We start from the raw sequence: 72,089 nt of genomic DNA, 5'->3' as shown, positions 1-72,089 counted from the left end.
TCTTCAAGACTTAATTCCAATTGAAACTGACCATCAATACTGAAAGTTCATTTGAAAATAGTTATTAACTTAGAATTTAGTTTTAAACATGCTATTTAGATATAAATGACAAATAAATGAACACGGGGTCAGTCTAGTACCGTGTTTTTAACATGTCAGTGTGCCAGTTTATAGCATATCTATACAATGTCCGTTTTGTTGTATGGTAGTTGATATTACGTTCATACCAGCTATTGTATAACGGTTAATTTGCATTGCATTGTGTAAATATAGCTGCAGTTTATCATTTCCGTATCTATAATTCTTCATCATAATCTTTCACTACTTTTTCAATACTTTAATGTTAGACCCGTAAGTAATTAGTTTGAGAGATAATAGAAGTAATAAATGACGTATTGTAATCACGTGACGTGTGAACTTAGTAGCACATATATTTTGTATAAGTAGCACGTATTATATATGGGAGCCTACGGAGGTACGGTGTACCTAAAGGAGCAGTTTTATACCCTGACTTGTTTTTTTTGCTATGGTGCTTATCATATGTTATATATTTTAGCTTTTTTTTTCCGCCAGGCGACCTGTACCTGGTGATGATGTCACGACCCGGAAGTACAATACCCGAGGTTAATTTATCTTCACTCGCCTCGATGTGATTTTTCCAGCGCAGAGCTTTCGTCCCATGGTTGTGCCTTACCCGCACAGATGATGATTTTGCAATCAACTGAGACAGCTCAGGGATGCAAACACCTACCATCATAGGGAGCCAAAAAGAAGTCAACATTTTCACGGTTTAGAGTGACTTTACTTGAAGACATGTTGTTTATTTTTGTGCTACTTAAAGTTTGGAGTTAACGGAAACACCTGTGTTACGTTATATTAGAAAGGAACTGTAAGTTTTAGGACTTTATATCGGTTAGAAATAGATATTGAGCTCAGATTACTTTTATTTCTGTTCGTTCTTTTCTTATAAGATTTTTCTTCTTTCATTCATTCATTGTAAATAATAATTTTCTGTAAATAAATTTGTAAATATTATATTGGGTGTTTTTGTAGTTCTTGTCCCCGGTACGTCCATCCTGTCACAAACAAATATTAGTGTGTGGACTGAGTGAAAATTGGTAGTCTTACGTTCGCATCTATTATCTTATATAAACTCGATAGTGTCCGTCACAAAAATCGTTTTGTGTCTGATATTAAAGAATTTTTGGAGTGAAGCCTTAAAACAGATATTTCCAGTTAACCACAAGTATATTAGTAGCACTATATCCAAATGCAAATTAGTGGAAGCTGTCTAAAGGCACAATTAGTGGGATATACACCCTTTGAAAAGAAGTGGAAAAATGGTGTCTTACCTTTTGAAAATGGAAGTCATGTCTGAAGAAAGATTATCTGGATTTTGCCGTATGCAGAACATTTGGTGTCTGACCTGAACATTCAAGAACCTCATCTTAAAATAAGTGGTGTCTGGTCATTTATGATCTCAGAACGATGAAAAATGTGACGCCTTACCATGCTGAGAAATGGTGTTGTCTGACTAAGGGAAAAAAATGGTGTCTATGGTATAAATGACAAAATGAGATTTAAAATAGTTTTGTCTGACATATTCGTGGTACCTGACAAAACAGACATGCGCAAACTAGAATACCCAGGCTTTTCGGCAAAAATGCCGGAGGCAACGTACACGAGAGAAACAAGTGGTATATTATCAAAATGAAAAAACGTGATGTCTTAAGTATTGTTGTAATAAAAGGGTGGACTAGTCTTAGGGAAAAATAGCAGTATGTAAATTGATGGTATCTAACTCAAGGGAAAATTAGAGATGTTTAGTTGTACTTCAATTTGTGACTTGGGTGTTAAGTGCTGTGTGGCGGCCGTAAAAAGTCGTCCCGATTTCATCTCAGTGTTGCAATATTTTCTGGTCCTTCGGAATCATTGATTTCAACTCATTTATATTTGAAGATTGAATACTGCTTAAGCCGGTGCTAGGGGGCGTGTTCCGTGTTGCATTTTCCATTGCTGCTAATGAACAGACTCAAACAAACCGAATCTGCAATTTTTACTCTTTGCCTGGTTCTCGGTGCGTCCAAGGAATCTACTTTTCAGATTTTATTGGACAAGATGCATCATTTGATATCTCTATCCTGTACAAAAAGGTAAACATTAGGAAAGAAAAAAAAGTGTATTTGGCTTCTTAAAATCTAATGAATTTTATATGCGTTTGACCTTAATAGAAATGATAGTGCACCTGAGGAAAAATGTGTCGTCGTTCAAGGGAAAAGGAGAAAAAAACTGGAAGTGCCTTTATGTAGTGTTTCAGCTAAAACGTTTTGTGAATTGCCCTGGGAAAAAACTGTGTCTAGCCTTAGAAAGTAAGTGTGGTCTGACTTAAGGCATAAACTATGGTAAATGACTTGAATGATTATATTATGTTATATGACTAGTTCTTAACCTAGGGGAAATTCCGCGGTGTCCGACATTAGGAAATGCTAGTGTCTTTCCTCCGTAGTGTTATCTTTTTTTTCTACGCGTATTTGTGTCTGACTTAGGGAATTTTGTCTGACATTTAACATTTAATGTGTCTTATCATATATATATATATATATATATATATATATATATATATATATATATATATATATATATATATATATATATATATATATAATATACATTTTGTAGTGTTAGTTCCGCAGGGGCACTTAGGGCATCTTATTCATTTAACTCAGATGCATACGATCAATCTGCAGTTCTGTATGACTTTTAAACCCTTATCTGAAGGTGCATACCACAGGGTTCAAAAGAACATGTAGGCGTTCACTACGAAAGACCGGTGGTGACATTTCAATTTAAAGAATTCACAACTGCTGAGTTTGAATTCGTGAAGTGGAAATCATGAAATATTTAAATGAAATCGAGAATTCTTGAAGTCGTATTTGTGAAATCATAAAAATATTACATAAATTAAATACTACATTCAGCACAATATACACACATTGAATTAGCCTACCTACTTACCTGGGTCGCGTTACAACAAAACATATTTTAAGGATGATCCCGTATGATTTCGGGTGTCATTAGGTTATAGGTCAAAGTGACGATGACCTCTTAAAAGACTGAAAACAGGTCAATGTTATAATTACCTTCAGACTAAACACAGCTTCTAATAGATAGCTTGAGATCACTTGGGTTTAAAACCATCAAACATTATAGTATTAATGTCTTTGCTCATTGGATGACCTCTATCATTTTATGGGTCAAGGTTGCGATGAGGTTGAGACTATAAAGGGCTGTAATCAATAGCTTGAGAACACATTTTACATATAGAGAATATTAGGTTACTGTCTGATAAATTTAAATTTATTAGGCGAGTTGAAGAAAATATATTAGGCGAGGCTCTGCCGAGCCTTATATTTTTTCGTAGACGAGCCTAATAAATTTAAATTTATTCAGACAGTAATATAATATTCTATTTATCCTACCTGTTCAGAAAATTAGGAAAAAGTCGTTGGAAAGAGCAACAGCGTGCAGCCTTGACGTCGTATAATACGACGTTTGCTAGTGTAATTCAGTTTGTGGAAAATTGAAAAAAATGCAATAACTTTTTTGTTTCTGGATAAAAACTTTTGATTTTACCACTTATTTTCTTAGTTAGAACATTTCCATCAATGATAACAGTTTCAATGAAAAATTCGGAAAAATAATTGTTTTCAAAATTTCCGACTGAAGTGCTGTAAAAGTGAAAAATAGCAATAACTTTTTTGTTTCAGGATAAAAACCTTTGATCTGACCACTCATTTTCCAAGTTCAGACATTTCCAATACAATGGTGATGATTTAAATGCAAAATTTTGATAAAATAAGTGATTTCAAAAATTTCCGCAAAAGTGATATCTTGACACTGACTAGATAAAGCAAAGTTGATTAGGCAGGCCGATATTGCGCTATATATTATATGAGGGTAGGATAAAATAGTTTCATTGCCTATGGTTAGTAGATACTGTGATATTGGGGGTCAACAGGTCAAGGTCACAACAACCTCGAGACTGAAAATTATATCCGATCAAAAACTGGAAAATGATTGTTTTTAGACTGCCAAACTTTACAGATAGTTGCCTGAGGCCAGTAAATGACCAAACATGTTTTGGAATTCAGGTCTAACGTCAATGTCATGGTGGCCTTGAAACTAAAATTGGTATGCATCGAGAATGCTTCAGCTTCAAGCCATCAAATATTGTAGCATGATTGTCTACGGTCATCAGATTTCAATGTGGAAAGTCACAAATGTAATATTCTTTTTATCACATGTTACCCTTTTTTATTGAAACATTAAAAATTCGACTTTCTTTTACTATATAAAAAAGTCAATTTGATCAACGTCCTCTATACTATAATAATGTCGACGTCAAAGCTTTATTACACTAGTGTATTATAATTTTTAATGGCTTTATTACTCTCCCGCGACGTCAAACATGTGATAATTAATAATATGAAATAAGTAGCTACCTAAAAGGCAGAGCTACCTTGAAAAATCACCAGTGCCCCTTAAAAATTAAAGGAGTGGTGCTGGAATTATCTGGAATTATGAATCCGTTTTAGGAAGTTTATGTTCTATAAGATCTTTAAAAATTATAAGTATTAATGATAATTCATGATCTCTGAATGTCTTAGACTGCATTAAGATTAAATCTCGACATAATATTATGAAAACTCGACAATATTCCATTTATAAACAAAAGAAAGTTCGGTATAGATTAACTTCTGTACCAAGATGAAGGAGAAAACGTATTTGAATAATTTCTGTTATTCTCATTCAAACGTACTGCATCAACACTTTAACATAAATTATTATCATACTGGAAACCAGTCACAAATGATAATTGCTTCAAATTGAAAATCTTGGACTGTGAAGTCTTTAAACCTAAAAGAATCTCATTAGGCTCATATAGCCTAAGAAAGTCTGTCTCTTTGCGTGTCAATATTTGGAAATGAGGACTTAATGTAAATAGTTCATGTTCCAATTCCAAAGTTAATAGAGATTAGAATTTACGTTATTCTGGACAATGACTATTGTAACTATTTTTAATGTCATTATTGTCAAATTACGGATTTTTTTTTGGAAGGAATAATGTGTCCAACTTCAGGCAGAAATAATGCTATGACAGACGTCTGGTATGGGAGAATGACAATCATTTACATGTACAAAGTTTGTTTGAAACCCAAAAGACTAGCCATTTTTAAAAATTAATGATCAGAATTTTACCCAGAGAAAAACACTGTTCGCCAAAATTCTCAAAACCCCTGTTTGATTTACTGAACTGCTAAGTTTACAGTAAATGGCTTTTTTATGGTTAATCTTTGAGCACTATGGAATAGGGATGGTAGTAGGAACCTTTCTTGATGTTTCTTGATAATACATAGCCAATAGCTTTTTCCTAGTGATAAACTCTGGTTTTTAAGATAGTGGCTGAAATATATGTGAATCGCGAGAAGAACATTATGTGCTTTTCACAGTTTAATACCTGAATAATTTGATCCCAAAACTTTAAATAAAAAAAATTACATCCACTGATTACTGTACAAGCAGTACATTGGAGCCTTACAAAAAACTGAAATAAAAAATAATCTGGTCCTGGTCCCACCTCTGGATTTCAACGCGAACTCGCTAACCACTATACCACTGTGGAGGTATGATGTAATATTTCATTTATGGCAGCATGGCGAAAATCGTTTCACTTTGACAATATTGTAATTTACTTTTTTCCTTCGTAGAAAATGTATTTAGCACTCATTTCTTATTATCAGACGTTTATTTACATTTTTATTCAATGTTCAAAGCAGTAAGCGAGACGCTTTTGTCATCTGAAAATGGCAAGCGTCTACCGACGTCTTACTGATTAGTTACTATGCGTATAGTGTACAGAAAGAAAACCGAACAACACCGATTCCAAAAATTACCACGAATTTTCAACTCGATAGTATTCACAGTTATTTATTTTCTTTTTCACACGTCTAACCGCACTGCGACGCAGACCGGTAGCTCTGCTAATATTACATTTTTTTTTGCATTCTACATGTATCAACGTTGATTTGACATCTAAATTTATTGAGGTAAAAAATAACAATTGCAGATTCGTAATCAACGACAATGACTACCTTATTATAAGTCATGAAAAAAAGTTACTCATTGACTTAATTTTAGGATTTTATATTCTGAGCCTGGGTAAGACATCTAAAACGACACGAACTAGGTCAAAATTAATAACGAATTCTTAATAAGCGACCCTGACTTCTAACCAAAAGCAACAATAACTTGACGTATTGACCTACTTTTATGATTTCGAAATATGAGCATGAATTTGACATCTGTAACGACTTGAGATAGATAAAAAATATTTGAAAACTGTAAACCGAGACAATGACTTCCTACAAAAAGTTTTAATTATTTTGACCTATTGACCTTCTTTCATGGAATTGACATCTAAAACGGTTAGATAGATTAAAAGATAATTGCAGATTTGTAATCAGCGATCCTGACTTTCTAATAAAAATTTAAACTAATTTGCACTATTTACCTACTAGCATCATTTCGATTTCTGAGCCTGGATTTGACATCATAAAACGACTTAATATAGTAAAAATAATTACACATTCGTAATCAGTGACCCTGGGGCCACTATCCCGAACGTACCTTTAAGTCCTATAATGTTCATAAAGTATACGTAAGGTATTCATAGCGGATACTTCCATTATCTCTAAAGTCTTATTCTTGACGGCACTTCGTTAATGTCCTCGAAAGATAAAAATCCACCTTCTATCGTTCTCGAAGCGCATTAAACTTATGAGAAAATGAATCTGCATTATCTGTTTCTTTTCCTTAGTGTACCACGCTGAAACTGGCGGGAATACATTTATTGAAGATGTCATTCTTTCCGTTTATGTCAACGAAAATGAATTTATTTCATTTGGCGTCATATGAGCGCAAAAACTGGATAACTGACATGTGTTTTAAAACATGACAACAAATAAACCGGTAGCTCCGGAGTTGACTGCCATTATCTTGTCCTTGTAATTTAGTGGCTAACCTAAGAAATTCCTTGCAATCATGTTCGTAGTACTTTTAAAAACATCCTGGTGATTTAAACAACTCAGTCTATTCTGTTATATTGAGTACTGTCAAATTTACCAGCTTATATTTGGTACTACAGCAATTATGAACTTTCCAATTTGGCATACAAAAAGGCTACATGAGCAGATTAAATATTTATTTTATTTATATTCTTATATCATTAATACTGCAATTTGATAATTGTTATACTTTAATTCAGTTCAGTGTTAGAAAGTGTTTTTGGGTAATTCATATCCAAATCAATCACACGCTTGGAAGCGAGATATATATAAATTAGCCTAATATCCGATATAAGTAAGTACCACATCAATTAATTAGGCGCTGTAAGGTATTAGTACCACAGTTTACTACATATGCATAACATCTCTGCGCCTTTTGTTATTCAATATAGTCAATTGAATTATTTGAATAGATTTCAATACGTACATTTCATTTTGTAATGGGGTTCCATGATATTATGAAACGCACTTCATTCCGTCAAACTCCTTTGGGATGTTGCCTCGCCGTATAATTGCCCTTCGTTCCGTAAATATGTATTTTATGATACTAACCATTAAAATACTATCCATTGCCATTTTCAGGAAATGGCGCAAGTCCTCGGAGATAAATAATCTCTTCCGGGCCAGGCATGCTACGTATATACGTCCCCGGGGACGTTGCAACGCCGTATATTAGCTCTTCATTACGTCACCCGTGTATGTGAATCAAGCACCTGAATAATCATGATTAATACGATACGGGCATTATTCCCGAGGGGACAAAAACCGGATAATGCCGCCCCCACCCCCTCTTCACACACAGACAAAAAATACTAAATTTAAATGTTAAACACTGCAATTTTATAACCCAATTAAGTCTGAATGATTTTCTTAGACCTTACCCTTACCCTGTCAGCTTTGAAGACACAATAAGTTTTTTTTGTCTGTACACCCAAAAATGTCCCCACCCATTCAGTAATTAAGTATCAGATTTTTTTATTCCTCAAAATCGTTTTTACTTTTTTTTCTCGGAAATAGAGTTACACTGAATACAAAAGCAGCTTTCAAGTTCACAAAATGGATAATTACACATCCACAAAGCCAAAAATGACGTACACCTTTTTGACATTCATTAGTTACTTTGGCATTGTTGTAATACAATGATGAAAGTTCTATATTCTTAGCAATGTGTAGACAAAATTTAGGCATAACCCGACAATTTAGCGTTATATTAGAAACACTGGGCAATTTGAAACTAATTGGAGAACAAAGCAAACAGTAAAAATTGCAGAGTCCGTTTGATTGAGTCTGTTCATGTGCAGTAATGCACCGGCTAAAGCAGTTTTCTCTTACGGACGAGCACGAAAAACAAGGTGCGCATTGAGGCACCGGGTGGGGAATTGAAAAAATAGTAATATCTGTCAAGCTAAGGAAAATTGTTTCTATTGAGACAAAAAACGCAGATCAGCAGTATTATTAATTCGTTATGAAGTTTTCGGACGGGATATACGGCGGTCATACAACCTGCTGAGATTCATATAACCCTTGGCTATCGCCCACGATATTTCAATTTTGACAGTCACTACCTGACAGGTGAGCTAGGAATGTTATGCAAGAAGTAATTTCAATGCGATTACTATGTTCATATTAAATATTTATAAAATTCATCGGTAAGTAATCACATTACCATACTTGCGTACTTGTTTGTTTCCTGGTTATTATAGCTCGCACTTGATGTTTGGTCATTTAAAATGATTTCCTAACATAAGTAAACTTGTATTAAGACGTTAGGAGAGGGAATATCCATCTCACGCAATGTTAAAACACTTCTTTAAATGTACACGTTATGTGGCAAAGCATAAATTTGTAATTGATTTATATCGAAAGGAAATGGCTTTGTAGTAATAATACTTCTTTGTGGGAAATCGAGTGATGCTGATAGAGAATGAATTAATTTTTATGCACATTTCAAGCCAAAATAGCATTGGCGTATGCTGATATCGTTTCATAACATAAGTAGAATGCCTCAGGGATCTGGCACCTACTAATCACTGTTACCAAATGTATATCCTTGTACCTTTGACACTCTGTTATATTGCTGGATGAACATATTACCAGGTGTATAACCTTGTACCTTGGACACTCTGTTATATTGCTTTATGAACATATTACCAGCTGTATAACTTTGTACCCTGGACACTATTGTATGTTGCTGTATGAACATATTACCAGTCTGTACAACAGTTGATTCAATTTCTTATATTATATTTTTTTTTTAGATACTCACTGATAAAATTAATGCATTCTGTCAAATAACCTGTTTCAAGCAGCTGTCTACCTCTGTCAAGAATGACATATATTCCTGTCCTTAGTATCTTGTATCTGCTGTATCTTGTCTTTTCTAAGTCCTTTTTCCTTCTTTTCCGACAAAGAAATTTTAAGCGACATTACCAAGAAAGACTTTTACTGCCACAAATATGTCTCATTTAAATATTTCTCTCTTTATTAGATATGACATCCTGAAAACATTACAGTGACTGGCAAAATTGAATGAAGCCCAGTGTGCGATTTATATATGTGTATTTCTCATATTGGCAAACTGATATCATTCCTTGATGATATTAATATAAGACAAAATACATCATATAAGGTTTTTGTCTTATATCATTATTGACATACCTTCAAGATTTCGAATTCTGATTTGACATCTAAGGCGACTTAAGGTAGGTCAAATTCTTAATCATGGGCCCTGACTTTCTGTTAAAAGTAACAATAAATTGGACCTATTGACCTACACTCATGAATTTGTATTTTGAGCCTGCATTTGATATCTAAATCGACTTGAGATAGGAAACAAATTATTGGAGATTCGTATTTAGCAACCCTGGGGCCACTATCTCGAAAACTTATTCGTATCGTAAGTTAAGGTATGATTTACGATAAACCTAAGGTAAGACTAAGGTAGCGTTATTCAGCTATCTCCAAACACCTCTTAACGCTCTCGTAATGGGTTCGTAACTTAAGGTATTGTTAGTTAGTTACGATATCGTAAGTCGTTGATTATCCATTTAGTGACGTCATTTTCGACAAACTGCACGTGTATCTGATAGCCCACAAGCTGTATGTTGCTAAACATCATAGAAAATATATCCACATTAAGTGAATTTTATCCCTTGCCAACGGTATAATACCTACTACGTATTTACATTACATCAGACTAATAAAATAAAAACAATTGTCTAATATTTATTCAGCGATGACTTCTAAAATGTTAAGAGTTACGTTCAACTTAAACTCTAAGCTTTTGGTCACATATACCAAGTTTTGTAAGGATTGTACGGTATTATTTTAGACTAGGGCATTTAAAGAACAAATTTCATACATAATTGTATTCAAAGAACCTTTCTACTAAACATCTTTTCAACTGTATCGAATTTGCCTTAAAATACCCAACGTTGTCAAAACAATCTACTGCCGATAATGCAAAGAATACTGTCGGAGTTTGCAATAAACAATGTCAAACTTTCGATGAGAAGTAGAGTTTCACGCCTTTTTCTGTGATAAAATTAGACCGTTAACTGCATTAGTATCCCTGGGTTCCTTACAAGTCTTAAGCTTTTCTCCGCAAATGCCTGGCAACTCCCCCTCATAAGTCAGAGGTGGAGAATGAATGGCATTAAATATATTGTCTTTAGCCAAAAATCACGGAGAAAAAGAACGCTTCGCCAGGTTTTCGTACCTACTTTGAGTTCTTGTGTGTTCTGTGTACTATGCTAGCTGAACGGGGATCTGCGTGTAGCGTTAAATTTTAAAAATAAATTTATCACATGAATGACGTCGCGGGAGTATAATAAAGCCATTCCATAAAAATGATAATACACCAGTCGTTTAAAGTATAAAGTACATGTATAGGGAACGTTGGACAGATTGACTTATTTATAATAGTTAAAGAAAGTAGAAAGTTTAATGTTTCGACAGGAGAGCTAATATGTGATAAAAAGAATATTTCATTTGTGACTTTCCACATCAATTTTATTTGACTCGTTGAATAAAACTGATAAAATGTTTATCATTTTACTCAACTCGTTTAATTAATTCAAAATGAAAAGACACTCATGTAATATCCTCTATATATCTTTAATCTATGTAGAAATTTCAGCCTGTTTTTAATTGTTACTTACTCAGGAGGCGACTCTTATTGTGAAATATTTACTGTTAAAAAATCGGACAAAAGTGGTTCCTTGTAACTATACATATATAGTCTTACACAATGCAATTCCTTTCATTATTGGTCAGTTCAGAAAACAGTGACAGAAACATAATTCAGTCTCACCAGTTATTACAGTTCACGGGCCAAATGTCTAGAATTCTAGGAATTCTATGATAGGAAATTTCAACTCCATGTATCTCTGTGATATCATGTTTGCGTTTTTTTCCAAACACCATTTGAAACCGCCAGTGAATATATACAACAGTAACTGTGGTAAAAGCTATGTTTTCATCAATTTATATGAAATACGTTTCGAACTAGGCGCGTCACAAGGTGAGAGTGTGCATTTTCGACTCTCTCAGGGGTCATAACTCTGGAAATAGGGGGCGGAGACAAACGAAATAATAGGAGGTGCGCAATCATATCATGATAAAGACTCATGCAAGGTTTCATCAATTTATATGAAACACTTTTTAAGCGAGGAGCGTCACAAGGTGAAAATGTGCATTTTTGACTATTTTGGGACCATAACTCTGGAAATATGGGGCAGAACCAGACGAGTTCATATCATGATAAAGACTCAGGCAAGATTTCATCTATTCAAATCAGATACTTTTTGAGCTAGGCGCGTCACAAAATTCCGACGGACAGACCCACGGACGGACGGACGTCCGGACGGACGACAGGACGCACAATACCAAATCTATATGCCCCCTCCACTCTGTTGTTGGCACAAAACCTATGCATTTTCATCTATATAAACAAATTAAAAGCATTAAATTTATCCATCTATACGAAAGAAACTCGTTGACAAGATGAAAAGACAATTTCAATAAATATGTTTCCGCTAGTTTCAGCTTGGTACAATAAGAAACAAACAAAGTCATCTTCAGATAGGTCGAAAAATGTAAGTTTTTATACGTTACGAGAACGCTAAGGGGTGGATTTTTCAGCCACAACTTACGAGGACATTTACAAAGTGTCGTAAATAACGAGACTTTCGAGATAGAGGAAATATCTGCTACGAATACCTTACGAACCCTTTACGAACATCTTAGGACTTCAGGTACCTTCGAGATAGTGGCCACTGACTTCCTATTAAAAATCGTATTAAATATAGCATATTGACCAACTTCCGTAATTTCGAATTTTTAAGCTGGATTTGATGATCTTGGATTTTAAGCATAGATTTGTCATCTATAATGAATTGCGATATATCGAAAATAATTTCAGATTCGTAACAACCGACACTGACATCATAATTAAAAGTTGTGAAAGGTTTGGCTTAATGACCTACTTGATAATTTTGAATTCTAAGCCTGGAATTGACATCTGAAACAATTTGAGATAAATGAAAAATAACAGCAGATTCGTAATCAAACTGGACTTGATGTTCAGCATCTTCACCGCATATAATAAGAGGATGTAAGTATCCGGAGGAGCCTTACACTAGCTATAGTCAATGAAGACTATCCTCTGGAAAAATAAACTCATGTCTGTAGAGATGGATCAGCCACAAGCGCCGTCAAAGATGAAGGAGCAGTTTTTTTTATTCTATACCCATCTTATAAGAGAGAAACACTACATTAAGCCACAAGAAAACTCTGCAGAAATTTAGAGGCGATGACTGAAGCTATCACGAATGATCAAAATAAAGCTCCTCAGTTGTCACTCCCACAGATGCACCGTCAGTCATAGAAGCTCCGATCAAGAAATAAAGCTCGACAGCTAGCAAGAAGAATGGAGAGCCTGAGTATCACCTACAAAGTAGCACTTCAGTATTCAATCCCATTCCGGAGTTGCAGACAATAAAGAGGCATATCAACTTGCTAATCTAGGATCTCTGTCGGAACAACAAAAAACAATTCTGAGCTACAAGGTGAAAGTCAAGCCCGCACGCTTACCTCAGTAGTTAGAGCGTTGGCCTACGGAGCGCGGGGTCGCGAGTTTGATCCCCGCGCGGGACGTATGTTCTACGTGACTATTTGATAAACGACATTGTGTATGAAATCATTAGTCATCCAACTCTGATTCATGTGGGGAAGTTGGCTGTTACTTGCAGTGAACAGGTTTGTAGTTGTACAGAATCCAGGAACACTGGTTATGTTTACTGCCCAGGAACACTGGTTATGTTTATTGCACGCCGTTATATGATTGAAATATTGTTGAAAAACGGGCGTTGAAATCAAATCAAGAAATCAAGCAAACAAGGTGAAAGTCACAATTATCAAGGCACTAACGTGACAACGAATAGAAGAAGGTGTTTTTCATCTTCTTGATAGGTCTGAACAAGTGATGTTGGTCAGCCTTCGCTCAGGCCACAACAAGATCAATGCGCACATGTATAGGAAATATAGACTGGAACCATCACCAACCTGTCCATGTAGTGAGGAAAATCAGACTTGGGATAGCTTAAGAATAATAGCAGATTCGTTATCAGCGACCCTTCCTTCCTCCAAAAAGTCATTATGATGTTGGCCTATTTACTTACTTGCGGAAGATGAGCATGGATTTGACATCTGAATCGACTTGAGATAGGTTAGATATATTTGCATATTTATAATAAGCGGTCATTACTTCCTTATAAATGTTGCACCAATTTGGTCTTTTGAACTACTTTCATTATTTCGAACACTGACTCTAAATTTGACACTTAGGATGTCAACAATAGTTGCTGATTCGTAATCAGCGACACTGATAATCCTATTAAAAGTTACTACAAATTCGACATCTTTACCTCTTTACCTTCTTTCATAGATTCGCATTCTAAGCCTTGATTTGACATCTGAAACGACCTGCGATCGGTAAAGTTCGGAATCAGCAACCCGGACTTTCTATAAAAAGTTACTACAAATTTGACCACGACCCTTTTCATGATTTTGATCTCTGACAACCAAAATAACTTGAAATAGAAAAAAAATAACTCCAGATTCATAATCAGCGGCGTTTACTCATCAAAAAATTAAAACCGATTTGACCTATTGACCTACTTTCATTATTTTTTAGAATTCGAACTAATGAAAGTAGGCTTTTTAATAGAAATTCGGTGTCGCTGATTACGAATCTGCAATTATTTTTGACTGGTCTAAATTCGGTTTAGATGTAAAATAAAGACTCAGAATTCTTAATCATGAAAGTAGGTCAATATATCAACTTAGGATGTCATGGAAAAGCTGGTAGCTTTAATTCAGAAAACATTTACAAGAGAAAACGTTAGTTATCTGGCATGCAATGGAACTAGAGCATTCTTTTCTAACAGTCAATTTAAGAGACACAATTTATGGAGTTAGGATCAGGTTTTTGAAGTTCTAAGGTTTCTACTAGATAAGATATTTATAAATTTGGCAATCAAACTTACAGACAAGTAATTGGTATTCCGATGGGAATCAACTGCGTCCCATTCATTGCTGATTTATTCGCATACTGTTATGAAGGAAATTTCATACTTCGTTCATCCACTGAGACACAATTTGAAATTATTGAAGCTTTTAATGGAAACTCAAGGTATCTTGGTGATATTTTAAATATGGTTAACCTAAATTTTTAAGAAATGTTGAAACACAATTACCCAAAAGCTTTACAGCTTAACAAGACTAATACTTCAGATTATGAAGCGTCATTTTATAATTTAAATTTTACAATAATTTGTGAATAATAATTTAGAAATGAAAATATTTGATAAAAGGGACGATTTTGGTTTTAGCGTTTTTTTCTTCCTTTTCCCTACTCCCCCTATCGCCCCAATTCTTCCCCATTGCAATTGCACTCCCTGGTTTTAGCACCCTCCCCCCTTTGAATTAGTTTTCGTGCCCATCTTTAGTTTGACTGCCGGACTCATTAGGAGGTACACGGTTGTTTTTTTTTTTGCTTATATTTGTGCTTTTGTGTCTAAAGTGGTGCCCTAAAGAGTTGTTGTGTCTTACTTGTGTGTTTATTTTTGTTAGTTGATTGGGTGTGGTTGTGTGTGTTTATCTTTGACACATGTATGTATGTGGTTTACGTTTTAGTGTAACTGTGATTAAGGAACTTAGTAATCTATTTGTATATTAATCGTTGTTCTACTTTCCCCATCAGCCTCCTCCCCCTTCTTTCCCATTTATCTATACTTTGCACAAATTTTAAATGTATCCCTCGGATTTTTGAAGCAACCCGTATGTAATTTTTTTTCTGTTACAGCTTCTTCTGGTTGTGGGCCTACTGCAAATGTGTGGCTCTGAGGCTGTGTTTTAGTGCTCTGCACTTCCGAGAAATCTACCATTATCTTACTATGAATCTGGAAATATTTCTGACATATCTCAACTCATTTAAAACGTCAAATCCAGGAAAATAATTCGAAATCATAAAAGTAGGTCAATATGTCAAATTGGTTGTTACTTTTAGTGGGAAGTCAGTGTCGCTGATTACTTATCTGCCATTATATTTGACGTCTTTGAATTCATTTTAAACGTCAAATCTAGACCCAGAATTCAATTTCATGAAAGAAGGTTAATATATAAAAAAATTTATGACTGTCAATAGGAAATTAGGGACTATAAATACGCATCTGCAATTATTTTTCACATATATCAGGTCGATTTGTAGATTTAGATGTTAAAACTAGACGCAGAATACGAAATCAAGAAAGTAGGTTTAGAGGTTTTTACTTTTAGTAGGGTGTCAGTGTCACTGATTATGAATCTGCAATTATTTTCGATAGATTGCAAGTATTAGATGTCCAATCCAGAGTCGTATTCCAGATGATGAAAGTTGGTCAAAATTTGTATAACTTTTCGTAACAAGAAAGGGCCGCTGAATGGGAATCTGGAGTTATTATTTTTCCTATCTTAAGTCGTTTCAGATGTCAAATGCATGAGCAGAATTCGAAATCCACAAAGTAAATCAGTAGGTAAAAATTACTGTGACTTTAAAGAGGAAATCAGAGTCGCTTATTTCGAAAGTGCAATTATCTTCGAACAATCTCATTAGACATTACATCGAGGCACAGAATACGAAATCGTGAAAGTAGGTCAAAGGTATTTTTTTAAAGTTATAATAGAAAGTCCGTATGACTGATTAAAAATGGGCAATTATTTTTGACATTTCTCAAGTGAATTGATATGTCAAATCCACGCTCAGAATTCGAAATCATGTAAGAAAGCCAATAGGTCAAAATTGTCTATATTTTTATTAGGAAGCAAGGCCGCTTATTACAAATTTGCAATTTTTTTTACCTGTCTAAAGTCGTTTTAGAGGTCAAATCCGGGTCACTGAGTAAAATTTATTGCAACTTTTTGGTAGGCTGTCAGGTCACTTATTACTATTTTTGACATATCACAAATCGTTTTAGATGTCAAATCCGGAGTCCGAATTCAAAATCAAAAGGCGGTCAAGAGAGTTCAAATCTGATGTTGTTTTAAATAGGAAGTCAATGACACTTGAAACTAGGTCTATATATCAAATGTTTTAAGATTTTCGAAGGAAGTCGGGTTCACTGATTACAAATCTGCAATCATTTTTAACAGATATAGAGTCGTTTATGATGTCAAATCCAGACGCATTATACAGCAGCAAGAAAGTATGTCAAGAGGTTAAATTTGTTGTTTTACCTTTCAATAGGATGTCAGGAACGCTTTAATAAATCTGCAATTGTTTTGGACATAAATCAAGTATAAGATGTCAAATTCAGAGTAGTTAAAATTCGAAATTATAAAATAAGATCGATAGTACAAAATCATTGTCAATTTTAGTAGGAACTCTGGGTCGTTAATTACGAATCTGGAGTTATTTTTTACCTATCTTAAGTCGTTTCAGATGTCATACCAAGGCTCAAAATTCGAAAACAGGACAGTTGGTAAGCAGGTCAAAATTATCATGACATTTAATAAGATGTCAGTGTCGCTTACTACGAATCTGCAATATTTTTGACTGATCGCATGTTCATTTGAATGACAAATCTATGAGCAGTATTGAAAATCATCAGAATGTCAGCAGGTCAAAATCACAATGACGTTTTAGAGGAATTAGATTCGCTTATCTCGAATGTGCAATTATGCAATTATCTTTGACCTATCATAATTTGTTTTAGGTATCAAATCCAGGTACATAATACGGTACGAAATCATTAAAGATAGGCAAAAATTAAGATTTATTTTAACTTTTAAAAGAAATCAGGGTCGCTGAATACAAAAGGTCAATTTTTGTTTTCCATTTTCAGATGTCAAATCTACGCTCAGAATTCGAAATCATGAAAGTAGGCCAAAAGATCAAAATTGTGGCTACATTTGTTAGGAAGTAAGGGTAGCTGATTTGGAATCTGTAATCATTTTGTCTTATCTTCAGTCGTATTAGATGTCAAGTACAGGCTTATAATTCATGACAGTAGGTCAATATTGTTATATCTTTCTGTAGGAAGTTAGGGTCGCTGATTAAGAATCTGCAATAAATTTTTACTTATCTCAAGCACTTTAAGATTTCAAATCCATCAGCAGAATTCGAAATAATCAAAGTAGGTCAGAAGGTCAAAATTACTCTGTTCTTTTAAAAGGAAGTCAGGGTCGCTTATTTCGGATGTGCAATTATCTCTGACTAATCTCAAGTCGTTTAGAAATCAAACCCAAGCACATCATACGGAATCACGAAGGAAGACCAATAGGTATAATTTATGGTAACTTTTAATAGGAAGTCAGGGTCATAGATTACAAACGAACAGTTTTTACCTATCTCAAGTCAATTTAAATGTCAAATCCATCCTCACAATTCGAAATTAGGAAAGTAGGTCAAAAAGTCATTTTTTAAGTATACGTATAAATTCATGGTCGCTTATTTTAAGTCTGCAATTATTGTTCATATACTTTACATATTTTAAATATCAATTTCAAGCTCATAATTCGAACAGAAAAATTCGAAATCATCAAAATGTCAGTATGTCAAAATTACCTGATCTTACATATGTCTTTTTGAGAGCATACAAATTACTGTAATTTGATAAATAACTGACTGTTAGCGGACATACAATTGGCTGTGAGAAGGGGTAGCTGCTCACTGTTTGCAAAAGGAAAATAGCTGACTGTCAGAGGTAGATAGTTGCTTTCGGAAGTAACAGTTCGATGAGATAATCTGCTAATGAATATAAGCCATAACTTAAATGATTTATTTATAATTGAATACATATTTTTTAAGTAGAGTTCGTTAAAATCTAAAGTCCAAATGTGTTCTCCATACGATTTTTGATTGATGTTTTTGAGGATAAATGATTAAGATATGAAATTAACTCTACTTACCTTAGACCAATTCGATTTACTCAAGATGATGGTTTCAATCTGAAATACAAGAACCTTAAATCGGACAATAAAATAACACTTTAAAACGGACATTTAAGCATTTAAGTCCCTAAAGTAACAAAACTTTAGCTAACAACTTCAAGACCGTATGTTGGATGTTTTTTTTTGTGTACCACTTAAAGTCCACGTAAAATTAGCTCATAAACTGTTACCTCTTTCATCCCTTACCGTTGTTCCGTCCTTTCGTCCGGAGAAATCTAGGAAGTGGTTAAGAATATTATAAGTAAATTTAACTTCATATGCATATTAACTACTCTAGGGATACTCGGTACTATAAATATGGCAATTTCTGCTTCGTAATATATTTGACCTAGAACTATTAAACTTGAACTAAACTTAGATCAATTTATTAGTGCAAACACAATTCCGTCAGGATCTTTTTAGTTAATTTAGTGTAATTGCCCTTTGACTGTTTAAAAATCTATATATGAGTATATAACATACTAATCAATCGGTAGAATTTCACTTTTTTCTCATAAACATTTATTATCAACATGTTAAGCTGTGTACTCACACCCTTGACACACGGCGTTAAATCAATAGCAAACAAACAAACACACCCGGTCACCCTCACTGCCTTCGTCACATCCCCTCTCCCACTATGTTTTTGATATTCATTATTTGAATGTTTTGTAAATGTTCCTTAAATATTTATCAAAATGCAGAGTCGTTTTCACCCCCACCCCAAAACCTGACTCCTCCACCCAGTCAAAACTACAACTCCGATCAGTCAGCATCTCTTTCCCCTAACAGTTTTGTCTTCATTTATCATTTTCCATCAATATAAATTATTATAAACACGTGAAGTTTTATACTCTCTCCCGGTCATCCAAGTTTGCCCCAGCCCTTTCAAAAACTGTTTGTTTTTCATTCTTTCTTGTTTATTTTTTTAAATCTTCTATGAATATTTAGCAGCATATAAAGTTGTAACCACACGTACACATACACACACACACACACATACATGTAAACGCAACCAATCGGGGATGTAAGCTATAAACCTACCAACTGGGAACTTCTTTATTACTGTAGCTACAGTTATCATATTTCTATCAACTCTTATTCTTATGATCTTAAAATTATCCGAGGCTTTAGATTAAAGCTATCTTCAATTGTTAAGCAATGAGATTTTTCACATTCAGAGCGGGGAATTTTGTGTTTAAACCAACTGAGGTGAATGTGTAACAAACCGGCTGTTTGTGTATAGACGAAATGTGGAATTGTGTGTTTCAACAAAACGGGGAGTTAGTGTAAAGACTAAATAAGGTACAAGTGTATAACTAACCGGGTACGTGTGTAAAGTTGAAACGAGGAACTAGCTATTAAAATGGTGAATGCGGAAGCTCTTGTTACATATCATATATATGAGAAAATACAACCGAGGGACTTAATTTGATTTGTTGGGTTTTACGCCATTTTAAACACTATTTCAGTTATGTCAGGTGGGCAGTTTACCCAACAATCGTTCCTGGAAAGATCAAGTACTAGTACTCAAGCTGCCATCTTTCTTACATGGTCGGTAGCAAGGATTGAACCCATGCCCTTAATCAGTGATTACTTACGAGTGATTTTAAGTCAGCGATCCTAACCACCCGAAAACAGAGGCGGTCAGACAATAGAGAAAGTTCTATATTCTGTATGTAGGTACATGTAGCACGTCAATCATTCGACATTCAATCAAAAATTGTCTATGTCAAATGTTAATAACGATATTTTAAGATTCTTTCACTGGTTGTAGGTGCAGATAGGAATATCCGGCCTCTCGGGTAACTGTTTAGGCGGTAATTCGGCAGAGAGTCTCATTACCGCCTAAACAGTTACCCGAGAGCCGGATATTTCCATCTGCACCTATAACCAGTGGTAGAATCTTTTTCTTGCATACAGGTTTCAAGAAATAATAATAAAAATAAAATCAACTGGACAGCTTTCTTTTTTAGAACTATTTCTTATGGCAGTGTATTTAAACAAAGCGCGGGAAACCAACGTCCGTAAACAGGAAAGACGTCATGACGTTTCAAAACAAACAACAATGTTTAGTTCCGGTTTTGTTTTACCAGTTGCAGCGTAACGTTATGACTTTTTGATAAAATAACGTGATTTGAATCGAGAAATATACTATCAGGAACTAATAGGAACTGTCAAGGTGTTGAATTTTTATTCCGTTTTTTAAATAGAATACAAATTACTGCACAAATCTTTTACATATATGTAGTTCTTATACGTCATTTACAGCACGAGAGTCATCTTACACCACCCCGGGGTGTAAGATGGACTTTTCCAGCACCGGTAAAGATACCGGAAATCCCCGTCTGGTTTGCAAGAATAAGTAATATTGTATGTTTTAGTTCCTTTTTTATGTTTAACTAAAAAAAATAGTCAGGCATTCACAAATCTCAGGGCGGATACAGGATTTGGTGTAAGGGGTGCAAAATATTTGTAGTAGAACAACTAGGAGGGTCCGTGGGCATGTCCCCATCTCCCCCTCCCCACCCCACCCCACCCCACACCACCGGAACATTTTGAAAACAATAGATCCATCTGGTGCATTCTTGGCGTTCTGAGGTGCTTTTTTTGGTATTGAAAAAGGACAGGTTTTATGATAAAATCAACCCAAATAACGTGCTACGTATAGTCCATGTTTTAATGACTCGTCAGACTTATTCTTGCTTAAGTATCTCGGAATGGAATTTCTAAGCCCGATTTCTGAGGATTTTTATGGGGAGGGGTTACTAAAGTTTATTAACGTAAAATAAAAAGCTTTATAGGAGCTCATACAAACTTGTCGGACTTTTATTGTGCGAGCGTAGCGAGCAAGGAAAAAATGCATTGTTTTACCCAAACAAAAGACAAAGTGCCTGTGCGAGCATTGCGAGCGAGAAAAATTGCATATTTATATTTTCACCCAGAACAAATGATGAATTACCTATGCAAGCGTAGCGGGCGAGAAAAAAATTCCCCAATCCCTGGATCTACCCTTGAGTCTGTGCTAAGCAGACAGTTTATTTTTCCTTCAATTCTACTCGTTCAAAAGACAGAATTAACAGTCAAACATATAAGTGTGGTTCCTTTAAAAACCATTCGGATTAACGAAATCATGCATACAACAAAAACACAGACAACTTATTTGGATAATCTCCCAATCGGCGTAATATTCAGTATATTTTTCAGTTGTTGTGTTCCTACATTTAAACTGTGTATTATTATATATACATTGTATACATTATCATGATTTAAACTATAGTACCGTTTGCTATTTGATAATGATAAGTTTCAAAAGATAAGGCATTACAAAAATGACGTTCCCAGAGTAGGATATCAACTCATGACTCAGGCTTGAGACGAAAACAATAGTAGTAGGTAATTAATTTGAATAAGATAGAACTGAGGCAAACACATGACTCTAAATCAGGAAGAATGACAGAAACAAAGCATTTATTGTTTTATTTGCGATTTTCTCTCCAATAACAGGTTAACGAAAACTTGATTTTCTTAGAAAAAAAGAATTTTGCGCTTATTTAAATGCATTTAGTAAACTTTTAGGTTCGATATGCGGAAACAGGAAATAAAAATCGGGGAATCTTAATTCAAACTCCGCAATGACTCGCAGTCCCTGACTTTTGCATGAAAATCGTTATTTCTTGCCCGGGAAAATAGCAATCAATATTAAAAAAAGACTTAAACAAAGTTTACAGCATTTCCAGTCATAGTTATTTTGTTTCCAAACTATTTTCCCATATAAAGGTTTTGTTTTTATCTTTTTTTAGAAAACCAGGCTTCAGTAAAACGTTGACTTTACATAGTTAATCTTTCAAAATTTGTGAAGGTCGTGTGTTCGAATCCCACACTCGGAAAATCTTTTTCCCAATTTTGTGACGATTTTTCCTTTAGAAACTGAACATGATTTAATTGCAAACAAAACTATCTGGAGTTTCGATCACGAAAATGTATATAAAATAAAACATTACAAAGGTAGGAGAATGAAAACTGAAGCAACAGCTGAATTTACCGCAAAGTTTATCAGTACTCTTTCAAAACAAAGTACATGCAGAAACGGAATGCTCGTGTAAAACTCGTTCTGATCAAGGAAGATTAAAATGAAATCAGTCATAGGTATTTTAAATTCATGATATTGTTGTTTTAATCAAAACATTTTTATCGTAAGTATTTTTATGATTATTATATATTTGTGTTTCCCTCAATGCTATTAATACCAGTAAATCATACGTATGCCACTGTCAAAACTAAAGATAAATATACTTGCACCCATAATAAATACTGCGTTAATGTGCCACCGAATAGGGAAATGTCTTATTTTGTGTCGGTCAGTTACATGAGTGAAGTATGAAATAACCATATATGTAACAACGAATAATATCGTTATGTATTTAAAAGCTTTATATTCAATAAAATCCTTCAATCGCAATAACATTTCTCTGTTTTCAAGTTTCAATCAAACGATTAGTACATGTATAATAAGTTGTGAATTCATACGATGCGTTACATATTGTATTTTCTAATACCTCGGGAACTCATCTGTAGAATACTGTGATTGTTTCTATTTCATCAGCACTGTCAGTTCAATCATCAATAATTTTCGTTCTTTATTTCCCCAAAATACCACATAAAATGCTACCGCAATAAATGCACGGTGTGATATATCGCTGAATGAACAAAACTGATAAGCAGGTGAGTGAGGTCGTTCCCACCCCGTCCAACAAACAAAATTTCTTAAAACGTTGTTTTGATCAAATTGAACTTCTACGGACCTGAAGTTGAAGAAAATATCATGCGCAGATATAATTGTATGTCATACTCATACTTATTGTAGAATGATAGGAATGTCAGTGACAGAAAAAACTCCTTTTGGTTAATGAGCATATGCATTGTAAAAATTACCCTTGGTATGTCAGTAACGCACTGAGACTTTGAGCTTTCAAACTATACACGTCAATGGTTTTTGTGTAACAACTTAATAACTTTTATAATGCTAAAAGCGACAGTTTATAAAGATAAGACGCTTATTAAAATATAGCAAATTCTTGATATAAGTTTTAAAATAGTGTGCTTCAGGTTGCAGAATCTGGGGACAATTTTTCTGTATGATATATCTGTTCGTTATGTGAACATCAAATTTTATTTTATTTATTTATTTGTTTATTTATTTATTTTTGCATGAGAATTGTTTTGCTGTGATTCCCGTGTGTTTAATTGATGTCTCACGGTTTCTATATTTTTTGCCAAATGATCCTAAACCCGTGCAGCCGCAGCATTATCATTTTATTTAAACCGTCGTAAACTACAATTATTTCGGACATGTACAACACACTTTATAGCCTATGCTTTGTTGAAACATTTTTCTAACTTGGCGGTCGCTAAACAAAAATCGCGCAAAAATAGCATGAAATTCCCGTGTTAAGGTAAATGCACGAGTTAGCTATGATCTACGCTTTAGAATTTCCAAGTGTTTAAACTGTTTTAAGAATGTATTGGAGCCAGATCCTTGTGTCATTTTCTTTGATGTGTAGTAGATAAAATCATTCAGATAATGTACTAATGTTATGATTAATGTGGTCTCTAAATTTGACAAATACTTAATAAAATAAAACTGTATTAAACTATTTCGGCTTTGTATACACTACTCTTCAACATACGTAGATAATTGCGTAACAAGTTGACAGCTGCTTATACATGTATAAACATCGTAGGAGGTAATGACATAACAAATGCTGTTTCAAATGCAGCACAGGTTTTTGAGAGGTATTAGTATCATTTTTACTTTTGGGACATTTTTACATCATAGATTTCAACACATTGCGATTGCTGAACAAAATCAGCGCGAAAATAGCATGAAAATCCTGTGTTAAGATAATTGCATGAGTTAGCTACTGTATGATATAGGTTTTATTATTTTCACGTGTTCTTAATCAGTATTTTAAACGTACTGGAGTCAGATCCTCATATGCATTTCTTTGATGTGTAGTAAATAATATCAATAAGTTAATGTACAAATGTTGTTGTTCATTTTTTACAAATAACGAAACTGTATTAAAATTCTCTGGCTTTGCTGTATTAATTACTGTTGAATTTACATAGGTAATTGCATTATGAGCTGAATATATGAACATCTTTGGAGGTAATACTACATTTATTTTTTCAATTGCAGCACGGTAATTCAAAAGGAATTAGTATATTTCAGCACCGCGCCTGAAGTTGAAAGTGTGTTAAATGCGATGGATATATATATAGAATGTATATTTTGAGTAGTGTTCCTGTGTATTATAATATTTTCAGTTTAACATAAGTATTGTCAAATCAAGTCATTAACTTAGAAATAAAAGCGCATAACACAATAAGCCGGAAAAGATATGCGGTAACATAAATATATAATACTGTCTTGTGAACGTAAAAAGATATTTAATTGGTAATTGATGAATTAATCAACATAATCTTTTCACTCATAAGCTTATAATGACGAAATCATTATGTTAAATTAGTGAAAATAATTTAAACCTTTGTGTGTATGTACTATGAGTTGTATACAGGTAAACTGGGGAACTGCAGTAAATAGCGAAAGATACACACCGTTGTAAAATTCTGATTGTGTGTGAGATATGTGTACGACCAGAACCGGCGTACCGGGGAATACATTTTTATCGCTCAGAATCAGCTCAAATTTCGAGATATGACTAATTTGAAGGTCAGGAATAACGTGGTATTGTTAAAATGAACTGGGGAATTCCCCGGTTCGAGGCGTATCCCCAGTACGTTGGTGTGTATTCATACGAAATTACCCAGTTGGCAGCGTTTACAAACTCACACACACACACACAACGCTCAGCCCCGGCACAATCTACTTTCCCAGATTTCTTACATTAGTGTGTTCTTTTGAAATGACACCTGTTTACACCGTGAAAGTTAGAAAACTGTTCCCGATATTACGACTCTTGTTTGACTAAGTTATTTAATACGCTAATGCAATGAAAATATGTTTATGTATTAACCTTGTGAACTATAATAAGAGGGGTATCGCTGCCGAATCTGTTCAGTTCAAATGTTAACCAGCGACACTTTGTGCCAAACAACTCGATTTCAATATTTCGTTCTAGCTACACTTCAAGCTCACATTTAAAATAACTCCATATCATTCTTTAAGCTAAGCTTATTACAATAAACATATTCACAATAATTTCATTGTTTACAGGTTGATCGTCAAGTGAGTTTAATAAAGCCATTAAATAAAATGATAAAACTTCGACAGAGACGTCGTTTATAGCGTAGGAGACGTTAGTTAAATTTACTTGTTTATATAGCAAGGCCAAAAAAAAAATGTTTACGTTCTCAGGCCACATTTAGCAAAATTTAATGAGACAGTGCGAACTTTTTTATTTTCATTTTTTTATATTAACGACACTGCCCGATTTATATGGAATCCTGTGATGTACATTAATTTTTATCACATTTAAAGACATTGTATCTGATGTAGATAATAATTTATAAGACAATACTTGTTGCTTTTGGCACTCAATGTAAGTATTCCGAGAACAAAGAAATTGTTGTAGCATGGACACCAGACAAAATTGACGATAGACCAAACATAATCACCAAAGGTCACATTGTCACTATGTAACAATTGAGCTAAAACAAATTAAACAAAGTATCTAGTAAAAGTGTGTATATAATATGCTTGATGATATTTTTCAATTCGTGTTGATACGAACACTATGGTGGAATGGCAGATTCAACCCATATGCGGCATCTCAAATTAGGTCCGGGCTCATTGTTTAGGGGATACAGTCCTGGACTTGTTATCTCTGAAACCTCTGACTGAAACAGGGTCGTAGGTTCGAACCCTGCTGCCAACTAAGATTCTTTATGTGAGAAAGTAGGCGGTTGCTTACGGACTCTAGTCCTGGTCTTTCCCAGGAGCGATGGTTAGATGACCTAACCTCCTGATATGACTGAATTAACGAAAAAAGTATCTTTTATATATTATGTGCCAACATTTGTCCAGGGAAAAATTACTTTAGGTTCAGATTGGACCTGGAAACTAAAAGTTAATGACATTTCCTAGTTCCGTTTTTGCACTATACATCAATGTATAATGACGCTTATAGAATAAACAGAATACCACATGGGGTTATAATTTCACTAAATCTGGCGCAGATGAAATCCTTCATTTGTATAATCACCGGTAAAACATGAAATCACAATGGATTTGTTGAATCCATGGAATTTTAGATGAAGTACTGCTTTAATATTTATCCTTCTGTACATAAAAATATTTGCTGAACTTGCACATGAGATCACATTTTTCGCCTAATAAAGGACATGAGTTGGCCTTAGAAAAACACAAATTTATCGACTTTAACTCAAGACTTGTTAATGATAGAACACAGTTGTCTTTACTGGAGGTTTTCTAAGAAATAAATGCTAAAATTGCCGAACATTAAACAAAATAGTTCCCATTTTAGGTTATACAGCAGTAATTCGGTCAAACATGTGTTTACGTGATGTAGTGGCGGATTTGCGCGAAAACTTGGATACAAATGGGCATTGTTTCACTAGTGGAATGAATTTTACATAAAATAAGACAGCTTGAATGATAATATTCACACGTTTCCGGGTTGTTTACTTGAAAACAAAAGTAGGATGTTTATTTTGCAGACCACTTTCTGAAATGCGGCAATATGATGGTACCTCACTTGAGTTGATTTGCTTTCACTACATACTATTCAACACACCTTTTGTTCGCTTTCTTGAAGCAAACGCATGTACATGTTGTGGAAAATGTGTCTTCGACGGAGTGAAAATCTGGAAACTGTATCAAACTTGTTCTGAAATAGCTGCATTTTATATAATTAAAGAACAATTTTTTATTGGTATATAGCCTATGAACCGAGATGAACAGAGTGACCGTTCTTGATGATTGATTCGTACTCACTTATTTCGTTCTTTCATTCTCTAGGTTTTTATTGAATTTTATATTTTTGCGAATTTCGTCAATGTTTCCTTGATAAAAAATGTAGATGCTGCTGGTCAAAATTGTGTGCTGCGGGGCCTGAGAAACAAAACATTACTTTTTTTTGCCTAAAAGAAAGTAGACATTTTATATTTCGTCAGGAAAGGCCAAGGTGATAAAAAGAATATCACATTTGTGACTTTCTACATTAATTTATTTAATTCGTTGAATAAAATTGATAAAATTTTATTATCTTATTCAACTCGTTTAATAAACTCAATATAAAAAGACAGTCATGTGATATCCTCTATTAGTCAGCATCAAAAGGTAACATATACTTATAAACTTTAAACATTTGTTTTCTATTAAACTGATCCTTAGTAACATTCTCAACATTTTGCCGTATATATTTCTTTGCAATTCATTACCACAAATCCATTCAGTGGTTACCAATTCATTGAATTTGCTTGTTCTTCCAAACTAAACGCATCTTTCAAAATAACCAACGACGAGCCCATAATTGGTTGAGTTGAAAATAACATCATGTAATCACAATTCCAGGTGTAAACATAGAAATTTCATAATGCACGTGTTGAAACCTAATAGCAGCATGCCGATAAACATATCCACTGTCCTGAGTATCAGTTTTCCATCCTGTACTATATTACAGACAAGACAAAAAAACATGATCTCAAGACATTGAAGACATGAGCGATAAGCACTAAGATCCTGTTTGCAACGACTGCTGTCTAACTGCTTACGGAGACGTGCGTGCAATAAATTCTAATGTGGGAAGATAGACGATTCTACATAGGTAAATACCTGTGCATGAAATTCTTCTCACAGGTGCACCTGGATTGGAAATTGTTCCCTCCATTGTAAGCTGGACATTGTCCACATGATCTGGATTGTGTCGATCCAACAAAACAAACAAACGACGTAACCATATATGTAGTAAAATTCAGCGTGGTGACCATTTTACATTTTTTTTAATTCAACATGATCCCGTTTGCAAAACCATCCACGCTGACCCTATTGGTACCAAATATCACAGTTTTCCTTTAAGATACAGTATTATCAAAATTGATCCGTATAGGCAGTTTGCTAGGCAATGGTTATCAATGACGAAATGTCACTAAACTAATAATCCAAGAAATCTACAGCTTATGAGCATTTTTTTTAAAGTCTAAGGGCTTAAACTATTGTTTAAGTTACAGGGATATTTGTTTGCACATATTCGACAACAGAATAAATAATTAAGTCTTCATCTTTATCATAATTCTTTACATTTATATAAAGTATGAAATATAGGAAAACAATTCCAACATTTGAACACTTCAATAATTTTCTCAGTTATAGAATAAAGGTAGAAAAAAAATTACACTAGTAAATAATAAGATATAAAAAACACAATCTGAAAATGTCTGTTTTCAGTTTCTAGCATGTTGTAGTTTACCATAAGAAATCTTCTAATAAGTATTAACATAGATGGAAACGATCTTTTTTTTCGTCTTTTCTCTCGCTTTTGTTTTTAAATTTAGAAAAATAACATTTTTAACATGAAAAAATTCGCGATATTATTTCCTCAGTATATTACTGCTGTTTCCTTTTAATTTGTAGTTTAAATGAAAATTATGCAATTTTACTAAAAGGTGCACACTACATTTAGTTTTGTCTACTTTGCATAATCACTTTTTTGTGGAACACAAAAAAACAATACATTTTAAAATGAAAATATAGACAATGTAGATCTATATGTCAATATAATGATAATATATATTTAAATGCAAATGTGTACCTTTATGTATGTACAAAGATATTGAAAATAAAAAGGGGTTACCCGAAAGGGGCCTCAACAAAATGTAATCTACATCTATGAAATGTGGCATTCACTCTATCTAGCTAAATCTTATTATTATCTATTTGTTTATATAAAACACATTTATTACCTATGTTTAGAATATAACATGATATTATGACCAGTTTCACGTTTATCTGTTATGTGTGAAAATTAAAAATGAAATGTGGAAGAAAGAATGAAATAATAAATGTAGAGTGTAAATTGAGCAAATACAAGTCCAATATTTTGGACTAACCCCGAGCTACGGCGTGATTAAAAGAACGATATTATGCTTCAATTTTAATATTGTTATTTTGAAATTGTAATAAACATATATAATTAGTATGATAATGAGATATGCCTCGTATCTAGCTAAAAATAATTCAAACTATTTACAATGCATGCTGTTAAAGGTATATTCCAAACGGACACGCTACCTGATTTGATAATGTGTTTCTAATCAGGGGATGGTATGTTGAAAACCAAAGCAATGGTTGTACTTTTTTGAAGATTGACTCTAGGTAACATGTTGGTCATTCATCTTCCGCCTCTGCTTCAGTTCTTAGTTTGTTATTTGCATAGAACAATTTAAAGAAAGGAAACCAAGAACATTCGATTTTAGAACTTACCGGAATATTGCCTTAACCGACGCAATGGTGTCACTTGATTCGTTTTACAAAAGCAACAACGCAAGTAGCTTTTTCATCTAACAATAAGTTTTCGGAACGCTGAATGATATAAAAAAAAATAGACAAAACCGGCGTTAAATGATATAAACAACGTCAAATGATACAAATCGAGGTTCCCTAAATGTTACTAAACGAACGTTACATGATGCAATATTTTCAGACTCGCTAAAAGTTAGAAACATCTGATGCTGTAAAATACAGAATTTTTATAATGGTATATGGATAATTTCTACTTTTGTATCATGTAATTATCATCTCATTTAGCGTTCCAACAAAGGTAGAAATAAGTGTCTTTTCTTTTAATGTAAGGACGTCTAACTATTTCACCAATTAAGTTTTGCAAGGCTTTTTCGATGGGTTTGAGCCATAAGTATCTTCCATTTTCATTATTTAGAGAAAATGGTTGTATATATATTTTCAAATTCGCATTTAGTTTGTTTCTAGCTGTAAATGTTGCAAAATTATCTTAAATTTAGAAGTTTTTAACATTTTGTTTTCTAACGATTAGTCATAGCTTTACAAATTAAGATGTTTTGCACATTTCATTACCTCTCATGAACAGACTTAAACAAACAGAGTCTGCTATTATTCCTATTGGTTGCATTCTTTGCTACAAAGGATCTTTTTTACATTTTATTAATTATCACAACAGCAATCTTTGAAGTGCAGTGTGGCGGCTGTAAAAAGTCTCCCCGTACTGGGATTCAGTATTGTTATATTTTCTGGTCCTTTGGGATCATGGAGTCCATTCAACATATGTGTAATAGAGTTCCGCTTAAGCCGGTGCTAGGGGCCGTGAGATGTGTTGCACATTTCATTATCTTTCATGAACAGACTCAATCAAACCGAGCCTGCTAATACTCTTAATGGTTGCATTCTTTGTTTCCAAAGGATCTTTTTATAGATTTTATTGTCAACGAATCTGATCAAATACAGATAAGCAATTGAATTGTGGCAGCCTGGTATAGACTTCAAACGACACTTATCTATTTGGGCCAGGTATATATATAATTATATATATATATATACCGATATTCTCTTATTTCAGTTACTATTAAAAAATTAGTCAATTGACCAGAATGTCAGAATTGACTACCTAACCTGTGAAAAACTGCATACTGGTTTCATTTACAAGTCCTCTTTTTAAATAAACATGATTGCAAGACGCATATAGCTTCGGATGTACATTTATGACTTTGTGCAAAATTCTATAAACCAGAAGTGCAAGTTTGCTGAAAGTGTACATCCTGTGTAACAGCGGACCACGCAATTGCAATAAAATCTTGTTCAAATAACGTTATGTTATCAATTAAATGCAAAATTCCTTTGCTTAAAACGCCATTTGTTAAAGTTCTTCTCTAAGCATTTTACGCCATGTGTACTACGTTGGGCTAAGTTTTCAAGCAATACGCCAACTCGGTGTAGTTTATGGCTTGCGTTTAATATCTCTGCATATTTGCGGAAAAGCCCAAAGAGGTAATATAATTTCGACTAGTAAAACTGCTTTTATCATATTCTGTACAATTGGAAATGCTTAAAAATATAAGTTTCAATGTCTTTTTCGAAATTATAAAGTACCAATACCGGATAAATTATTTCGGATATTGTTAAAGTAAGAACAATCTTAAATCTGAGTCATACCGGTATAACTCATGTAATAGTGTAACGCCTTTTGAAGAGTTATTCATTCCTTTTATAAATATAATAGATAAGGGTAGATTTATTGGAAGTACGAGCAGTAAAAGATAATAAGTAGATTCCTCGGACCACAGAACACCAAAAACTCAGCCCCAGAGCCACGCATTTGCCAACAACAAAAAGAAGCTGTAATGGAAAAATATTTTAGACGTTCGCTTCAAATATCCAACAAGTACATATTAATTCATGCTTAATATTGATGGAGGGGAAGGAAATGATAAAGGGCGAAATGGGGTCGGGTGGGGGTTGAGGGGGGCAGGGGGAAGGAACCCAAAGGGGAAAATTGAACAAGTACGAATATACAAGGGAATGCCATGTTCTTTAGAAACAGTCGCACTACAACGTAAACCACAAAAGCGCAGACACTCCTGTACCAAAGATAAACATACAACTACGATCAACTGAATAAAACAGAATAACGAACAAGCAACACATAAGAAAACAGTAGGGCAACGTTTTAGACTCACAAGCATGAAAACGCACTCACATAAGTCGGAAAAAAACCAATCAAGTACCGTCTTAGGATTCGGCTGCCAAAACAAAGGGGAGCCACGAAAACTTACTAAAAGTATAGGGGAGGGGAAGCAAAAAGTAGCGTAAATGCAAGGGAAAGGAGTGGGAAATAAGAGGAGTGAGGCGGTGGAAAAACGCTTAACATACGCAACAGACAATACAAGACAGACAAAACAACCAGTTGAAAATAGGGGCACCGCCTTGGAAACGGGAAACTGGGGGTTTAAACGCGTTTAGAGCATGGCATCTTTGCACTTACCTTATTTTCAACAAGTTAAACAACACAATGTAAATAAAATCCCCGCTGAGAAAGGCTCTAACATTAGTGCGAATTAAAGTAACATTAAAATAAAGGAAAACATAAAATTAAGGTAAATTTAAGGTACGATTACACCAATGTACTCAACAACTTGTCTGAAGTCAGACATCGCATCGTATCCACTTTTGATAAACTTTTTAACCAATTTTACAAAAATTTGATTGAAATAAGAGGTATGTTTAATTTTCCGAATTTTATAAACTACATCTCCATAGTATTCCGGTGGGTAAATCCAAGTTTTAAAAGTGTTTCAAGGGTTGTATTTTATTTTTCTAACCATTCAGATGATCTGTAGTAACATTTATTAAAAGCTTTCCGTAGCTTATGATAACGGTAACCCTGTTGTAACAATTTCTTGGTGATATGAAGATTTCTGTCATTAATATCATCTATCTTTGAGCAAACTCTTGCAAAACGAATAAGCTGTGAAATATAGACACCGTATGATATTGCTCGAGGGACATCTCCATCAAGATGGGGAAAGTTGACAATTTCAAAATTAAAATCATATATTTTCGTTTCTAGATTATTATTTACAATTTTTAAATTTAAATCCAGAAAAGACGCTTCTAAATCTGAAGTATGCGCCTTGTTAAACTGTAACTCTTTAGGGTAATTTTTTTTCATTATTTCTGAAAAATATTGGTTGTCCATGTTTTAAATATCATCAAGATACCATGAGGTTCCATTAAAAGCTTCAATAATTTCAAATTGTGTCTCAGTGGTTAAACCAAGCATAAAATTTCGTTCATAACAGTATAAGAATAAATCAGCAATGAGGGGGGCGCAGTTGGCTCCCATCGGGATATCAAATACATGTATGTAAGTTTTTGTTTGCCAGATTTTATAAATATATTATCTAGTAGAAACTTTAGAGCTTCACAAACCTGATCATAACTCCATAGGTAGTATCTCTTAAGTTCACTGTTAGAAAAGAATGCTCTAGTTTCACAAAAAAATCCCAGAATTACGCATTTGCATAGTAGGTCCACAACAAAAAGAACCTGTAATGGAAAAATATTTCAGACGGGTTGGTTCAAACATCCAAAAGGTAAATATTAATTTTTGCTAAATATAGATGGAGGGAAAGGAAATGGTAAGGGCCTGAAAGGGGCAGGGTGGGGCGGGGTAGGAATCCGAAGAGGAAAGTTGAACAAGGACGAAAATACAAGGGAATGCCATGTTCTTTAATAACAGTCACACTACAACGTAAACCACAATAGCGCAGTCACCCATGTACAAAAGATGAACACACACCTACGATCAACTGAATAACAACGAACAAGCAACACATAAGAAAACAGTAAACCTACTTTGATTTCACTTTTTCATGGGCCATAGGGTCAAGCTCCACTATACCATTTTGATTCCATTATATTTTTTTTCTAGAAAATTATTTTTACTTTTTCAAGACATTTTACTGATTTTTGTGCAAAATTGATATCTTTTCATTTGATAAGTGATAATTTGCTTCTCCAAATGAATTTACTTACCCCTGAAACAGAAAGGACATCTTTAAAAAACTGTGTTACATGCAGTTAAAGTTCTCTATTTTGCCTTTACTCTTTAGATTACATAAGAAAGTAGAAAGTTTTACTTCTGCCTTAAGGTTATTTTTGAATGAAGTGAGCAATTTGTAAAACAGTCCCATAGCACTCGACCTTCATTTATCAATGTTGGCGTCAGAATTCTGCCTCATAAAATCCCTTTACTTTAGCCACCTCACGAAAAGATGATCTCCACAGTTTTACTTTCTGTTTAACAATAGTCTGAAGTTTCTCTTATCAAAAGTAATGGTATTGGTATAATGAATTCTCTGCAAGCAAACGGTTTAAACAGTTGCCATCACTTTGTCTCCACTTGATTATATATATATAGAGAAAAAAATATAAAAAAATAAAATAAAAAATATAAGAAAACAACAACAACAACAACAACAACATACGGCACGGAAAAAGTTATTTAAAGTTTGCAGAAAATTCTTTCACAGGATATAGTTGTTTTACACATTTTAAATAAGCATTTTGTTTAACGCTCTGAGTTAAAAAAAAAGCACAAAAAACTACACCCTAGTAGTATGTGGGGTGTGTAAGGTCAAGGTACAAGGGCTTCCATCAAATCGAAAAAGAAAACATTGACATTCAGTGGGACAAAGTCAGTACCCTTAGAAAATGTAATTACTTTTCTATAAGTTTTATTTCCAAATTTATTAAATATGTTTTTGTGTTTTATTCTTTCAGGTAAGATCAAGTAGAATTAATTTACCATAGAATAAGGCACCAAATTTCCCTCAGGTCAGACAACAATAATTTCTTTCTTCTCTAAATTTGTTTTTACAAGTTCTTTAAGATTTTGGTAAACCGTTTATTATTCCTCAGGTCAGATACTACAAATCTGTCCTCAGTTCACTCACCACCGACTTCTGTAGATAAAATATTAGAGGGACAAATTTTGTGAATATTGCAATCTTCATAAGAAATTGCATGAGGGTCATGCACGTTTTTCGTTCGGAATCAGACTGAAGGACGACGATTTCAATTCGTGCATGTTTTTTCTTATATTTTACGTTATATGTCCCGTTTTGATGTATGCTAAAATGACCTATTCATCACAATACAATATATGTGTTATTTTGGTTTGGATTTGGTGAAACAAATTACGATTGTTAAAGGTCATCATAAGTAAAAAGTCTTAAAATTTTACACCATTAATTTTCATTAAGGTAAACCACAACTTGCGATTAAAAGAACCAGATCCTAATTTCTTGTTTGATTAGACAGCACTAACTGATACATATTTATGGCAGCTATCCTCTGTTTTCTGTTAATTGAGACTGCACTAACTGATAAATATTAATGTCCTATAGAGGGAAAGGAAATGCCACTCACAACAAGATATTCCTTTACGTCATACAGCAGCGATTTTACCAAAATTTATTCTTTGCAAAGGCAGTCTCAATATTCTAAGATAGACATCTAAGAATTTCAAAAGCTACTACGGACTCAACTTACATCATTTACTTTCTCTCAGGAGTCACATCACCTCTTTAGCCTTTAGCAAGCACTACTTATCTGTCTGTTGTTTGACGTCAGCACTTATTTAAGGTCATATCAAAAACAATCATTTTCTTCAAGGTTAGGTAGCAAAAGTTTCCCTTTAATTAGCCATCACTATTTTACCTTATCACGTAATTTTACGTTTAGAAAACGAAATGTTTTATATAAGTTCAGATGTAACTCATTGTCCCTCGGGCCATACACTACCAACAATTATGGTTATACTTTATATTTATTTATTTCCTAGGGTCAGTCAACATTTTTTTTCTCGGGTCGCGGGGTGATGTGGGGGGTGGGGATTGGGTTGACACCAAGTAATTATTCTTGGTCAGGCAAGATACCACATAACTTTAAATGATAAGAAACGAATGCTACTTTTGTAAGACACAGTTTATTTACGAAATATCAGACAGCAATCATTTTCGCTTAGAATAAAACCTCAAAGGTCCCTCAATTTAGGCAACTAAACCATTAGAGCAGGCGCAACTAATTGTCATAAAAATGTATTGTCCCCGATAATAGTGTAGTGAAAACGCACTTTCCGGTATTAAGGTAAATCATCTTTGTGTTAAATACTGTAGTTGTCTTCAGAAATTCCAAAATGGACGAATATTTAAAAGGAAAGCAAAAGTAAGTTATAATTTGGTTCTTTTAACTTTATAATCTATTTCCAGTGAAGAAATCGATTGCATTTTAAGTTTAAAGAGTCTGGTATAGGAGAACGAGTGTATAAAATATGTAAGACAGTAGGACCAACGGAAAAGTCCGTTTGATCCGCATGAGATCTCGCATATAAATGGAAACTAGCAGGTGCGTTTTGGCATAACGTCGGTGGCTTTCGAAGAGAGCAGATTGAAGAAAAAATAATTAAATAAATTGCAAGAATTTATATACGATATCTGGAAATTCCTAGGACTTTGGACCAACTTGAAGTAACTTATAAAGGATATCTCAGAGTAGTGGCGTATGCCCTGAATTGTAGGTTCCTTTAATACACCAGAGTAGCAGCGTATGCTCGTAGTTGCGGGTTAAGACAAACTGGGTCCGGGTCGAAGGTTCCATACATGCATATATAAGAGTTAAAGGCAAGTTTGGGACTAAAGGAAAAGTACATAGAGTACAGAAGTCAAGGACTAAGGCAGGGTTAGGCCTATGCCGTAGCATATACTGCATACAAGATAGATGGAAGCTATATAGTCTCAGACCAAGATGAAACCTTATTCAGAAAGTTCCAAACATACGTATTTTAGTGATTATTAAGGGACAAGAAAGTTTATTTGAAACTAATTGAAACATTGAAATCAGTTACAAGCTCAGATTAACAACATAATTGTATTTTAATTTGCTCCAACATTTTCCAATCATTTTACAATCATTTGTGAACAATAATCAAGCAAGGTGGCTTGAGAAACAATATATATATACACACATTTTTATACATTGATAAGCTAGAGATCAGGAAAATTTATACTGATAATCTGTTATGATATCTAGTCTGTTTGAGACGATAATTTAGTACCAGGCTCGTGCGAAACGTTACAATAGATAGTAAAATTCATTTTTCAAAATATACCTCAATAAAGATAGGAGTATATAAATACAAACACGAACAAAAATATGTTCGCTTCTCGTAATAAAAATCAAACTACTTAGAACTATTTTAAAGATTTTCAAGAAAAGATATAATTACGCCACTACACCATGACGTATTGACTCAATGCACCTGATTTTGCAAGATAAAAGTTGGTATAAATTGATTGAAACTATTGAAAATGCATAACACACAATAATTCAAAATTGGTCTAAGTCACTATTCTAAACACGCTGATCATCTCACATTGCTTTAGGCCAACAATGGAATTAGATTCGGCAAATATCAATTATGAACTCAATTACAATGAAATGAAACACACTTAAAATGTTTATCTTTATTTTGCTGTGACGTCCCAAAATGTTTAATCATCAAGTTTAATAATGATCCATCAAGCGTTTATAAGAGGTTTTCCTATGTCTAGATCAGTGGCTCCTAAAGAGACAAATTGCCCCGGTTTCAATAGCTTTGGCAAGGACCTTAGAACGATGCTAGACACCCGTTAACATTTTTGACAGGAAACATAAAATTCTTTTTAGAAAATACTCTTAAAGGTTAGACTACATTAGTTTTGTAAGATTTGTAGAGGCAATCCTCGATGGCCAGATATAACACCATACAATTTCAGTTAGGACAGACATAGTCATTGTTCTGAACAAATTCACCCAAATAGTTTGTCAAAAGCTTTATTCTCTAGGTGTAGAAAGACTGCATGATTTAGGGTTCAAATGTCATAGTGCCTTCTAAGGTATGACATGTATACTGATTTCAGTTTAAACATCTGTAATCTAGAAAAAAACTTTTCTTATAATTTCTAAGGTTAGGAACTGAAATGTATTCAGATACAAACAACATTTCTTCAGATGAGACGCATCGTTTAGATTTGACAACAAGAAGTCTTTACGCTAAAGTCTTATTCTCACCTTGATTTGATGACAGAAGTTTCAAATTTTGCAAAATGTAAGAATTGATATTTTCCCTGTATAGTCCAGTAAATCTAGTGTAAAAATGCAAATAAAGGAAAATATTTGCACAGAAATAGTTTGTTTTTTGTGTGTTTTCTTGTTCTACAACATGTGCTGAGTCAACAGTGAAAAATCTACCAAAATCTTAGTACGCAAAATATGAGTTTTTGGGCAAAAAAGCTGGAAACTGTATATAAAACTGCGATTTTCTGGAATATTGGTAATATGCCTTTAACTAAGAGTAAATTGGAATTCTGAAGCTTGAAACTTATCTTGTACATTGTTTTCAATGACTTCTTAACATTGCAGGTATAAAAAGATAGACAGAAATACCATTGATGCCATTTTATAGTTCATTTTAAAGTACTTTAACTGTGTTGCAAATATTTTGTTTTAAATCTGCGAATTAAATTTGGGAGAAAAGGGCTGGAACCCTATTAATTTCTTTAATTTAAAGAACAACTCTATATGAACTTTCTTTCAAAGTCAAATACACACTTAGGCAAGTAAGCATGCGGATAAGAATGCATTCTTTCATTGTATTTCCATGTCTAAATTACATAGTTACTTCTAGATTTTAATTTACCATTTGTAATCATGTTGTCTGCTAAACATATAACATTTAGGAAACACTGCTTCTCACCGACCAGGAGATAGTCTGCTTTATTTCTTCATAAATAATCAAACAGGTGCTGATTTCTGAGCTATTAATAGCTCGACTATTCGACTTACCTTGGCGTCGGCATTGGCGACACACCTTGGTTAAAGTTTTGCATGCAAGTACATATAGCTATCATTTAAAGGCATATAGCTTTAAAACTGTTTTCTTTTTCTAGGCCAGGTATCAACCACACATGTGTCTTCGGGGTAATAAAACAAAGAGATAGCATCAAGAGCTATAACTCTGACGTGCATTTTGGCAAAATTAGTCACCATTTTGGACTAAGGAAATTCTGGTTAAAGTTTTGCGTGCAAGTACATATAGCTATCTTTTAAAGGCATAAAGCTTTGAAACATTTTATTTCTTTTTTTCTTTTTTTTGGTGGGGGGGGGGGGGGGGGGGGTCAATTACCGACCTCACAGGGTCAAGCCCCATAACTCTGACATGTATTTTGGCCAAATTATGCCCCCTTTTGGACTTGGAAAATCCTGGTTAAAGTTTTACATGCAAGTTATTATCTCCAAAACTATTGCAGATGTTGAATTGAAATTTCACATGTGTCTTCGGGGACATAAAACTAGTTGATAGCATAAAGAGCCATAACGCTGACATGCATTTTGGTCAAATTATGCCCCGTTTTGGACTTAGAAAATCTTGGCAAAAGATTTGCATTCAAATATATATAGCAATTACTTGAAGGCATATAGCTCTGTAACTTATTTTTTTCTTTTCTATGTCAATTACTAACCTCATTTAGTCAAGTCTCATGACTCTGACATGTATTTCTGGCAAATAATGCCTCCATCTGGACTTCTTAAAATTCTGGTTAAAGTTTTGTATGCAAGTTACTGTCTCCAAATCAGATGCAGAAATTAAATTGAAACTTTATTGTATCTTCACGGTTGTGAAACTAGTTGAAAGCATCAAGAGCCATATCTCTGACATCTATTTTGGCCAAATTATGCCCCCTTTTGGACATAAAAAATAACTGGTTAAAGTTTTGCATGCAAGAACATATAGCTATCATTCAAAAGCATATAGCTTTGAAATTTCTTTTTTCTTTTTTTAGGTCAATTATCAACCTCAATGGATCAAGTCCCATACATCTGATATGCATTTTGGCCAAATCATGCTCCCTTTTGGATTATAGGGATAAAGCTCTGTAACTTATGTTTTCTTTTCTAGGTCAATTACCAACCTCATTGGGTCAAGTCCCATAACTCTGACATGTATTTTTGGCAAATAATGCCTCCTTTTGGACTTCTGAAAATCCTGGTTAAAGTTTTGAATGCAATTACTGTCTCCAAATTAAATGCATATATCAAATTGTATCTTCACGGTTATAAAAATAGGTTATAGCATCAAGTCCAATACTTCTGACATGAATTTTTGCCAAATTGTGTCTTCTGTGAACTTAAAACTTCTGGTTGAAGTTTTGCATGCAATTTACTATCTCAAAAACTAATGCAGATATTGGATTGAAACTAAAGGGTAATATTCCTACTTCTAGGACAACAATTCGAATAGTCGAGCATTACGGACAGCCCTTGTTTTTGTAGATGTAGTGAACTTTAGATTTAGTCAGCACTATACTTCGGTACAAACGAGTTAATATCACAACTAAGTCCTCCACACGTCCAACAGAGCGGAACAGTTGTCATGAAAATTGTTTACTGTACTTGCCAAATTTTAAATTAAGAAGTCATTTCGGGCGATTTGGTGTGTATTTGAAAGCTTACTAATGAGTAGATAAGTGACTCATTTTTTGTTCGCTTTTTTTCTCAGAATAGTTAGTAGTATATAACCTTTTTGTAAGTTCAGTAAATTTATTTGTAATCAGTAAGTTAGAATGATAATAATACAAAATTAATATAATTATAGATATATTTAACATCCTTTTTAAACAAATATTTGACAGATGCAATGTGCATAGAAAAAAAGTCATTTTTGTTTATGAAACAAAGCTTACATTGTACCATTTATTAGAAAATTAATGTAAACTTAAGCTGTCATTTTTATATATTTCATTCCACTATTGGGAAAAAGTATATAGCTATACATAGTTATTTTCACATAAACGTAATATTATAAATGCTCTGATCTTTCTAAAAATCATATTCTATGATACAAAGAATAACTACATGTGCATGTACAATGTACCCGGTTAAGAATATTTGGCAAGTAATGACTAGTTCACATTTGACCTGCGATGTGTCTGTGGAACCTGTAAACTGCTTGTATCTTCCATTTCGCGCAGGAGGTGTCAGTGCGATTTTCGTACGGATTCACGGGCTCCGAAGCCTCTACCATTTTGTTTAATTAAAAGTAATATCATAGCCGATATACATGTCATAGGTGGCATTGCACATTCCCCGCACGGACATCTATAAAAGGCTGCGCGCAGATCGTGTAACCAACGCAGGATTTTACGTGTACATGGTGCCCAAAAGAAATCGCACGGAGATTGTAGACTCGTGGGACCTTCGCACGTCCCTCGCACAGGTGATGCAAGGTTCACGCTTGCTGCCCGTGCGGTACGCGTGAAATCACAAGGATATAAAGCAATCATCGCCTGACAACCCTACAGCGGCCGCTCCATTGCCGTGCAGCGGCCTTTATATGGACAAAACATTTTTCAGATATATGTATTGGCCATTGAGCCGAAAACAATTCAAGAATGGCCATTCAAGCGTATTATGATGTAATTACAAATGCAAGCTTTGCCGAAAAAGGGGACACCTGTCGCCCCCACCACCCCCACTCCTGGTTACACTTTTGACTTAACAATCTAAAGTTCACTACACCTACAAAAATTAATAGCTCAGAAATTAGGTCTTGTTTGCTTATTTATATTGATATTGTATTGGTAGAGGCACCAACTGATAGATGTGATATTTTACAAAAAGCTAATACATGCCATATAGCATTTAGATAAAATCTGACTTCAATCATTCTTTGACAATATCTATACAGTGTGATAACTTCTCAAAATATCATTTTTGTGAATTTTAGTAGTTACATAGAATGGAACATTTTATGTAGAGCTATTTGTTAACCATTCCTTAAAGATAATGCTAAAATTGTTGGTTATCATGTTGTTTATTAGACGGCCATTTTGAAAATAAGGCAGTCATATTTGATTTATGATGTAATATTGGATTAAAAATGCTTTAGTGATTATGTCTAGTTATACTTTTCTGTTATCATATGGATGTCTGACACACTCAGATGCAGTATAAAATATATTATGAATCAATTCCAGAAATCCCCATAAGTTTTGGCAGCCATATTAGATTTGTCAGCCATACTGGATACATATTATTTCAAATGTAATTTTCAGTGACTGGTAATAGACTCTGCTCTTATCCTTTAAAATTTTGACATGTTCAGATAAGTATATATGAAGTTATTAGGGAATTCCAAAAATTCGCACTTTGGTTTTATTTTTTCAACATTTACCCTAAAAATAGGGTGTTTGCATCATTGGATTTTATTAGATTTTTGATATGTCATTCCTGTTATGTTATTCATCACACATGCCAAATATCATTTCTGTGCAAATTTTTCCACCTAAATTTCATATTTTTACTGGACTTTGTAACTAAAATACATTTCTAATACATTAAACTCTATCACTTTTGTTAATATTAAGGTAGTTCTGCACGTTTGGATCAATTTTCTTTTCTACAATGTAGAATTTAATTAAACCCTGATTTTTCAAAACTTCAGAACATACTTAATGAAATTTAGCAAATAAAAAAGATAGGTTCGTGTGCTTCACGCAATTTTTCATAATGGGAGTCTATGGGAAAATCACAACTTTCACAACATTTTCGCGAATAGAAATTTTTCTACAATGTAGATTGTAATGAAACTTCCCATAGTTGTAAATAAACATATGTTCAATAATATGGTCAAATAAAATGTAAAGGTCCGTGTGCTTGTTTGTGAGATTTTTGACCATGATTAAAGTGAACCAGACGTTTCAAACTAATTGTTAGACATTATATCGAATTAAGGTTTAGCAGTATATCACAAAACAACAGATTTTTTTCATAAATGAACAGCACCATGACAAACAACTTATCTGTCCAATACATGTTTTACTGTTCGGTTCCACAGAGTTGGATACTTAAACTATTCTTAATGAGTTGTCCCCCTTTAAATAAGAATGCCATTTGTAAAGAAAAAGTGTAAACAATTGTCAAAAACGATGTTTTACCTAGTTATGTAAAGTTTAAACACTCGCACGATGTTGCAAATGCATCAAAACGAAGACCTGTAACAGCTTTTAAAAAATGGTGAGTTTTTAAAGCCGCTGAACTGTCCAGAAGTGTGGCCCCTTCATGCAGTCCCTTTCCGGAATTCAATACATATATCAGCAAATTGACAATGGTTTTGTAGAATAATATAAATGTTTTATACGCTGTTAAAATTTTCATGTAAAACAATGCTTTCTTTCTATGATTTGATGACGTTCGAACTTTTTTCTCTGAAACATGGACCTATACCTTAATAAACGTGTAAGATGTTTTAATATCATATTTTAACTTTTGAAAGATAGTAAAAGTGCTATTGCAAAAAAATACTCACAGGTTGCAATTGATTCATAAAATGATTTTCATTTCCGTACGCCGAATCCAGGCTTTATTATACGTTTTCCGGAAAAATGACGTTACGCCATCACTTCCGGTTTATCAAACGTGCAGAACTACCTTAAGACACCAGTTTGTTTTATATGTATATGTCAGGAGCGGACACTACCAAGTCTTGGAAAAACATGCAACATCCATATTGTGACGGCCAGAGATAATTATTTCATTGCGTCAATCATAAATAGTTCACCCTTAGATCTGATATTTCCAATTTTGAAGGAAAAATCAATACCTGTCCCTTACTTTCCACTTATATTTCCTCAATATTTCAGTTGCTATCATCTTTCCGTAAAGTCAAACGAACCAGTTTCCCTGAGTTCATTCCTGTTATGAATGTCGCCAGCATCTTCAAAGTAGAATACAAATAAGTTTCTCGTGGGTCAGACACCATATCGTTTTAATGATAAGACAACGATTATTTACCTCAGGTCAGAAAACTCAACTTCTAGAGGTCAGAGACAGTTTTTCTTCCAGTAAGATGCTAGTAATATTTCTCTTGTCAAGACCCTCTGATATTTTAGGGCAAACACTATCAGTGTTAACATAATGACGATTTTTTCATATGATCAGACCCTATATCATTTCCTAGGTTTGACAAAATCTACTCCAGCCAGATACAAGCAATTTTCCGTATAATCATACACTAACAATGACGTCTTTTCAGAAACAAGACGATACAAAATACCCATTATCAAACACTAGTTATTTCCCCTAAGGTCATATAGATTTGATTATCTTATGAGCAGATATCACAGGGTTGTCATGTTTATAGACAAACATACATTTCTTCGGGTTGGTCACAATTAATATCTGTTTTGTGAAACGGTACTGTTGATATTAGACCTTAAACCTCTTTGATTTCCTCAGGACAGACACAGCCAGTTATCATGACACACTACACCTTTTCATAGGCATGAAACTTCCGTCAGACACCAACAATTTCAATTCCTATTAACTTGTCCAAAGAATCAGACATCAAGTAGATCAGACACCACAACATTTGTCTTCATTAACCGCTTACCTCTTCTTGAATATTATTCATGTATAAAATAATAAATTAAGTCAGGCCATTCATCAACATTAACTCTTAAATTAAACAGCATTATATTTAGGTCATACACCAACCACTTCCCTTCTGGTTATGTACCTCTTAATTTTCTTTAAGTCAATTTCCACTATATTCTCCAAGGTTTGACAAAACTTAAACTAATCTTCCATGATATCTAAACCATCAGTGATATAGTCACACAATTCAATGTGTCCTAATGACAGAATTAAATAACTTCCTGTCAGATAAGGCGTCTTAAAGGTTTTAAAGGCGAAACACTATAATCATTCCATCGAGCTTACATTATCATCATCATCATTATTATCATTATTATTATACCAGATTTGTTGAGCGCCATTTTCATATGAAATATATGTTCAAGGGTGCTTAACAATTAAACATGTGACATATCACAGATATGTAGGAAACTCACAAAAACATAACATATGCAATCATAAGAACAACTTCAAGTGAAACTCTAGCCTTGCAAAAACACACACATAGAATGCCATAAATCTCAAAATGTGACATGATGAAATAAAGGATGAATTGCCAGTTTAGTTAATTACAAGATGAATTGTACAGTATAGAGATCATCGTCAGAGACGAATGACCTGCCGTAGTTCTGTATCACAAATATAACAATAGCATATTTATTATGGGTAAAAACAGTCACAGTTTGCATCTATGTGTTGTAGAAAATTTTGAAAATGTGTGTTTTGAGACCTCTTGAATGAATTTAGTGATGAATCTTTTCTGAGATTGTCAGGGAGAGAATTCCATAGTTTTGCGGCTGCAACTCTGAAAATTCTATCACCGTAGAAAACCAGTCAGCATGTTTTTGTGGCACAAGTGTTGTTGCTGCACTTGCTGATCTCAGATTTCTAGTGGGCAGGTAAACCTCCAGTAAGTCTTTAATATACAGCGGGGACTGTCCATGCAAGGCCTTGAATGTGTGAATGAGAATTTTGTATTCGATTCTGTCTTGTATTTGAAGCTAGTGAAGATATTTAAGGATCAGTGTTATTTGTTCAAACCGGGTTGTTTTCGTAATTAGACGCGCAGCTATGTTTTGAACATTTTACAGTTTGCTCGTTGTTGATTTTGGCACGCTATACAAAAGAGCATTGCAATAATCTAATCGTGAGGTCACGAACGAATTTATAAGGGTTTTGGTGGCATCAGTTGTCAAATATGGTCGAATGTGATCAATTCATCGTATTTGGACATAGCACCTTCTAGTCACCGAACATGAATGTCCAAGTGCACGTTCAAATCAAACGAAGCACCAAGGTTTCGAACAATTTTTGATGGTCTTAAGCTCGAATCCCAAACTTTTAGTTTTAGATTTTCAACATGTTTGGAGTGTTTTTGACTCGAACAAAAATTACTGTAGATTTGTCTGCATTCAATTTTAACATATTTGAATTCATCCATGAGATGATTTCTTTACGGCAATGTTCAACTCACGAAATTGATGTTGCCTTTGCTGACTGGTCAACTGGTTTGATCGATAGATAGAGTCGGGGTCATCTGCATAGAAATGGTGGTTAAGGCAGTGTTTTCTACAAATGGACCCGAGTGGCTTAGTGTACATCCTGTAGACTTTTAGGCCTAGAACAGATCCTTGAGGAGAGCTAAATTTCATAAGGACCTGTTCAGAGAGTTTGCCATTGATGCATACGTTTTGATAGCGGTCTGTTAGATATGATGCCACCCATTGAAAATGTTTATCATCGGATCCAAGGTAAAATTCGAGTCAAGAGGAAATGTGTTAATGTCAATGGTGTTAAATGCAGCCGACAGGTCCAACATTACAAGTTTTGTTTACAGATTCCTTTTGGTCACGTCAAAACTGCTCATTTCATGAAGCTTAAATACCAATTACAAACACCTTTTTTCAAGATATCCGGTACCAATCTTTCCCTTGTTTTCAAAGGTGTGGCTAAACAACGTTTATTTAAGCTCATGAAAATCACATTTTTTAAAAATCAGGAAACGCTAATCATTCTTTAGTCATTCTTTATTCCCTAAGGTAAGACAACACGATTGGTAAGACGAAGTATCAAATGAATTTCTGTAGGTCAGGCATCTATTTTTTCTCACTTCAGACGGCATAGATTTTACGAAACCACTCAGCTTTCCTCAAGTTGGGAATTACAAATTTTCATTAAGGTCAGACGTATTATAGCGGAGCGGAAGAGAGAAACTCCAAGGAAATACTTCATTTGATTATGCAAGCATGAAATTTTCAATATTGGCCCAGACACAAAAATGATCGAGGGCCGCCTGAAAGTCATCAATTTTCAAATAGCGGCCAAGTTTCAAAATGACTGCCAGAATTGAAGCTTTTTTTCATATAATCGGGATCTGAACATTTCTAAAGTGTCATATTCATTGGATATAGTTTATGATATGTGTATGTCCCCATATGCTGTCAGTTTCTTTAATTGATGCTCTTTACAAATATAAACTCATTCAACACGGTTGCCAGCGCTTTAAAATGGCTGCCAGACTTTTAAATAGCCTGCTTATCACCTCCAAGTTTGAGTATTTCACTTTCATAGCTATCACCATCGATTGTTGATTGAACCCTTGTTCCAGATAAACCTGTACGTATATATTATGATACTGGCCTGGAAAAAGCTTATATGATTCAAATGGACTTATCTTCTTTCCAATCTCTTTTTTGTTCTATCCTTCAGTTTCTGCTTTATTTCACTGAGAACCAGTCTCAAAATCATAACAAAACTGAACCATTGCTAATCAGCAGAAACAAAACATTTAATTATTTTATTATAATTAAATGATATGTATAATGATCCTGTAGAATGAACTGTAAACACTACCAGGGCAGACTGTAGACAGTAGTTCATTGTCATGCATCTCGGGGTTCAGTAACAACTTTAACATTTGTATAAAGTCTCCTAAATGCACTTTTATTCGCCACTATAATAGTGTAAAAGTCAATTCCGAATAGGCGGAATGTGTAAACGCGGGAAAGCGGAGTCAAGGATGAAGATGTTTAGTCCTCTGTTAGGTGAACAATTCGCACAGGACTTAAATGTCACTGGATGAACGATCGGGCTAGATGTAGGAATGACATCAATGAACCAAGTCGTATCCCAAACAGCAAAATGTTAAAATACATTTTAATGGTGGTAAAAGGATGGTCGCTCGACCTTCAAATTATACCTGTATATACCGTGTATTAACATCCCAAATTTGTATTTATCAGTGTATGTTTGAGATTTGGGGTTTTAGGGTTCAATTGCAGACTTTTGATAATGTCGAAAAGAATTCGATTATTATGTTTTCAGGAAGACGAATGGACAACTGATTGGTTGAAGTGCTTTTCATATCAGGTTTACACTTCTGAATCATTGATTGTGCCACATAAGTAAACAAACTCTGAAACCTGTAATAGACTTTCATCACTGGCGATAAATATTCCACAGTTTCACTTGATTAATGAAATGCAAATATTCATTGACATACGTGATATAGAAGATGTGGACGGCATTTCAAAAGTACCCTTGTTAGACAAAAGACTTGATATCACAAATCATGTAAACTGATGTTTCACAATACTAAACTTCAGCGCGCACAGAAGAAACATGGAAAATCATAGCTGAGTGTTGCAAGGGAATTCGAATATAACACAATATGTCATGCAGTATTGTAAACAAAGGGGACACAGTACTTAATCAACAGAAAGCGAAGTCGGACATGAAAAAAATCTTATGATGAGTCACAAGCTAGTTTAAGACGTGACATACATAGTGTGCATTTTGGCATAAAGTAAGAAATCTTTATTTTTTTATTAAGTATTGCCTAAAAGTGTAAATCATCGTACAAAATTTGGAAAAGGTTCTCGATTCGCTCGAAAACTTGAAGTAATCTTAGAAACTAGCAAAGCTACAATGCAGAATGATACATCGTCAGAAGAAGTGTTTTGTGCGGCTTAAACTGTGCTGTATCTAATAAAACTCGGGTGCGTACAAATGTCACTTACCACTTTTATATTTTCCGTAAGACTTGGCTCCGTGGACGCCATTTTATCAGTATTACGCATCATTTAGGTCACGTGTTCCACCACACTGACAAATGTGAGACCGGTCTACTTGAAAGCTAAACCAGATCTGCCAGTGCTTGATACACCACCAATGCTTGCTGATCATTCATATATTTATCAGAATATCACCGCTGATAATGAAACATGTAAATCTAACTGCATATGTTATCTGTGATAAGAAAGTTTCATGGTCAGTTTAAACATTCAACTAATAAAACATTTTTTCTAAACCCAGGAGAAACACATGCCATGGTGGTAGACTGCCCTTATTTGCATAAGATACATATGGTGAAGATATGTCTATCGTCATGTTCGATGGCTTGCTCATTGAAATGGCTGCATTGAAACTGCTTGAAGATTTGTTGAAAAGCAAAAGGTTGTTCGACAGGGGTTTTGTCTTGGACAGAGGTAGCCACGTCTGGAACTGCTGACCCTTCTCTATCAGCTTCTAGTATAGCTTAGACAGAACAAGCTCACTTGATTTCACCCGTGCACTGCATGATTTGTGGATATCTGTTTTTAGTAATATTGAGGGTCAATTCAATGAAAAGGAAAGAGAACCTCAAGCATATGGAGATTTATGTAACGTTTTCATTTCTGAGGCTCTGTTTTGAATTGGAATTATTGCTTTTTGCTTCATTCTCGCATATTGCAAAAAACAAAGACAAATATCAAACAGGGAATGCCACGTACCAAAATCGCAGCCTTAAAAATAAGTAAAGACTAACTTTACTATATACACTATTCCGTAATTTTAAATATGATGGGGATCGCGTTTTAAGTTTATTGCCGAGCATAAGTCGATTTAAAAACTGTCAGTTTCCGGGTTGTACACAATTATACTCCTGTAACTGCTCCCGCTTCGTATATGTTTTTCATTGTCATATTATTGTATAAAATAAGTTTTACGGATTATAAATGCATGTAGGTCATATATCGACGACTAGTCTCTTTGCATATACATTCATTGCTTTTGCTTTTATTTTTAGGACCTGCATTCAACTTCGTTGGATCTGTGTATATATTGTTATACAAGGTATTAGAATAATGTCGTACTTACTTTTAAGGCGCTGAACAACAATCAATACGACATCTTACACCAGTGGCTGTTGAACAGGTTTTAAATATTTTCTTCATGTCTTTCTATTATTTGGGATGAACCAGAGCTCAAACATTCGCTAAGAAGAGATTGTGCTTTGGGAATTAAGTATTGATTTTGTAAGAATACATATATCCACATCGCTTTTAATTTCCAATAGAGTTTGAAAAATAAATAGAATTAAAGAAATATAACTTTTATTGTTTTTCAGCTAGGATTTAATTTTCATTACAATTTTGAATGTGCATGGACGTAGTGAAGATGAATAGGTATTTGTCAGTACGTTTCATGGTAATAATTTATACACGGATTTAATTTTCAATTCAGTTTAGAATGTACTTAATATGACAAAATATGATTATTGGTGAGTAATGTTTATTGTTATTTTTAATGTGTTCAAATCGATTTGAATTTCCAACACAATTCTAAACAACTATGATGACGGCATAAAATATTTGTGGCATTCAGAATGGATTAAAAATAGCACATACTCATCGTTTATTAAAATATTTGATCTTTATATATCACTTCAAATGTATAAAATCCTGCTCAATTTGATTTAACATTACTTAATGTATATAGTAAATTTAAAAGAACTAGCTTCATTCATAATCAAATGGTCTTGCAGTTACATGTATATAGTATAAACTGTTTTAGATATTATGCAAAGCACTGGAAAATACCATTAAACTTGAGAATAAACAACGATATCCGTGTCTTTGCATAAAACATTTAGATCTGATACACAATTAATTTTCAATGCAATTTTGATGTATATAAAGCAATTTTTGCTGATGTTCAGATTTAATTGAAGTCGCAAACCAGATTCGAGATACATGTTGTAATGAAATATAATAACTGACAAAAATCATTTTAAAATGATTACATTTATTACATTTTTATTGTTAAATAAAATGATAAAATAAATAAAATAATGTTTATTGCCCTCTTTAAGTTACTAGGTTTATGAAAAAGCTGAAAGCATCTATGATGAAAATATAAAGATAAACGCTTCTCTTCAACCGACATTTTCAAAAGTCAAATGTATATTAAGATATTCTTTAGGATTGATAAAGTGTTCGCATTTATTCGTATTTACTTACTAAAATAAAAAAACAAACTCTCTAGAATTTCATAGATTCACTTTTATGTATTTTGAAGTTTTAATGAATATACTTCAACTTAAAAGTGGTTACGGGCGGAATATATTACATGATTGTTTGCAATCTGAAAGATATTCATTCTGCTGCCAGTCCATGTTTTTGGTACTCTTGCAATTACATTAATTTAGCATTTTATCGCACTTTTATATTTCAGTCTATAAACTAGATATCTTGTGCCATAATAGTTGTTTATCTGCGTATCAATATATATTCCAAATATATTTTAAAAAATCAAATTTAAAATATAACGTTCACTTAAAAATAACATGTTTTTCACTTTTTTCAGTATACACTCCAAATTTAATTGAACACGAGTCTAATTTGAATTTCAACTGTTATTATAACTTTCGACTATATCTTTGTTTACGTCACACCGAGACGACGAATTTTCAGTCGAGGCACATTTATATTTACACTTCAGGGTTAAATTATCTTTTCTTTTCTGCATGTGTGAATCATGCTGATTACTTTTTAATGATATGTTCTACCCATCAAAAGTAAGGAAAAAAAAAACATTTATCAGATATTTAATTGAAATCGTAACCATAAGATTGGAAATGATGAGACTAAGAAAAACGTACATGCACTTACATGTTCGTTTAGAAATATGAAAGTTATTGCCATTTTTCGAATGTTACTGCAGTCCATTTCAGCAAGTTAAGACTCCTTCTTCCTGTCCTCATTATTTTGCTAGTAATTACTTTTTAGTGTTAAATAAATTATTTAAACCATTATGTTGATTTTCAAGTAAATGTTTTGACCTATAAGTATTTTAGGTATAATAGAATAAATATCGCATTTTCCTCGAAATTTGAAAAGAGCTGGTGGCTGGTGCCTCGGCCGATATTCGTATATCTCGCGATGAACATTTTTCATATCATCCTCTCAAGAATGCAATATTTATATAATATCTTTAAAATTAAATCGAACGTTTAATCCCAGGTGAATATCACAAGTACATGTTGATATACTTCTTCTTTATATATGTTGCAAATAGTGTTAGAAATTCAATCAGATGTAAATACATTTTGATAGTTTATATGCAATGTACCAACTAAATGAGTATAACCCATCATTACATATCTATATATATATATCTATATATAGAGATTTGAATGTATTTTGATAATGACATGAAACGTATCAGTAAATGTGTTCCATCAGTCATGTATCTCAAACCTAGTTTGCAAATTAAATCCAATCAGAGCATGTGCATCCTTTACTATATCTACATAAAATTGCATTGAAAATAAAATCTAATCTGAATACCACCAATATCTTCCATCATCCTATTTATGAATATCCTTATAAATATTTTCAATCACCATTACAACATTCCAAACTGTTTCGAAAAGAAATTTCGGTTTGAAATTGTATTTCAAATTAAATACAGTCTGAATGCATATCAATTGTAGACATGAAACACACTGACCTGTACTTATATTACTACATTACGTCTCTGTATATTCCAGTTAGCGGCAATTAACTCCTGTTCGAATGTCACCAAAATTTAAGATATATATTCTTACACAATTAACACTTAATTTCCAAAGCACACTCACTTTCGAGCGAACGTTTCAGTTCTGATCAAACACAAATAATAGAAAGACATATAAAGATTGAGCAAAAAATCCAATAGCCATTGTTTTATGCTGCCGTACGTATTGGTTGTTGTTCATCACCTTTTAAAGTAAGAATGGTTTCATTACAATACCTGGTAAAATATAACAATATATGAATTGATCAACTGTAGATAGAAAAAAATAAAAAATGCTGCTCGTCATACTGAAACCACATAGAAATATGTTGATATAGACAATTGAAATATTTGGCCTACATGCATTAATTTGCGGTAACGTCTCATTTAATATTTTGACAAACTGAATGTTAAACATATAGAGGAAATAACTAATAAAGGAGAATGATTGTATAGAACCCGGGAACCCTCAGTGACAAAACACCTCTCATGTTTAAACCGGCTTATGATGCACCAAACTAAAATATAATCCCCACCATGTACCAAAGTTGCGAGACAGTGTACATGATAAAGTTGTTTCCGCGAGGCGAATCAAGTACAAACGAATATGTGTTCTTAAAATAAGTAAACCTAACAATTCATATTATTACTCAAATCCTTGATAGCCGAATATAGCCGAATTATGTAGAAGGGATCATAAACCTTGTCTTACTGAGGCAGATTAACCGAAACATGCAGGATGGCCTGATGATTGTTTATAGTTAACTTTTCTATCATGTGTTTTACTACTATTACTGATCAATCTTTACTCACCCGTGTAAACATCTGCGTTAAGTAAGTATGCCAAATACCAATTATCTATCTAGCATCACCTAACAGTATGCAGGTTCAGTCTACAACATGTACCTTCATAGAAACTGGAGTATGCAACTTTGTCATCATCGTGCATTTTGAAATATTGAAGATGGTTGCCAAGATGGCCGCCAAAAATGAAAAATTGACTTATCTTCTTAATTATAGATTTGGACAGAATTATTAATATCTATGTTATCGTGTTGCTAGAGGTATGAAGTAAATATTAAATGTATATTTCGAAGAAAGAAAATCATTCGGAAAATCCCAAATGACCCTCAAAATGGCCGCCAAAACGGAAAACGACCCATATTTTGTATTAGACACTCTAAATGTGCAGATTTTCCTACAGTGCATGATTACTTCTAATAATCAAAACTGATTATAACATTAAATGTTTCTTCAGTAATTTTATACCAAAGAGGTGGATAGGAATAGCAAATATCCGTTTGTCTCTACATTTTTAAAAGAAAAACAAATTGACCATTTTGTCCAATCATGAAAGGGGTTATTGATTTTTATGCTGCAAAACTCCAAAATGGTGGTTGATGATTTGATATTTTCGATTCATAGAGTTCAAATGAAAAATTTTGAAAAACGTCTTTAAAATGTCGGATTTTTTTTTTGGGTGAAAACTTTGTTCATGAGCTGGTCTTCGACGTTAACATGTAATAACATTGATCTTTTTTATGAAAGAGCGCTGTGAATTTTGTTTACGGTTAGTTACAGCACAAGCTTTACTTTCATAGGCGGTATCAGAGAAGGAACCATTATATCAGATCAGATTTAAGGATAAATAATAGGCAAATACAAATATACTTGAATATATCTTGCAAGAATGACCTTGTGCTGTCTTATACTAAAACATTATTATTCAAATACATTATATCCAGTCTGACTTTCGAAAAAACTAATTGACAATTGACATGTATATCACTTCAGCTTTTGTTCGAAGTTTCTCTCAGAATCATCTGAATCACCATCTGCATCCATCACTGAATACTTCACAAAAAGCCTTCGTTCATACGTATTAAAAGGTACAGATTTTATGGCAGCTAAAGAATATTTGCAGGTGAGATGAGCTGCAGAACAATACCACCGGGATATTGCAAATTGTTATTCTGATGTATATTCACAGCAGATAAACAAGAAGGATGTTGTCTTCCGGCATTGTCGTCGGTTAAAGCCTATTAGTGTTTGGATCCTTGCTCAACCACAAACTAGTGTCCCTAAAGGTTGAAAGGCTTTGGTCTAAAGCACCCCACCATTTGCGTGCCTGTAAGTGATCCTTTGACATTTTGATAGAAAGGTAGGTTAGAATGAGTCTAGTCTTCACATGTTTAGAAAGGTTTTCTTTCCCCTATTTAATATCCAATGTCAGTGACATAAGAGAACACATTCAGATTTATTTTGATGATGCATTTTCTTGTTTTGTTGGTTTGGTGCATTATTATGCACTCAAGCATTTTTCATGCTCTCTGCTGATGGAGGAAAATGACATTTTATGACTACCTGTGTAAGACAGTTTTTCCAAACCCGAGGGACAGTAGGGAATGGAAAATCGAGCATAAGCGGGGATTTTTAAGCACACTGTCCCGTGGGTTGGGAAATCGCCTGCCTTACTCAGGCAGTCATGTTAGATCATTTTCCTTGCCTACTGTTGATATGACACCACCTTTTCAATTATATTATAAATTAAAAATTTGCAATTATTCAGGACAAGTAATTAATAATGATTAATTTTATCGATTCCTGCCTCAAAATTTCAACTTGATTCTTTCATCCCTCAAAATTTCAATGCAGCCAAGTTCTTAGTGTACCTAAGCAAACCTGACTAATGATGTGTTTCCTACAAGTTGTCATGTGTACATGAAGTGAAACTACTGTATACACTCAGAAGTCACTTTACAGTTATATAAAATTATCTTATATATTAAATAGTACTTGACAAAACTGATATTCTTGCTTTTTTTCAATAGATAGAGAAACGGCCAAAAACAAAATACCACCAGAAAAATTATTTCCTAATTATATATTTTTTTCTAGAGAAAATTATGCAAGTGACAGATTATGCATGGCAACCACAATTAAAGTCTGTACAGACTAGAACTGCACCTTAAAGCAATAAACGATGAAAGAATACAAAAATTGTTGACAACACAATAAACATAATTTATGACTAATTCCTAGTGTGAAAATTCAGCGATAACAGATGAGTGAGTGAGTGATTTGCGTTTTACGGCAAATCGACATAAAATAGTCATATATCGCCGAGAAGAAGCCATATTGCGAACGCATAAACATTTATGTAAAAATGTAAAACGTACCTAAAAACACCCATGCAAAAATGTAAAAGCACGCTGCATAATGTAAAGCATATCTAAAATCATCCATGTAATTTATGAAAAACGTATATACGTATGTGTTAGAATATCAGCTGCAAACAAAATAATATTGCAAAAGATGTAAACAAAAATATGAAAAGTTAGATTTTTTGATAAATTCCTATCTGCTTTAAAAGCGATAAAATATTTCCGACTGAAACGTTTTCAAATACTTCTTTCATTTATGGAACATAATATGTACTGCGTTGTGTACCAAAGTCCAAACAGTCGGTTAAAATTTGTTTAACAGTTAGGCACAATAATTCAGATTAAGAATGATTTCATTTAATTGCCAACAATTGGTTGATCGAATCTATTAAGTCACTATTGATAAATACTTTCAATAATTTCAAATTTGTTCATTGATTATAATCAATTAAATTTTGAATATGATTAGGCACAACTCTGACCATTGTTTCCTTCTAAATGAAATAAACATCTTAAATTTGATATATGTCGAATAATGGTTAGGAAAGATTCTACAACGGAAGAAAAAACGAGTTCTTTTTTTTCAGTTCAAAGCCAAAAGCATGAAACATTGAAATTTTTGCGTACTTTGTGTACAAATAATTATCTGCATTTTTTTATGCAATAGGACAACTATGTTATCTGTTGTCATTTAACAAGTATTCTATATCATATTAATAGCAGAAATTTCAACAAGTATTCTTTAAAAGGAAAATCCAAGAAGGCGTCCAAGATGACCGACATCATACCAACAGGCATACTATACAGTCCTTACGTTTCTCAATATCTTAACTGTCAGAGTATTTTAGTCATGGTGAAAGTCAAAGCAAAATCTCGAAATGTTTATTTTTGTAGTATATGGAATAGTTATATTAATATTTTTAGCACAACCGGTTAGTACCTGCTTAATATTATTTTTGCTGAAAGTAACACAAAAAAGATTGAAACCTTGAAATGTCACCTGTAAAAGTTGGCGTTATCGTTGGCCTACATATACGTGAATTGTAACGGAGATGATTAAATGTTTTATATCATGTTCTTACATTTTTTTTTCATTTATTGACTGTCAAACATTTTAGGTAGAACTGCAAAAGAAAAATATATTTTAAGATATTGTCATTTATAATTGTAAGAAGGGTCAATGTTCAATTCAAGGTCGAACGTCTAAATTGTTACGTACCATGTTCAAATATTTTTTGTTTTTATGAAAATAGCTATTAGGGGCATTTTGTATTAAAATGTTTCCTAATATCTTCAAATCTAACAAACTGTTTTGTATGTTGTGACTTTCCCTAAATCACTTGGATACTGGTGTATTTGCTTGATCTGCTTTTAGGTCTTACACAAAATATGGAGAAATAACTATCCCTGTCCCTGTCCAAATACCATAATATTTTTGTGCTGTAAAAGCGATCTAGATGTTTGTATATAGCATATGGGATACTGGTGCTTCAACATCCTGTCAATGTACGGTCATGTTCCTTGTGCAAAGCTAAATTGTAAACGGTTATATAACCTTGGTATTGTGGAATGTAAATTAATACTACATATGACGTAAAGACCACAGACAGATATATAAACAAGGGTTTATGTAAGTACATAAACAAGGGTTTATTAAAGTAACCCCATAGTTTTTACTTTTTAGGGGGTGGGGTGGGGGTAATTGGTGTGAGGGGGCGGGGGGGGGGGGGGTCAGAATCATTAATCTTGGTCATACCAAATGATACATATCGATATCTATGACTTGCTTTATGAAAAATTGCAAAGGGTGCAATAAATATGATTTCGCATAAAATCTCATCTTTAATATGCATACTCTGAACCGCTCCATCAACCATTGACGACGTGTATCTATTTCAAAAGTAATATCAGCATAAAATGGACATACTTCTCAATATCTTTGTAGTTTTCGTTTGCTATCTTTCTTAATGCGATAGACCTATGCAGCATGGTATAAAAACGGAATAAAACTTCATGCTGAAATTTAATATTAGAGAAGAATAGGGAAAAATGTGTGTATCATGTAAAACATCATTGTGTAAGTCCAAGACAGGTTGCATGAGATACTTATGCCAATATCTTAACCTCTGCTGAATAAATTCGATTTAAGCGAGGCTGCAACTATTTATTTGCTTCTTTTATTATGTCTGTGCTTTAAAAGGATCTTCAAGATAACTCTCCTGAGACAACAAAATCTAGTTTTTAGGATTAAGGAATGAAATTCACAACCTGTCGTTCAAAGGAACAAATGGCAGCCGACGAACGAGTTAATTTGGTTATAATATTTTATAATAGAAATGACTAATGAAAAATGTTTGATGTTTATACAAAGGAACAAATGACAACGGACGAACGAGATAATTAGGTAATTTTCTTTTGAACGAATTAATTAGGTAATAATCTTTTATAATAGAAATGACTAATAGAAAATGTTTGAAATTTATATCAAAAACTTTCTTGGACATTTAATTCTGATTAAATTGTCATTAAAAGCATGAATGCAGCTCAAATAATTTAGTTTGCCCGAAAATTTGACTTTGGACAACGATGTGAATTTGTTATTGGCCTAGCAGTTTCACAGACTGTCGCAGCTTCAAAGTTGTACGCAACTAAGTACAAAAGAATTCACCTTTTAAAATCGTGGCCTGCAACAAAATCTCCGTGAAAAGACAGAGAAAACTTTGAAACGTTGTGAAATCGCCTTGTCCCTACGAGAAAAAATAAATATTTTTTTCGAGAGAACTTGCTCCTGATCATAAAAATGATTAAAGTATGCACTTATACTTCTCTAAATCACTCAATACTTCCAAATACAGGAAACTTCCAAAATCTAGATTTTGAGTTTTGGTACGTTTTTTCCGGATGTTACACTGTGCATGTCATGACAAATTCCATTAAAAACTTTTTTTTCAGACGGATGCTATGGTAATTGTAAGCGAACCGAACTTTGGAAGATAATTTAATATTTTTACTAATAAGTGTACCACTTGGCAAAACAATATTGTACTCTGTGAAAAAAAAAAAACACTGGAAAAATAGAAAAGATACAAAAAATGGCACTAAGATTTACATATGAAGACTACACTAGCAAATATTAACAGTTACTAGAAATTCTGGACTTACTTTTATTAAAGTTAAAAGGTTAAGAACAGTTGCTTTAGAAAAAAAACACAATTTCAAATAAAATGTCTCCAGAATTTTTATACGATTTTGTGAAATATAAACATGTTAATTACAATTTTAGACATACATGGTTGGGGTGCCACGGCCTAGAACAGTAAACAAATCACTCTGATATGCTGCCGCCAAGCTATGGAATCAGCCACCTGATGATTTTCAAACCCTTCCTCCTTTAGTCACTGATACTTTGCAGGGATACAATTGTGTCTGTTCATCCTGAGGAGTGACATAAAGTAACTGATTTACATGGTCTTAGTATTGACATACTCGGTTTTTGCTTATTTATTTAATTTGATGTTTGCTCTAGTTTCTATTTATAGCCACTCCATGTATTTCATATTTGTTTTATGTCCTATTGTGATATTCTGCTTGCAATGCTAATATTATCTTACTGCTTCTATGTTTTCTTTGTTTTAGCTGACTATGTTTGTATGCAATGCGTAAACAGTTTTATATGCTTGTGTTTAACGTTGCTTTTGTAGCTGTTTAGTATGCTTAAATTGCTAATATATGTGCTGTGTAACTATTTGTACTTATAAGCTTTGTCTTAACTTTCTCATTATATGTGGTTAGCTTTTTAGATATATATGCTGATTAGATCGTTTAGCTAGTATGTATCCGACATTAGGGAATGCTAGTATGTGTGGGTGTCTTCTATTGTCTGACCTAGGGAAATATGTCTGAATGCGACTGAAGGTTGATGAAGCGAACCCAAAACATTTAATGTGTCTTATTTTACATATATTTTGTAGTGTTGTCATTTAAAAAACAATGTGGTTCGATGTGCTCTGATGGAAAAGACTTCCTTCGAATATTGATCAAAATTTTGAAAACAGTTTAAAAGGTTAAAATTTCAAGGGCCCCTTGGCGGGCACCCAATTCATTTAATTCTAATCCTTACGATCAAACTGCAGCTCTGTTTGACTTTTACTCTTCTCTGGAGCGTGTGAAAGTACCGTATAGCGGGTTATTTCTGCGGTCAAAATATTCTGCGTTTAGGCCCCAAAAAATGTGAAACAAATTTCTGCGTGTTTTATTTCTGCGTTTTCACTTAAAATGGAAGAGAAATTTCTGCGTTTTCGATGCCAAGGAGGAGGTAATTCCTCGCATGATCGGACGTTGTGAGAATGATAGCGTATGAAAACAATAAGCTAAATTACAGTATTGAAGACTGAAAATTGCAAAGATACCTCTGACAGGCGATCTTTGGGTGTCATATGTGTTTTACTGACAGCACTTGATACTGATCTTTTAAAAAAAAAATGCGCATTTTATTATACCACCGGTATCCATTACTCTTAAGGCAAGTTTTAACTGTCCGTCCGTCATTTCGTCACATTATCATTTGCACTAAACTCCTGAGGATTCAATAAAAACTGCTATACATCATAAACATGAAGTGAACATGCGCATAGTCTCATGACTTTAATGTCTACTTTTTTCTTATGCACATGTATTGATTATACAAATATATACTATTACAAGTATATGTACTTGCCCAAATTCTCGAACAGTTTCCGTCCAATTTGAAAGAAACATAGTAAACATGATTGACATCAAGTGGACATGTAAATGCTGCCAGGAGTTTTATGTCTTATTTTCTTTAAATTGGGCACCGTTTTATACTTAATAATATTACATTTTTGCATTCTATCCAGTATTTTCATTGGGCATGTATCTTGCAACTTTGACATCACTGTTATTTCAGAGATCTTTTTGGTGGGGTTGATTTTCAACACAGCAAAGGGGAAATGTATTCACTGGTGAAATAATTCCTTTGATTTTTGACATTCAAACAAGAAGTTGTGACTTGTGGGTCCTGGCAAGGAATACAAATTAGTCAAATGTGCTTCTTGCTGGAGTCATAGTGCTTTTTTATGAAGCTTTTGTTTTGGTCTGTTTTATTGAACTGCATTTACAAATCTTAGACTATTTTACCTTAGAAAGCATAAAATGCACAGGGAAGGTTTAAATTTGTGCACTGTTTTCTGAATTATTATTGCAATTCTATTGGATATTCCAATGCATGGAACTTTAATATCGACAAACCTATTCTATAAGAAAAGCACAAAGTAGGAACATAATTATGTGAGCTACAATGACGCGGACTCATCTGTAATCAGGACTAAAATAGACAAAACATAACAATTCAATCAGCAAGAACAAAACTTGGGAAAAAATGCAGTGAACTGACTTTGCTGTGTTTATTGGGAAGGAATTACAACGAAACTTGCCTTTATCATGACCATCATCATCAATATTTCTATCACTCAGCCCGTCAACATAACATTTATGGTACCTGACTTCAGTAGATATAGATTTTCTTAAATTCTTAAATTTTTTGGATGTTACTGATGTCCTACCTATTACGATAATTTGGGCCAGATAATGGTTAAAGACACTGATTCTGGTATGCCAGGTATGTGGCCTATGGTGATAATAAGGTTTGCGTATTGGCGGTAAGGGCCAATACACAAGTCTGGACCATTGATATACTTTCTTCTGTTGATCATAATAAGCTACTGTATAGCTACTATGCAGTTAATAAATTGATATTTCTCACCTTTATAGCAAATCAGTTCTCACCTTTATAACAAGTCTAGAAAGCGTGATTGAAGTAGGGCTAAATAAACAAACTGATAAAATACAACAGTGCTTTTATCATATTTTAATAAATCAAGTTTTTTTAACAGTTACATCTCATCATAATTGCTGTTTTTTCTCTCTTTTTTGTATCAAAAATATAAAATAATGCACTCAGGCTCATAGCTTTTATAAATAATAAATTATGTGTATTTTGAACAATGAGATCTCTTTATTGCTGGATTTTATTATACATAAAAGAAAAGTTATTTAGACAACACAAGGGGAATTATGCATTTTTAATATATGAAATCCTTCTGTCCATATTCCTATTTTTATCTATTAAAAATGCAACTGAACGCAGCAATTCTCTTTCTTTCTGGTTTTATTTTGTTACTTTTGATAAAAAGATCATAATCATTGAATAAACAAACTTGTAATTTCTCTCATTAAGTTTTAAATAATTATATTATTGTTTATAAAAAAAGGTGAGAGTTTCCTAAAAAGAGTGAGAATTGCTTCGCTATAAGAGTTGAGTTATAATTTAATTGGCCAGGTCATTACTCAACATGACTGAGCAATCAAAACTAAAATAAGTTTGTGTACATTCTGAGAAAAAAAAAGAAGAAAAAACAGCATTTCAATCTATAAAATGCAACACACAGGAAATAACCAATTTATCTTTAGGGAATAAAATGTATGATTCTCTGACAATAATTAGGCTACATGTCAAGTCTACAGGGTTTTATGGACCCTTATCCGACTGGACCAGACAAGATCTTGTATATTGGGGATTAAAAAGTCTGGTACTTTTTTATTTATTTTTTTTGGGTGGGGTTGTGGGGGGGGGGGGGGGGGGGGGGGGGGGGGCAGTCACTTATATAGGGAGATTTTCTTTGCCTTTAAGCATTCACTACATGGGAAATGCATTGACTTAAGTGCTGTGTGGCGGCTGCAAAAAAAGTATCCCCGTACTTGGATTCAGTGTTGTTATATTTTCTGATACTTTGGGATCATGGAGTCCATTCAACAAATGTTTAATAGAGTTCCGCTTACGCCGGTGCTAGGGGGCGTGAGAGGTGTTGCATATTTAATTACCTCTCAGAACAGACTCAATCAAACCGAGTCTGCTATTATTCTTCTTGGTTGCATTCCTTACTTCCAAAGGATCTTATTTACAGATTTTATTGATTATTGTATGAAATTAATTGGACATATTATCTGTTTATACTTTTATTTCATTCATTTAATAATAGTTTCGATATGTCTTTTTTGTATGAAACCATTGCAAATATAAGAAATTGTACATTTTTATATGTATGTATTTATCTTTTTATGTTGATAGTGGTCCTAATTTGTTCGCAATATATGTAATCCACTCTTAAACAAGTCGTCACAAACATAAATACTTACTTGCAATCATAGCCACCATTAACACATTCTATAACATTACCATCACAATCATCATAATCACAATCTTAATCACTTTCATCATCATCGCGATCATAATCATCACAACCATCGTCATTTTTATCACCAGCAAAAGCATAATCATCGCCACCATTACTATCAATATCATCATTACTATTATCGTCATAATAATCGTCATCTCCACATCCATACCCTTTACCACAACCATCGTCTTTATCCCCATTACCATCTCCTACATCATCATAGTCACCATCATCACTTGATATAGTCATTTTAAGTATGAGACGTTTTAGTTGCTGCATGTATATATCTAATAATTTAAGCTTTTTATTTCAGTGTTGTTATATTGTCTTTTCCTTTGGAATCATGGAGTCAAATTTACATATGTGTAATAGAGTTCCGCTTAAGCCGATGCTAGGGGGCGTGAGAGGCGTTGCACAGTTCATTACTTCCCATGAACAGACACAATCAAACCGAGTCTGCTGTTATACTGCTTGGTTGCATTATATGCATCCAAAGGATCTTTTAACAGATTTTATTATGGTATCGTTTTATTGTAAATACGAGTATGAGTATGTGTTTGTGTGAATGTTGATAGTGAGTCATCAACACAAAATAAAGTTGTTACTTACTTGATTACTTATTTAATTACTTACTTATCATCATCGCTCTTTAACACTATTAGCAACACCATTGCCATAATAACAATCACCACAGTCACCAGCATCACAGTGATAATCATCATCGTTAACATCGTCATTATTATTTTCACCAGTTTCATCAAAATTATCATCATATTGGCTATTATTATCAAATGAATTTTATCTAACAATATGTTGTACCTATTTCATAGGCATTTGCTGTGCTGTACCTAAAACAAATAGTTCTGCACTGTCTGACGTGAGGGTAAATAAGTATAAGGTTCAGCTTGGGCAAACTCAGTATTTATGCGTGCCACTCACCTTCGAAACCTCATTATCTCTATTTTTAGCATCATCTTATTCATAATTGCTACCATAAGCGCAATCATAACCATCACAAATTGTCATCACCAGAGTCACCGGCATTGTTATTTTCAGCATGATCATATCTTCATCATCGTCACCAACACCTTGATATCATTATTATAGTCCCCAGTAACATATTCGTGTTATCTACATCATCTGCATTATAATCACTATCACCAACATTACAACAATTAATGTTATCAACATGATCCGATCTCCAGAATAACCAGAATAACCACTATTGTCATCAACTCATCACCGTTATTGTCATCATCTACGTTAACACCTTCGCCACCATAGCTGTCACCATTACCATAATGTCTTCGTCTTTATCACCACTACCATCTCCTATATAACTGCCAACACCATCATTACCTGATATACTTACTCTAAATATGTTAGCTATTTCAACAAAATATTAAAAAACTGAAGTGTTTGTATACAATTATTCACAAGTTCATATCAGTCGGTTTTCGAAAGTTAAATCTTATTGAAATCAGTCAAAATGTTTCGAAAACATCGTAATGTTTCAGGACTGTTTTGAAGTTCCGGTATTTAGAAGTACAGTGAAGTAGAAAATGAATCGAAAAATAACCAGGACAGAGAAATTCGTCCATTTTAGATGTATTTTGTTAGTTCGTCTTTCGAGGGTCTGGTATTCAGAAATTAATGCTGCAGAAAATTTGATCAGAACAGATTTCTAAATTTACTTTGGAATTATTTGCTAAAATTATATAAGGAATTTAATATAACTTTTTGAAATAATTATCACACAAAATCAGAATATTCCAAATTCACATGGTACTAAATGATAGCACTCATACGAAACTTTAATATTGGCATGTTAACCCTTGTCTCTTTGGTCTATATGGATCAATAAATGAAAACAGTAATTAATTCTTACCTCTTAATATTAATTCTTTATGTCCATTGCTTGCGTTCAACTTTCATCTGTCTAAATAACGTTTTAGAAAATTCTGTTTAAGCCAAGTTATGTAACGGTACAAATACTGTGACAGTTTGCCTAAAATCAACACATACATATTTGTTTTAAGGAGCAAAATAAGCAAACCAGATTTAACACATATTTTTCAGCTATCATTTCTATTACATCACACTAAACATATAATTATGAAATGCAAAGATAATTCAAACTATATACTACACATTGGCAGAAATTACTGTTTGAATCCTGCCTGGTATCTTTGCCAAACCTGGTGTCTTATTCAATTATCTGATCAATATTTCATATTGTTGTTTATTTTCTGTCATCCAACAACATTAGCCAACGTGCGAAGCAACCATACTGCATTGTATGTTCATTGGGGAAAAGCTTGTGACTTATCTAACAAAGCTTATGAATGATTAATACTTTCACCTGATAATTTCTAAACCTGAATGTAAAACATCACATGCTGAAAAAGGAAATATATACCTTAAAACAAAAATAATTGATCGCATTATCTGGTCAGGAAGACCAAATTCCTATAGACATAGTTTATTGCTTATTCTTTTAGATTCAACCTCGATATATGGTATGTTAAGAATTCTCAATATCTCATTTCCAAAAGTTTAAGAATGCAAACAGAACAGTGGGAAATCATATTTTTATTTAAAGATTTGTATTGTTTTCTTCTCAATAACTAATTCATTTAATTAATACTGGTCATGAAATAATCGTACACCTATTATACAAGAAGAAGAAGAAGAGTATTATAAACAACTTGAGAATGGTAGAGGCTTCAATATTGTAACAAAATTATGAAGACAAAATGATTCAAAGGCTCTTTCATTAGCTCTTTAGGGGTCTCCATTGCCAAGTGTTTAAGGTCAACGACTCTTAATCGCTTGCCCCTCACCCCGAGGTTAGACACCTCAATAGGGACTTAGAATTCATTCTTGCGAGAAAACTGTCCAACCGACAACTACAATGCAAGTTCACTAATTCTAACAAGGGGCCCACCAATGACTGAAAGCATCTTCGAAGGGTCAATTTTGGTGATATTCAATCATGAAAAGACGGGATGTCATCAAAAGTCATTTGTATAAGTGTGTCATTAAACTCAGCGAAAATATTTTACTCAGTTTATGTACACTAAAAATGAACTAGTATTGGTTATATAAAATAGTGTTGAAATGGATAATATATAGCACTTAATTATTTTTTTATTTTGTTTAATTATTATATGCAATTGGTTTTAACAGTTCAAACAAAATAAAGCATGATTTTTTTTTAATAAAAGAATGGAATCCGAATAAAAAGTAATCTTTCTCCATAGAAAACAATCACGAAAAAAAATATAGTTCAAGACATATCCATTGGTTGAATCCAGTAATTACGTGGTCCAAAGATGTAACTAGCATCATTTTAAGTATACTGTAGTGCTAGATGACTTGTTGCCCAACCAATTTGCTTTTGTATTTTTATAATTTTATGTATCTAAAGTAAACCTCGCATATAAGGAACAGCTTGGGACCTCTAAAAACTGTTCCTTATAACCGAGGTTTCTAATATTCGTATAGCGAAATAGTTCCTTGTAACCAAGGTTTGTATAACGAACACAATTTGTATATCGAACACTATTTGACTGACGTTTGAAAAGTGCTATGTGTTCACACTCCGGCCAGACCATGAATCTTTATTTAAGTTGCGTGTCTAGTAGTAGTACCCGGGCCTTTCCTGGAGAGATGGTAAGGTAAACTGCCTGCATGTATATGACTGAAATAGTGTTGAAACAAAGCGTTAAACCTAAACTAAGCCAAAATGTACGTCGGTAAGAATGTCCTCTATACTAGTCACCGAGGATTTTCACATTGAATAAAAAAGGAAATAGATCGGGGAATTGAAAACTGTTCCTAATAACCGAGTGTTCCTTATATCCGAGTTCCTTATAAGTGAGGTTTACTGTACTTGCATGTATATATAAGCAATAAAATATTGTTGAATTAACTATTTTTCTGAAGTATAGATTTAGAAAATTTTCAATAAAAGATTACAATGCGTGTTTGAAAATATCATTTATCATCGCCTTTTTATTCATTAATATTTTGTAATGTATATTGCCCTTATTTCAGACACAGATACAGGGCTGCAAAAGCGCAACTCCATGAATTTAAACAATTTTGTACTGACAGTAAACTTGTTGTTAATATAGCTAAAAAAAGGGTTCTTGTATTTAAAAGAGGTAGTAGACTGGGTACAAGAAAGCGATGGAAATATGGGAATACGGTTATAGCCGTTGTTACTGGTTTCACTTATGTTGGAATATACCTTTTTAATATGCTTTCTGTACAAAATGGAAGAGGCTATGTCAGTTAAAGCAAAAAAAGCTACTTCTATATTTACTTAGTACGTTGCATAACTTTTCTTGTATACCATACAAAACAATTTTTTAAATATTTGATTCAAATGTTGCATCTATTGTTCTGTACGAATCTGAAATATGGCGTCTTAAAAACAGTGTCTAGAAAATGTTCAGATATTTGCTTGTAAAATGTTTATGAAAGCTTGTAATGATGCAATATTAGGCGATTTGGGCAAATACCCCTTGTATATATATATGCTGCTTAGCGAACTGTCAAATACTGAATACGTTTGCCAAAAGACAGATACATCAGAATTTGTTATGATATGCTTATGTATTATGACAATATTGGTTACAGTAACAGAGTAACTGATATACGAACTCATTTGTATGTAAAAGGTTATGAGTATGAGTGGGAAGCCCAAAGGTATGTCTGGGAAGCCAAAAAGGTTTACAACCCTAATTTGCTCACACTGCAATATGTACAACGGCTGAAAGACCAATATATCCAGGAATGGAAAGATAGGTGTGAACACAGTTTAAAATTAATTTATTATAAAAAGTAAAAAAAAATATATGCCGTTGAAAAATATGTTAAGGTGGTCGATATTGATAAATTTAGAAAATGCCTTCTAGTCATTCTCTTATGATTGAAAGGGGAATACACTTTGGTATCCCAAAAGAGTTTCGGAATTGTCCTTACGGTGAATTTTATATTAAAGATGAATTTCACTTTCTTCTCATCTGTCCGTTGTATAAAGATATTCGCTCCTTTTATATTCCAAACTTGTATGTTGAATGTATACAAATTTGACAGTTTAATGTCATCAGATAATGACCATGTTATGTGCAATGTGGCCATGTATATATACTTTGCTTTAGAATAAAGGGAACGGTATTTATCAGTATTTCAGTAAGTCGATACATTCGTAGTTATCGTATCATGTTACTATGCAATTGTATACAAAGTGCATGATCTAAATGCTTATTTAATGACCTATATGTATTTTGCAATCTGTATATTTTTGCGAAATATTATATATTATATGTTTATTGGCCGGAGTACAAGCCTACATCGATTTTTGTTACATACATATTGAAAGGATTCCATGATTACAAAGGATTACGATTGAATTGAACATTATAACGGAGCAGCTCTCAACAACAAACAACGACACTATAATTTTCTTCCCAACGTCACATGAAAACCTCCATTATGTCAAAGAAAATTGTATCTCTGAGTTTCCAAAATTAACTCCCGTGCTATTCAAATTTCCATGAAATCTAAAAATAAACCAGAAACTACCCTCTGATTCTCTGTATTCTGTGAAGATATGTACTGTTTACACTGAAAAGGGGATCTACACAGAACTACGTCCATTTTAGTTGACCAAATGAAAATGGTGACTTTGTTAGAAAAAATATCTTTTTGCGGATAATTCTGAGAATACATGTAATTATGTTATTCTTTATACAAACGTGCAGTGCAGGTGTGTAAGGATAATGGAACTGAAATTAATCGCAATCGCTGTTTGTGCCATTTGTTTAATTAGGACTGTCAGTTGTACGTCATTCACAGGCTTTGAATTGAAGTTTGGTTGATTGCAGAATTAATGAAACGTGAAAATTCGAATCCAATTTTAGAATGTTGAAATAAAAGTCTATATTTCGCAGTTTGACGTTTTGAAATTTTCTTTACCTGAAAGTTGAGCAAATGTTATTACAACAGTGGGGTTTAAAACTTGCATCCAGTGTGTTTAATTGAATTATATTAAAGGCAGAATAAGATCAGTCATTTATAAATTAGTTTATATGCTTGAAAAGTATTCAAACCGGCAACACTAAACAAAACAGGGTCCTATACTAAACACAAAAACAAAGCCTCCGCAAAACGAAACCCACCTCACGCAAACGTGCACACTACATGAAATACGCACGCACACGCATACTTGTACGTTCCACCTTCTGAGGACTCCAGAAATTTTGCGTCCAATTAAGGACACAATAGCCAATTTTTGACGAAACTTTGCACCTCAGCATACTAAAAATAATTATTGTTATACAATGATTGGTGCTGTTTGAAAATTCAGATATAAATGATAAGCTTGAAACAAGACCTGCAATTCAGGACCGACCTAATCACCGATAACTTAGGATCTAACTGACAAATGAGGACAAACACACTGACTGACCCACACACTCAACTAAGGTCGCACTATCATTATGTCGCACCAACACAATTATAGGTCATATGGCGACCTTCCAGCTTTGAAAGTGAAGGAAGACCCATGGTGGCCCTCCGTGCATTATTTTATCACATGGGTAGAACCACCGACCTTCCGTAAGCCAGCTTTATGGCTTCCTCACATGAAAAGAATATAGGTAAGGGTAAATTTCTCGGAAACACAGAGCACCAAAAACACAGCCCCCAGGGCCATGTATTCGCATAGTAGGCATAGTAGGATAAACACACAACTACGATCAACTGAATAACATAGAAAAAAATCAAACAAGCAGGCTCGGACCCACATCGATGAGGGGCAGGAAATTCGAAATTAGCGACCTTAACCACTCGGCCACGGAGGTCCCTAACATGAGAACGGAAATATACATACACATACATAATAACCATTCGATGCATATGTGAGAGCGACCTAAAACGGGGTACCTAGTGTAATAAAGTCAAGGGAGTATTCGGCTAAGACACAAATTTACGTTATTTATAACCTCGTCGGATTTGTTTTGATATGTTAAATCATGGATCTGCTATATATATTTCTTAAATAACTATGAAAGGCTTTGACAAGTTTATTTAAGTTTCATTGTTTTACTCATAATGCACTAAATGTAGAATGCACCTGATACGAAGTTATAGATTTCCGATCCGAGATTTTATTTAACATCAGTGCGTGTTTTACATTTTTTTTTATTTCTATTTCTGTTACTATGTTCTCGAAATATTTTTCTCGTAAGTTACGCTACCAATCACAGGATAGAGTTTCCTATATATCATATTTTAAGACAAACTAATGCTTTTATCTTATTATATCCAGGGCGAACTTTTTTCAGGGCAGAAGTCTAAATAAAATTTATTATAGTAGAAAGACAAAATCAAATCGACCCCCTCCCCCTACACAACTAATTTAATATCATTTAAATGAACGCAAGTGCTCCCTCATATAACAAAACTGCTTTTTCGAATTTGATTTCTGTCTCATATTTTTTTCTTGTCATTTTAACACATTTGAAGTAGAATAAATATAATGAAACTTTTGTTACTGCGCAGCATTGAATCACTATGGTCAAATTTAAGCTATTTTCGTCGCAAATCAAACAAAATACACAAGTCGATATACAATGTCATGACATTATACATTATATTTACAAAAATAAATGTAAACTCAACAAAATATTATAAAAATCCTTAAATATTGTTTTAATGATCTCAACATTTTAAAATATTTTAGTTAATATAAGTGTCTGTTGATGGATGCGGATCAGATCCAACCACTCTTCTAAAAAGAATATTGCGAAATGTAGAACTTAGCGGGTCTTAGCCCAGGCGGAAACAGAGTCCAACATAATTCAATACTTTTCCATCAATCTCATTTTAAAGGCCATTTATAAAGGACCTAGCTGTAGTTTTCTTATTACTTAAAATTGACACAACGGCACGGGGAATTCCAAAACAGAAAAAAAATACAATTTTATCTTATCTTACAACTTTTATTTCAGAACTTTTCGCATGAGAGGATTTGTCCTCCGTTTCAACAAATCATGTTTTTTCTTCTGTTCTTTCCTCTTTATTTTCAGAACGTCACTGATTAGCATGTCTAAATATTCCATTTACATTTCCCTTGATTTGCAAATATGGCGTATATTCTACCACTGAAAACTAACTGTGGAATATTCCTCCGTTTTCCTCCTTTATCTGATTTTTTTTCGACGTCACTCTATTGTGGTAGTCGTTGATTCTTTTTTCCACTGTTGATACACAAAATGTTTTAAGGTATTGCCCTCTTAAAAGTGAACCTCCTTTTGAACAGTATTCAGTTCCTTTAATAAACCTACTTTGACTTATTCTATACGCCCGAAGGGACATATTACGTTATACCCCTGGTGTCCGTCTCTCCGTTTGTCCGTCAGCAATTTTGTGTCCGCTATGTAACTCTTGAACCCCCGAAGGGTTTCAATGAAACTTGACAAAAATCTTTACCACACCGAGACGACGTGCAGAGCTTATGTTTCGATGACTCGCTTCAAGGTCAAGGTCGCACCTAGGGGTCAAAAATCATATCTGTTTTTTTTTCGTGTCCGCTCTTTAACTTTTGAACTGCTAGATGGATTTCAAAGAGACTTAGCGCAAATGTTCACCACATTGAGTCGACGTGTAAAGCTTATGTTTCGTATGCCTCGCTCACTGGCACCAGATCAGAAAGAAAATGCCTCCGTACGTGTTATACCCTACCCCTAGGTATTCTATAAGAACCATGGTCATGAACGGGAAAATATACTAACCCGTTTCAATCGCGCATTCCATACACGCAGTGCGGTAAATGTGTACTATGGATATCAAACAAGTGGTAATTTATCTTCCATTGTGTACCGGTCACATTTTTTCAGTACATTTTGTCTTAGAAAAAGAACGCGTAGTTTATAGTAATTTCAACGTTACACAAAAAATTTGCTTGAACTTCCCTGGTGACGTTCCGTTCTAGATTACAAAACCATTCTGACTGGTTGTTGTGAAACTGTATGTCAATCGTCATATTACTACACGTGTTCGCTAAAATGTGAAAATGCAGCATTAATGTGCAAAATGAATAAAATGAACAGAACAGATGCAGACCAATGTACGATTTGAAATTAAAGATCGTATACAAGATGAATTTCATTCATCATTTCGAGTTTTAGTGTAAAATTGTGATTTTTTTAAAATT

General features: G+C 33.6%; 1 long non-coding RNA gene across 1 annotated transcript; it reads right to left on the bottom strand.

The window, feature by feature from the left end:
* Positions 1-18,571: 18,571 nt before the first annotated feature.
* Positions 18,572-52,095, bottom strand: LOC128559772 (uncharacterized). Its single transcript, XR_008372623.1, has 3 exons — positions 49,762-52,095; positions 33,538-33,654; positions 18,572-18,611 (listed from the first exon to the last, which is right to left on the bottom strand). It is a non-coding gene; the product is annotated as an uncharacterized LOC128559772 (long non-coding RNA).
* Between the last annotated feature and the right edge of the window lie 19,994 nt (positions 52,096-72,089).

This window comes from Mercenaria mercenaria, chromosome 10, assembly GCF_021730395.1.
Source record: "Mercenaria mercenaria strain notata chromosome 10, MADL_Memer_1, whole genome shotgun sequence".
NCBI lineage: Eukaryota > Metazoa > Mollusca > Bivalvia > Venerida > Veneridae > Mercenaria > Mercenaria mercenaria.
Note: the sequence above shows the minus strand (reverse complement) of the source record. Positions and strands in the feature narration are given on the sequence as shown.